General features: G+C 43.1%; 3 protein-coding genes across 6 annotated transcripts in view; 1 reads left to right on the top strand and 2 right to left on the bottom strand.

Annotated features, from left to right (window-relative positions):
• Positions 1–12093: 12093 nt before the first annotated feature.
• CUNH4orf48 (chromosome unknown C4orf48 homolog) lies at positions 12094–25686 on the bottom strand. 2 transcript variants are annotated; one of them, XM_027889076.1, is made up of 4 exons: positions 25550–25686; positions 25199–25356; positions 18213–18301; positions 12094–14369 (listed from the first exon to the last, which is right to left on the bottom strand). In XM_027889076.1, the coding sequence occupies exons 1-4, from the start codon at positions 25675–25677 to the stop codon at positions 14304–14306; spliced, it is 441 nt and encodes a 146-aa protein (XP_027744877.1). In that variant the 5' UTR covers positions 25678–25686; the 3' UTR covers positions 12094–14303. The 2 variants fall into 2 exon arrangements, with proteins under 2 accessions (XP_027744877.1, XP_027744878.1); XM_027889077.1 differs by having other exon boundaries at positions 25199–25347; positions 25550–25664.
• A 10788-nt stretch (positions 25687–36474) lies between these two features.
• LOC114059985 (neuropeptide-like protein C4orf48 homolog) lies at positions 36475–46827 on the bottom strand. 3 transcript variants are annotated; one of them, XM_027889080.1, is made up of 5 exons: positions 46641–46803; positions 46377–46430; positions 44142–44284; positions 42262–42350; positions 36475–37382 (listed from the first exon to the last, which is right to left on the bottom strand). In XM_027889080.1, exons 3-5 carry the CDS (start codon positions 44263–44265, stop codon positions 37311–37313), a joined length of 285 nt encoding a protein of 94 aa, XP_027744881.1. In that variant the 5' UTR covers positions 44266–44284; positions 46377–46430; positions 46641–46803; the 3' UTR covers positions 36475–37310. The 3 variants fall into 3 exon arrangements, with proteins under 3 accessions (XP_027744881.1, XP_027744882.1, XP_027744880.1); XM_027889081.1 differs by lacking the exon at positions 46377–46430 and having other exon boundaries at positions 46641–46827; XM_027889079.1 differs by lacking the exon at positions 46641–46803 and having other exon boundaries at positions 46377–46480.
• A 23906-nt stretch (positions 46828–70733) lies between these two features.
• Positions 70734–71354, top strand: part of NELFA (negative elongation factor complex member A) — a 23032-nt gene continuing 22411 nt past the window's right edge. Inside the window, exon 1 of the mRNA XM_027889059.1 lies at positions 70734–71354. This exon is cut by the window's right edge and continues 295 nt beyond it. The gene's annotated coding sequence lies outside the window, so the exon portion shown is untranslated.

Below are 71354 nucleotides of genomic sequence, written 5' to 3'. Positions count from 1 at the left end.
ATAATGTATATAGATCTTTTGTAGTGGTGAATTTTGCTTCTGAATCATCAGCTGTGTTATCTTTCCCATTCCTGCCTTCTGCTGCAGTCTTCCTGTACCCCTTCTAGAATTAAACTTATGCAAACAGCAGATTTGAAGTGTGGTTTTTGCTACAGGTTCAGCAACTCACTGAATGGCTCCTTCTACTCACTGACTTCACAGATGAGCAGAACTCCTTATCCAGGGAAGAGGCAGCTGTGGAGCTGGTGATCAAAGATGGCAATAGAGAAAAGGCCTTAAATAATAACAGTGCTGCAATGCTCAGTGAGAAAGGACATTAAATACAGTTTTTGTAAGTGAACAGAACTGTATCCAAGACAAATCTGACCCTGACCATCCATTTTTCCACTTCAGAGGGGAAAAAAACCCAAAGGCTTCAAATACTGGTGAGCCAGAAGTAGAAATGCAAAGACCAAATCATACATTTTCCTATAAGCCAAAACCTAATTACGACTGATTGCTTAGAGATAGCATGCTATAGCAGTACAGTGGGATGTGAGCAGTTGGCTGAGAGACATGCTTGTGCAGATCTCTTACTTAAAACAAATGAAGAAGTTCAGGATTTGTAAATTTAAGAGCTGCTGACCCACTAATTTGTTTGTTTTTCTCAAAGAGATAGAAAGCCTGCTGAAAGTGTCATTCTAGCCAGTAAAAAAATTATCACTTCAGGAATTCAGATGTGGGGCTGAATATTGCACTTCCATGTCTGAAATGTCCCTAGAATGAGAAAAAAAACATTCTGAATATAAATAAAGTCTGAGTTGTGTCTCAGTGCATTTATAATTGTACCAGGCATGCTAATGGCTCTGAAGCAGAGACTAAGTGCACGAGACAGCTCCCATGTCTTCTGTGGGAAAACATAAACACATACTGAAAGCAAAGGAGGTAATAGGATTAAAAATAGTTCCCTGCAAGCCTCCACCAGCTGAGTGATATTTATATGCTGATGCTTTCCAGAGCCAAAAGCACACAGAGGTGTACTTACTGTCACCTTCTCCTTTCCATCAGCTTGATCTTGCTGGTTCTCTAAGGCTGAGCATAGAGACCAACTAATGCTTTCCAAATGCCCACAGAACTCACTGTTGGTCAAAGGGATCCAGTTTTTTCACTTCCTATCCCTTATTCTTCTTTGAGAGGCTGAGCCTTTTGTTGACCACCTTACATCAGAGGAACTGAGATACCAGGGTCTGAACTGAGCTCTATACTTTTGTCTTATGGGTCTGTAAGGGCCCATATTTTTGGATGCCAGTGTCATAGAAATAGTTTAATTCTCAAACATCAATAGATGGAGCAATTCATAACTGATGTGCATTTTCTGCAATGCTAATAAGCAGTAGGGAGGCACTGTAACAACCCAACCTACTTGGACGTAGGTGCTGTCCCTCCCCAGCCACAACAGAGAAAACTCCCTCTCTTAGAACTATAGAGGTTGGTTCCTTCTCAAGATGCTGCAAAGCAACAGATCAGGGGTAGAGATGCTCTGGATTGCTGAGCTCTTCCTTTTCCTTTCTTCATCTTTTGCACAGACAGTGTTGGCCATGGGCAGGGCAGGATGGAGAGTCCAGGGTAGTACTGGCTGGCTGCTGTACCCTGGTGGAGGCATGATGGATTCTGGGGTGTCCCTCTGCCTCCCCAAACTCCCAGTGCTAGGAGCACTGGCAGCATGGGGACAATGCACTGGTGACCTTTGTATCCTTTCTTTTCTACAGCCATGCTCTTGTATTTTTATATGTTTCAGGCTGGCATTGGTCCCCGAGTAGTGAGTATCCTAGTTTGGCTGAAGCCTCTAAGATACCACAGTTTACGTACAAACAGTGTTGTCGCTGAATCATGCCCATGTAATGTCTTGAAGGACTAGACCCCATTAGCCCCACTGCTGCTGTTCTATTCCCTAGCAACTGCACAGGTTATCTGTAATTTCTATCACTTTCACTCCTGGTATTTTGTTCCCTGAACGCTGAGGTCCCCCCGTTTATCCCAGGAGCTGGCAGGCACCTGGCTTACCTGGATGCAGTTGTTTGCAGCACATTCCTCCACTGAGTCTTGCATTCTCCCTCAACCACACTGGATCATTAATGAGTCTGTTACTTGGTTCATTAACTGTAATTGATGCAGAAGCTCAATAGAACATTGCCCACTTGAAGATTCATCTTCCTAGATGAAAACATAAGTTGTTGCTAAAGCTGAAAACACTACACTGAACAGACCCGTGGCATTTCCTTGCTGCACTTCCATTAGTTTTTCCAGCTCAGTTCTCACCACCACTGTTGGACTCTTCTTGGGAAGAAACATCAAAACATAATGAAACATAATTATTAGAACACTATTTAAGATAAGCTCCCCTTTCTAATGACATAAACCTTCCTTATCATATATAGCTGTGCTTTCCTCAGGCATTTCCTAGCAGTGATTCTTTCAACCACAAAAGAATAAAGCTCCAAAGCACTGTGATTGAAAGTGTGCCAAGCTTTATTGACAAGGAAGCGTCAAGGCTTTGGATAACTATGAAACAGAAGCCTACAGAGAAAGAAATACATTATGTATAAGAAGATATTCTAGAAAATACCCAAAGGGAGAATCTAACTAGCCTTGAACAACTGTGACAGACTTCCAGCCTCAGTGCTTATATTTCTCTTGAAATCTGGTGAAGAGAACTGATCAAGAAGCTGAAATCAATGAAGGACAACAATTCACAGGTTTCACACAGTGATGAGCGTCTGTATAAAGTTAGACAACTTCGAAAAGAAAAGAAAGACAGGAAAAAAATCTGGTTGCTTATTTTCTGCTAGAAATTTGTAAGAATGTGGTTTTCAGACTTCCTAAGAGAGAGGCGAATTCAACATTGTGAAAACTCAGAGGGAAATGTGGAGCTGCCTAAAGTTAACAGATGCATAGAAACAAAGGAAGTGTCAGAAAATGGGATATTTCAGCCTGGTTGGCTACACATATGTGGTAGGCAAAGAGCCAGCAGGTACTGGAAAGACTTGGAGGTCCAAATGTACTCAAGACATTGACAAAACAAATCATTTCAAAACAGAAAGAGACCGGTTTTTGACTGACAACCTAATTTATACAGTGACAGCCTCAAGTCCCTCTCACATAGTTCAAATCCTTGAGTGATCTTACATGTGCTTTAGTTTGGGGCAGTTACAGGTATCTATGCTTTGTCTGGATGCTGGTAGGATTTCAGGTACATAGTTCCACTAAGGAATTCCCTTACAATTACCTTAAAAGCACGGTGAGGGTATTGATTCACAGCGCAGTTTAATCCACCCCAGGAGACCACTCCCAGCATCCCAATACAAAGTCTAAACCAGCGATAGTTTAGTCATGCTTTTCCAAACAATAAAGAAAATAAGTGGTTTAAATTCCAGCAAAGCTGCAAATGCCAGCGTTTTAACTTTCAGTAATATAAAGAACGTTTGTTTTCCCAGAAAATGTATCAGCTCAACACAGCTTAAATCCCACTGTGATCTGCTTGGGCCTGTTTTTCCTCATCCACAATATTTTCAGTGTCCTAGAAGCAGACCCTTTTAAGGACACCCTAAGGAATGCCCTTTCCATCTATGAAATCCGCAGGCTGAGGCAGCTGTGGGCTCGTTCAACCCCTCTCCACAACCTTCTCAGTCCCAGTTTCCAGCACTTTATGCCAAGTTTGACAGAAGTCAGCCTGAAGACCTGCCCCTCCACACTTGCTCAGACAGTCCTGATGGATAGATCTGTGCTACTGACTAATGCAGCATCAGCTTATCTCTTCATTCATTCAAATTCATCTTTAAATGCTTCACCTCCACCAAGTTAGACCTCCAACCTTGCTTTTCTAAATACTTTTTTTTAGAATAATTGTCTCCAAGGAAGGGGCTGGAGCCTTTCTGTTTCCTTCAAGCTTTCCTAGCCAAAGCATCATGTTTTTCAGCAGGGCCTGATATTCAGCAGGATAGCTACAGGGGCCTCTCCATACAAATCCCTCTGGCTCCTAAAACAATCTCATTGAGATTTCCAGCTCACTGCACAGGCAGGCTGAGCTACTCTTCGTGTTCTTCTGGATCTTGTCCTGTCGGACACCCCATGAAAGAGGACTTACTGGAGCTGCTCTCTGGCTTTAGCTGTCCTAGTTCTACAGCCCAGTCACACTGTAAAATTACAGTGTCCCATGACACTGCCTTTAAGTGGGAAAAAGTTTCTGGGAACCATATTCGAATTGCCTTTCCTGTCCCTGTTAGTAAAGTCCCAAACAATTGTTCAGGAAATGCTGTTTGCAAAAATAGCATTTGGATAGTTTGCACACTACATTTCCATCTGGAGAGGATCTTTTTTCAGCAGTTCCAAACACACGGATACATAAAGGAGAATACTGTCATGGCTTGAATAATGGCACCACTGAACAGAGAGCAAAACTCACCAAGTGATGAATCCCAAAGAGTGCTGAGCCCTCAAGGTCCAATTTTGCAAAGCTGTTAAGCATGGATGTATGTTGTTTTAAGCAAGCTGCAGTTGTAGCACCTTGCAAAATTTATTGTTTGTTCTCTGACAACACATATCGATTCCTGGGATGTGCAGAGCTGAAACAGTTGTTACAGAAAGTACATCTAGAGCATTAGATCTGGAGCTTTATATCTTGGCTCATCTCTCCAGCCAGTCTCTGTTCATCAGTACCTGATGCACAACTATCCTGCCTTGCTTTTCAAGCAAAACTTAGTAAAGCATCTGAAAATCAAATGGATTCTACAGTCACACCTAGGGCCCTTGAGCTCCACAATCACCTCCTCAGGAAGCACTTGAGAAGCCATCTGTTTGTGCAAACCCAGTATCTGCTTTTTCTTTATGAGGCACAACAAACTTGCATCCAAGTCTCCATCAGAATGTAACAAATGACATGATGTAGAAGCAACCTTTGATTCACCAGAGTAAATTCATCAGTAGATAAACTCTGAGGAAGTTGTTGGAGTTCTTTGGCTGCAGGCTGCCAGGGTCTTTGCAGTAGCACAAGACTCTTCATGTTTTATCTACTGTAACAACCAAAGGCAACTCATTAAAAATCTCAGCTGTTTGGAGTTATCAGATTTTAAGAGTTAATACAATTTCTGCACTATTTACTGCTGTAATTTCCAGCTGGTGTGACTTAAAACAGGAAAAGTGGCACAAAATTAAGAGAACTAATTTGAATGTATTCATTTAATCTAGTGCTTTTTCTATAAATCCCATGATTTCTTCTTCTGGACCACTGGATTTGTCAGTGCAAATAACCTGGCAGATCCTGTGACTGTCAGTGAGGTTTTCACATGGCAGTTCCCATGTAATTTAATCACAGTCGTGGCATTGAAGTGACATAGTAGGAAACTGCATTTTAGATCTTCTCCTTCCTTGTAAACAACAAGCATTATGCTGGGATCATCCCAAATCCTGCAGTACGGCTGCCTTGAGGTGAAGGAGTGGCTTTGAGCAATGACACTCAGATAATACCAGGCTGGGGTTTATCAAGGGCTGCTGGAAGCCTGCTCAGGGCAGGGGAACACCCTTCCCAAGTGCCTCTAACAAAACGCAATTGGGAGTCTCCATTCCCACAGAATATGAAGCTTTTCTCCCATCAACACATTGGTGTTGGCTCACAGACCCAGCAGACAGGCAGAGTTGTTTGTGTACCTTGAGATGTCTATAACTCTGCTCTCATGCTTGGGCTTTGTCAGGGGTGGACCAGAAGAGGCCTACAGAGCGTGGAGAGAGATGAAAAAGCGCTGCAAGGAAGGCTCAGAAGAAGAGATCTCTCTAGAAGACTTCTAGCAACTTCAGCTGTGCAGAACTGCCTGGGAACCAGCTCAGCTACAAGGCTGCAGCACTGCACCCTCAGCAAACTCCCCTGTCCATGCACCCAGGACAGTTCTTCCATTGTTCCCCCAGCTCTCCCTTCCCCCTTAGTGACCCGACATATCCCTGCAGCCAATCCTTCCAAGTTCCCAAATCAGTAGCTCTCAGGATTTGATGTTCCTAGCCGGGGTCCCACCTTATTCCCGAACTTTCTGTATTCCCCTGTATAAAAGCTGTCTTCTTGTTTTAATAAACTGCCATTTTGTGGGTCATCTGCTGCGTGACTCGTCTCCCATACAAAGTGTGCCACTGGGTCTTGTCGGGGAACCCCCGTAGCCTGCGATAGGGCTTTGCATTCTCTTAATGAAGGATGGGCCCAGGGACAGTTCTAGTCCCCAGGCACAGCCTGCTGAACACCCAGGAGAGTGACATGTCCAGGGAAATGACTGGTGACAAACACCCACCATTTTCCCCACCTGCTGTCCACCTCTCACTGGTCAGTGCTCCTGAGTGAGTATTGTCATGCCCAGAGGAAGAAATAGGGGCTCTCTCAAGTGCCAGCAACTTCATTTTCTAGGGCAGAAGGTCAGGTCCTCTCTGTGGTGACAGCAGGGCTGTTCCCTGCCCAGAGACCTTGCCCACTGGTGTCCATGTTGTCCCTTTGTACCCCCTCTCACGGGTGTCAGTCCAAGGCTGTAAAAGCAACATCTGGTCTAGGGGACATGAATAAGTTCTGTATGCCCAAGTACAGCCCTGTGGAAGGTTCTCCTCTGGTTCTCCTCTGGTTCTCCTCACTGGGTATCCCTTTGAATCTTGCGCTTTAGGAAACTTCCGGGACGTGTCACATCTCAGGCACGTTTACGTGTATCAAAGATGTCCAGAAGACATTTGGTATGAAACACAAAAAAGAGATTTTGGTTTCTGAGTTTTTTTAACTGATTCACACATACCATGACGTGCTTTTGTGCACTACAAAGGCTGCAGCACTTCTTGCAGCGTTCACCATCCTGCTCTCTATGCTCAGTGGTCAGCCAAGCCACCCCAGTCAGCCTACAAAACCTCTCCCTGTGAAGGATGACAGGCATTCATGGCACCAGGCCCCTTGAGTGGGGTGTGGGTGGCTCACCCTCTCAGCCTCTGTGTGCCAGAGCACTTTGTCAGGAGGGTTGTTCTCCACAGATATAGTCAGTCACCCAGGCAGTAGGAGCTGGATGCTTTCTCCAGGCTGGCAGTGACTGGGAGGAGTATTTGAGCATCCAACGACCAGCTGTTTGCCAGTCTCAGCCACAAAAACTCATGCTGGTTGATTCCAAACTATGAATTTGATGATAAAGTTCCTGGCCTGGTGCACATGAGATATCAGGTGACCTTAGATGAGCAAACCGCAGGTCTAAATGGCAACTGGTTATAGCAGGATGTTCTGACTCAGGGAGGGCAAAACAGCTGAAACTTTACCCTATTTGCAAACCTTATGAGTGGTGTATGGAGAACGAAAGGGTTTAGAAAGCTCATGACTCAACAGGAGGGTTTCTCTAGTAAACTTTGTCCAAAGCTTCCATTCTGCTCTCAGCACTGATCTTGAGGAGGCAATACAGAAAACTTGCCCATATGCCATGTGCAATTAAAATTTTAAATGGGCATGGTGTAAATCAGACCTCATGTCAAATGGAAGGCAGCTAAATGCATTTTTCCCAAGTTTATCGTATTTGTCTTCCCAGCCTTTTGCTACCAGTTCAGTTTTTCTTTTTTTTCTCCAACTGTTGCATGTTTGCACTTGCTACGAGAGACCTAGCCAAAGTCCAACACTCATTAAATCCAGTGAGGGAATTCATTCACATCCAGATCCAGATCATCTCAACAACCTTTTAAGTGAGACTAACCCAAACTACATGGCAATAAAGTTGTTTGTTTCAGTTATATAACTGTAAGTATGGGAAATAGTCGATTATTGGCAATGAAGAAGGTTTTAAATTTTGCCACTTCTCCTTGGTTTTTGTTGTGGGTTTGTTTGCACAACAATAAAGTATTCTGCAGTCCCTAGAATCCATTCTTCAGAATTCTTTCACAAATTCAAAATCACAATTATTCAGTGTGTTATTGGGCATGGAGTACTTTTCTGTTGCAGGCAATACACAACAGTCTATTTAGATAGAGAAGGTCTCTGAACAGAAGTTTATAACCCTCTCCTTTGTCCTCCTTTGTGAATGTTCACAGAATAACCTTGGTATTTTCTTGTTGTTGCACATCTTGGTATTGAATCTTCCTAATGTGGTTGCTTGGGAAAGGAAATATAAGAAGCATAGTTCAGGAAGATGCATTAGAAATGTGTACCAGAATTTGAAATAAAGTTTTTCATTAGTTTCCAAGTAGGAAAATCAGTGATTTTATAAAATGGTATAAATATATAACATTTACCTCTTTATTTCCTGTATAATTATCCAGATGTTAGCTAAACAGGCAAAAATTAGAAAAATAGTAATTTTTTCTATCTCTGATATTAGAAGTCATACTGGACTATAGACTAGACAGAGCTATGATTCTACTGATTTCACCTTAAAACAACTGTAACTTGAGGATTTTTCTATTTTCATACTTTAATTACATGCTTGCTTTTAATACATCCCCAAGTGAGACACAGTGGTCTGCACTTTTCTTATGAAAAGGGTATTTCCCCATTGATGAACCTGGAGGACAGAGATGGCAAAGGAAACAAGGTCTGTACCTCAAACCACAGGAGTGGCAAAACCGTATCAAGGCTCAAGAATTTCTGCTCTCCAGATTCCTCTTCAGGCTATATTAAACTGCTACTGATGAGCTTTACATGCTTTGCAGTCTGCTATACATTCAACTCCCACGCACACCTTAAGTAGAGAAACACAGGCACAGTTTCTTAAGCAATTAAAAAGAAAAGGAATTAAACATCGAGGAAGACGGACTTGTTATCCTTATCGTGTCTCTAGGGAAAAAAAATAGTGTAGATCCATATTTTTACCTCACCTTTTGAATTTATTTATATGGAATGAAATCTGATGTAAAGAGAATCCATCCTGTTGAGATGTGTCATTCTGTCCCCATCTATAATGTACAGACCAGTAAAACCAACTGTTAAAACCCCCAGATATATTCAGCAATCAGTACTGCAGGCACCATCTATCTTTAGTACCTTAATGCTTTTAAGATCATCTTGAGAAGCAAAATTTATAGGATCAAATTTGTTTTAGCACTCAGTCTCCTATTCTGCATTTCTAGGGATAGGGCACAGAGGCTCTGCTGTCTCCAGGAAAAGTTTCTACAGCATAGTAAGGGAGTTGTAGGAAATCTGAAAGGCAGTTATTTTAGACATGCAGATTAAACAAAGCATTTTGTTAGTGCAAAACAGGCTTGGGTTACCTCATGTGGTTTCCAATGAGGTGATGAAGATTCCTATGTGGGCATAAAAGGGTAGAATTTGGGCCTCAGTGTTGAGAAACAGTTCTGATAATGATTTCAACATGAGTAGAAACATGATGCAGAGCCAAAGTATACATTGAGACAAGCCAGGCTGAATAAAAGGTTCATCATTTACTGCACTTCTCTGCAAAGAGCTACTGCATGCAAAACATGATGGATGTAGTGAACTGGAGCTTTAATAATGGACATTTATGAACATCATCAGAGTTAATTCTTTTTTATATGCTAGGGATAACTCAGGGATGGAGCAAGTGAGAGAGGTTTGAGGCAAGTGGGCTCCTGTGAAGTCTACCGTGTGCTCCAGTCTCCTCAAGAAGGATGACAGTGATTAAATGATTTTTTAACAGCCACCTGGTGTTTTTCATTCCTTCCCTCTGGAGTTCGGGAAGTTAGTAACTTCAACTTGTTTCTAGCCACATGTATAGAAAACATTAAATGAGCACATAAGCCCTTGGAACAAAGGGCCTTCCAGTGTGGGATCCTTCTCCAGCAAAGCATATGGGGGAAAATTCCTTCCTTTCCTTCCTTTGTAGACTCTGAGTGCATGTTCTGAACAAAGCCCCAAGGCTGTTCAAGGCAGAGCCAGAATCAGACACTGGAAAATCACGGTGACTTTTCAGAAGTTTAGCAGATAGGCCCATCCTGCTTTATCCACTGTAGTCAGAAATTATTTATTAAAAATGCTTAATGGGGCAAAAATGAGGCTAAATATTTTATACATATATGCATATTATACATACATATATATACTTACAATTTATATTAATTTTCCACTTTTATTTAATTTCTGCTGCCAAGAACACTCTTTAAGTGAGGGCTGCCTTTCTCCTTAGCTGGCAAAAGCACCTGCAGATATATTTCCCCTTAATTTTCAAATCAGCAAGTACCAGTTTGCAGAAGATGCTTCCGGCTCTTCCCTATTTTCTTTGGGAATAAGCGCAGCACTCCTGAGACTTCTGCACAGTTTCAGCTGGGGAACACAGGGATTATTCACAACCAGCTCTTCCATCTGCATTTCACTGTACATCTGTCAAAAGCAGGTTCTTTCACACCAGTGCACGCAGTATCTCTGTGCTCCCCTTTTCAAATCCTGTCCCTGGTACCGCTGTGCTGGCTTTGTCCGCAGCACTGTCCTCATTCAGAGTGACTGCAGCCTCTGCTTGCCACACACAGCACATAAATCCTTAGGCTGTAGCTCTGGTTTCTCAGTCAGGAGCACTGATTCGCCAGGAACTCAGCCAGGTCTCAGAAGGAAGGTGTCTCTTTTCTCTTCCACACTTGCTCCCCTTCTCTCTCACTCACTGAGTTGTGGCCAGGGAAGGACTAAGAAGAACATTGTTTTAGGCAAGGAGGTCTCTGTCTGCCAAGGGAGGCAAAGGCAAACTTTCTGCCTTGCATTGGTTCCAAAGAGAAAACATCTCCTATGCTTCTCTGCCTCACAAAAGGCACAGCAGCCTCAGAGCCTTTCTGCTCTTAAGTTACCTTTGAACTAAACTGGAATTCCTGTTGGCCTCCTTCAGCTTAGCAAGTGCTTTCTCTCTTCAGGGTGAGATCTGCCTGCTCGTAGCAAACAGCCACCATCAGCCCCCTCCATCAGACCCACTGCTACAGCAGGAGGTCTTGTCTCTGGGTACCAGCCCAGGGCAGGTGAAGAAGAGTGCACAGAAACCACATGGTCACTCTTAAAGGAACCACCTACACACTTTGTAACTATTGCTCAGAAAATGGGGAATGCGTACTGGATGCTCAGATCATCCAAGAGTTACCTACAGACAAGTTCTGAGTACAAAGATGTAACTGGCTTTTAAATGCGAGATTTCCATCTGGAAAGGGTGTTCCATGGGACTTTAAGAGTATTCCACACAGTCTATTCGCTAACTAGATTCAGCTAGTAATAACATTCCCTGTTGTTATCTCTGATGTTACTTGTCAGGACTTTTCATTGCTAGCAAAATGAACCGTGTCCCCATTCTTCAGAATGAAATCCAGCAATGTCTTCAGAGAGTTGTCCTGAGACTCAGCTCAAAATTACCAGCCTGGAATACAGACAGAATTACACCTAAAGAAGGTGCTGGCTCAGGTATGAGAAGATCTGGAGATGTGGGAGTCATTACCAGGATTTCTCCATCACCTTGCCTATGCAGGGACGGCACCAAGCTAATGGTAATCATGATTACACCATTTCTCTTATGGGGGGGCTTGGCTGTGCATTTTACAGGTTACCACCTGCACTCCACCATGTGTACAAATGCCACCTGCCCAGGGCTGCACCAAAAGAAACGAAGACACAGCTTGGTTTCAAAAGTTCATGAGAACTGCCTTGGCTCCACAGCCGATCAGTGCTGGAAGTGTTGTACGGGAAAGCAGAATTTCTGCTTTAAGGCCTCCTGCAATTAAATCCTTTTGCAAAATACACAGTTTCTTCTAGTAAGTGGAGACTCAAGGGGGTTCTGAATTTAAATTAACTTCATGAGCGACAATAAATTAAAACTATCTAGCACCATTTTCTTCTTCATGCTATCCAGAAATTATAAGGAGCCTTATTACCACAATCATCAAACACAGAGCATTTAAAAAGCTTAAAAAAATCATTGCAGTACTTTCAATTTCAAATAAGACTGAGTTTGATTTTATACTTCACTCTACATTACTAAATTTGGTCCAAATACAAGACGTCTTTATTTTTGTATTCTAAATACCATTTTTTTCTCTGTGGATTTTCCACCTAATTAAAGACCAGATATTTATTATTGCATAAGCACTATCATTTTTTTCAAATCAGTAATGAAGCACACCAAATACTATAATGCATCTTGCCCTTTTATTGTATTGTATTAGAGACAAAGAGGAGTACATACAGAATAACCACTGCTGTCACAACCATAAAGTTGCAGCGTCACTCTGATCCCTTTGGAAGTCTGAGAACATCCACTTGACATTCTTTCCACCTTTTTATTGTGACAAGCTATATATATGAAAACTCAACTGTGAACAACTGTTTTTCTAAATAAAAACACAGACAAAACCCCCCAGTGCTTGTTAACAGGACTTTGCAAGATTCCTTAGGGTACCAGCAGAATAAACATGCAGAACAGCAATACCAAACCACAGACATGCTGCCCTCCCAGAAAAGGTGAGCTGTGCTGGAAGATTCACAGGTTCAGTGCTGGAACTCCATCTCCTGCAAAAAGCCAACTCAAAAGCTGTGCATTACTTGGGTTCAAATCTAAGTGGGAGTAAAGTGACGTAAGGTTGGCATTGTGCAAAAAAAAAAAAAAAAAAAGTGTTAAACCTATTGTTTTATTTGTACAATAAAATATGGTCTATGGTAAGAACCTCTATTGCTTCCCATCAGTCAGTGCCACGGTGGAGTGCAATGCCACCAGAAGAGATGTGTTGCTGCGTCATGCTGCTTCTCTTGTACACACCCCAGCTCCTGATGACCTACAAAAGGCTTTGCTAGAATACTACGAAGGACAAAGCAAATTTCCTCTTTGAAATGCACGTGCAAGGAAGATGAAAACCACATGCCTTTCAAACAGCTTTGGCAAATTATGTTGTAATATACTCCTTTGTGTTATTGACTGCACACAAAATAATACGTTGTCAGTGGATCACAGTTCCCTATTTTCCCTGTGTCTAATGCTGTAGATAAAATGGGAGAGAAGCAGTTTGGAAACATGCAGATAGCTTCCATCCTAACTTGCTGATCAGGCTGAGAGCAAAAAACCAAAAATATCAGCCACTCATGGGAAGACAGACATACTAATAATTAGTAAAATTACTTTGAAAGCCATTCTTGGTGTGTTTGTATAAAAGTTTCTAGCCTGTATATTGATGCTCGAGCAGACACATAAATCTTTACTTTGAGTATGTTATATTAAGCCCTATCAAAAATCTGTTATTGTCAACAAGAACTTTCCACTTGGCCATTTCCTGCTCTCCTCCACAAAACAAAGGGAAAAAGGGAAACAATGAGGAAGGATTTACTATTCTTTTTTGAAGAGTAACAAGGCGCAATCTTGTCATCTCCTACTACTACACTGGTTTAATTATTTTGTTCTCTCGTCTCACACTGACTCCAGCAGGACTATTAACAGCATCAGCACTGTAACCCACCGTGATGGAGTGTAGAGTCCATGCAAGAGCTACGGAGCATTTCGGCAGAATTTGAATATTTCCCAAAATACAGTTTGCAAGAGACTCCTGGGCAGGCAGGCATTGTGTAGGCTCTCTGCCAAAACTCTCTGTAGAGGCCAGTTTGAGTGGTTCAATCCAGCATGTGATTTGCTTAATGAAAGACACTTCTCCAGAAGATTTTGGCAGACAAAATCAGTTCAATTGCCAGGCAGTATTCATGTGATTACAAATGTTACTGATCACATTAGATACTTAATAAATCTCTCCAAAAAGATCACAGCTACTGTGTGGCTCTGAAGAAATTAAAATTGTGAGGCAGATTACTGTGTTTGCCATGCACTGGACTATTGATACGATAGGGAACAAATCCCTTCCTTGGACTGCCAAGCAGTCACTGACAACTATTAATTTCTATATAAAGCTAAGTCTGACTGTTTGTAAATGTTTAGCCATTCACCGTGGCAAAGTAGCTTCCTTTTCATGTTATTCTTCCATAAATACATTAAAGAATTCGACTCCACTGACTTTCACAGGTCTATGGCAATCCACACAAGTCAAGGGGTTGGCCTGAGAGTCCAAGGAAAATTTTTGGCTTGAAATACCAAAAAAGCAGGATACTATCCTTGCATAAAACCCATGAGTGAGACTTTGGCACTGTTTCTTCTGTTGACATTTCAGCAGATGCAATATCACATATAGTAATGATAAACCACATCAAAGCAAAAATTATTAAACTGAGCTATACCTTTTTTGATAAAAATGGTTTTCCTTTTGGTGTGGCACAACCTGCACTCTGTATCTTCCTGTAATTTATTGAACAGCATTTTAAAAATTAATAAATGTCCATTGGCCAAATCCCAGTGCTCATTTCAGTGTATTGCATGAAAACAATCACACAGGCCTCTCTTTTCCGCTCTCAGGAGGAGGGTTTCTGTCTGGAAAAGAAAAAAAAAAAATCAACCATGAAATCAAAGAACTAAATATATCACTTTAAAAGAGTATATAATTGATTAGATCTAATCCCCCTGCACAGCTGTAGCCAAGGTGCTTTGCTGAGTGAAAAATCATAGTTATTAGTGCTGGTTTTCATCCAGAAAAAATGATGAAATAAGTGTATTCAGAACTGAGATGCAGGGAGGGTATTTTTATAGTTTGAATGTTTTCATTTTCACGGTTAACTTCTAGGGAGTAGGTTGACAAAATTATTAAAGTGTCCCTTATAAATGCTAAGCAAAATTCCAGTTTTGACTGCACTGCTCTTAATTCCTTCGTGGTGATTGATGGCTTCCTGTTGACGATGCCTTCAGTACTGTGTAATTTAATTGCACCAGGCAGCATGTGCTGAGATGCCAGTTGTGCCTTCAGTTACACCGCTGATTCTCTAGAATAACTCTGAGTTCAATCCAGCTGTCAGTCTAACCTTGTTGTCTGAAATCCATAATCTTTCAGGGCAGATCTAGACTTGAGTATGTGGTTCCTATTTTAACCTGAGTTAATTTGCTGACAATTGCCTAATTACTAACTCCATTTGGAGCTATGCTCCCAGAACTCCATCGAAAGCTTAAAAACCATTCTCTATGTACACAATTTAAAATTACTTGCTGTTGTTTTTTGGAATGTCTTAGTGGAAAAGCATCTCCAGGCTTTTTTTCTCTGAATCCAGGGTGGGTGAAAACAACTTCAGATCTTCAAAGATATTTAAGTACAATTTATTCAATTGTGATCAAATAACAAGTATTTTGTGGGACCTAGTCTCACTTTTTTGAGAAAAAAAAAAGGCTGAATTTCTCAAATGGCACCATCATTTCAGAAGCTGAGTTTCCTGTGAGACTCAAAATTTTTGTTGCAAGCATTTCACATCACAGGCACAACTGTGACTGAAGAGAACCTTCCTCCTGAGCATATCTTGTGGTTTTCACCGTGTGGTCTGCGGTCCCTTAAGCAGTTTGCAGACTGACTTTGAAGAGTTTCTTGAGGGGAAAAGAAAAAAATGTAGTGGGTTTGAATTCACAGTGAATGGGTTTCCCATCTGCACTGCAAAAACCCATTAAAGGTTGAAAACCACTTGTGAACAAATTATCTCAAAGCTCTTGTAACAACAAGGTTTTCAAGCTGCTGGTGTGCCTCTGACCAGATACATCCTGATAAATTAGACACAGCAAAGGGCTAATTAAGAAAGACAGTTTCCAGAGGAGTAGCTGGGCGCTCCTACATGGTCCTGCTCCACCAAGCTTTGCCTTGCCTGGCCAGCAGTACCTCTGTTCCCTAGCAGTGTCCTCTATCTACTACCCATTTCTTGTTCTTGGACTGCAAGCTTGTGCAGGGAGAGGCTGTTTCAAATTGCTTTCTTTTTCCTCCACAGCCCTGTATCCTTCTCAACTCAAACTTTTGACATCCACCTTTGCATTAAAGAGGACTTGTTCACGTTCCTTGTATGCTTTCACTTATCGGCTTAGTGCCATGGCAGGCATTTTTAAACACTGCTCCTTGCTCCTGCAATGGAATCTTGGATGAGTGAATGCTCTCATTGTTGGGAGCTGAGGAGAAATCATAGAATCATCTTAACATCAAACAGGCTTATTGGATTTCACAGTAATGCCAACAAGCTGTCAGTGCTACCACAAACCCTGCCTGGGCGTCACTCAGGACTATTTACAGGCAGGAAGAGCAGCTCTGGAAGCACACAATTGTAAACTGAAAGAACTGTGAAAAAGAAGCACCAATTACAAGATTTAATTGTGGCCTTGATGGCATTGGCAGAGGAATGATGTGCAGGAGCAGTCCTGCATTGGGCTTGCCCTTCTAAAAACAATTTCCAAGACCAAGGAGTTATTGAATGAAGTTATTTGTGTGTAAAACTCGAGAAACTATAGTTAGTCATCGTGAGCCAAGCACTGGTGGTGGAGTAAGGATATGGAGGGTCTACCTTTCAGAGAATAGAGTGTCACAGATCTGTAGGGCCTTGCCTGCTGTATTTCACTTTAGTATGTCTCCATCATTTAATAACTTGTATTTAACTAAAGCATCTCTTCCAGAAAGCTCTCTGGAATCTCAAGCCAAAGGCTGAGAAAGGTGTACAGTAATATTCCCTCTCTTTACTGGCAGTACTAAACTCTGACAGTTGTCAAAGGGTGGGTGATATTACAAACTACTGGTTATGTCTGTTTTGATGATGCACTGTTCCTGTGTCCCCCACTCTGTAGTATTGGTACCTGCCTGAATTGGTGCCTTGGCATGTCAGGCCTGTCCAGCTCCTCCCAGAAACAGAAGCCTATCTTGTGGTGCTCTGGGATCAGCTTCTCCCTTTATATTCTGCTTCACTTCTTACAAGACAGCGCTGCTCTCTGAAGGACTGTATTCTTACTCCACTCTCCAGAAACAATAGACCTCACAGATACATCTGAATATCTCTAGAAGTGGGATTAAGGAACTGTGCTGCCTCTATTGAATAAAAAAAATCTTTAACTTCCCACGTAAAGCCTGTTGACTGTATAAGAACCAGCACAGCTGCAACTGCACCTGGTCTTGACATGTCACGTGTAGGTACAGAACATTTCAGCTGAACCTAATCCAAACAGGTGGAACCCTGCTATGCACCAGAACAGCCCAGCACAGCTGCTGGAGGTAAAGCCCCTCTAATGACACTTTACCAATTACGAGTTATTTATTATTACACTTGTGCATGGGAAACTTTTGGAATGTAACCCACACTCGGAGCTCTGTCCTAATCACTTGGCAATTGATAGCTCAAGAAAGCTACAGTCACTCTAACCCTATTGTGTAGGGCCCAACATGATTGCCAAGGTCACAGGAAAACAGAGGCAAAGCAACATAACTGCCCTTCTGTGTTATGGTTTGAGACACTTGATTTATATCCCTTTGGCTGGCTCTGCTGTGAGTGACACTTTGAGCTGAGTGTGATTTTAGAGGAGCAAGGAGCCCTTCTCACCTGCCAGCAGAGATAGCCCTGCTCAAAGGCACTGGGCAGGCACCTAAAGGAACTGGGAGATGTAGCTGTGAACTGGTTTCACTCACCACAAGTTGCCTTGTGGTCATGGAGTTGTTAGGAGAGGAGAGGTAGGACAAGACATGCATGCAGAAACTTTACTTAGAGGTGAGAGACCTCCTGCCTCTTGCAAGCTTCAGATAGCACGGGAGCCACTGTGATAACTCCCAGCCCAGTCATTTTGTGCATAGTCATGAACCCACATACGCATGAATTGCTAAAATCAGGGCACTTTACACAACCTCATTTTGTTCATCGAGACCTGCACCACAAGAGTGGCACGTGAAGTGGCAGAACGCCCTGTGTGCTGTCACAAACACCTCAGCAAATGTGCCTTCCCCTTTTTCATGGAGTCTTGATCCATGAGCAAGGAGTACATGTGCTTCCCTTTCCCCTGCCAGCCCTGCCTGCCACCTTCTCGCTCTCCTGTTCACTTTGTGCTCCTACCCAGTGATTAGTTAGTCCACAGCTCGGAAGCAATGTTGTGAGGCAGAGAGTAAATTCTTGTTCTTCTCTCCTTCGTACATCCTTCCTTCTCTATTTGGTGCAGGGACTGTCTGAGGTAATTCCTTAGCCTGTTATGCAAGCAGTCAGACTAGATCATTGTTAATGAACCGCTGCAGACTGTGAAAAATAATCTGTGCTTGGTATAAGCCTATTTGCTGAGATGGGAGTGAGTCAGCAGATATGTCATGTCTGCTGCACACAGACAGGCAAACCTGGCCGCTGGGAGATAAAGGCTAAGTGGAAGCGTTTCTGCAGGAACACGTACCCGCGTGTCTAGGTTATACGCCGTCTTCTTCAGATCCTGCAACGCCCTCTGCATGAACTCGAACGCATGGCAGTCGACACAGGGACGGCCTGGGAAAGGAGACAGAAGAAGGCATCACTGCCACAGCACGAAATTTGGAGTGTAGCAGTACAGAGGTGAATTGTAAAGCCAGGAGAAACCCCATTTTACCAGGCAGCTACACCTGCATGTGTGCAAAGCTAGGGCTGCCTCTGCACAGGGCTGTATCTATCCTTGTGCAAATGTGGGAGGATCAGCAAAAACCACAAAGAGTTCTTTGTTGTGTGTGCTTTTCTGAACACAGCCCAGACTTGACTCTGCCTGCTGCTCCAGCCCCCAACCTCTCCCCTTAAAACTGAAATCCTTAACATGAGTTAATTCTCAACTGATACACTGAAAATAGCAGTTTGCAGTGGTTCAGGAACCAGACAGGCAGGTCTGTTTTTACAGGAGCTCTTACGGAGCAGCTTGGCAAGGGACAGTGCCAGATCTGTATTTGCTTCCTTTCACCTGCTGCTGTATTTTTTCTGTGCCAGGAATGCAAAGCATCCCACTGGCTCTGCAGCTGGTGCCAGTGTGTGTGTGCACAGAGGGGCAGGGCAGGGAAAAGACAGAGAAGAGGAGGAGCAGGGGACTTGACAGCAAGTGAAACGGCTCACTTTTGAACCTGGGCATTTCTGCTCTGGCAGGATTCACCCCGCACTGATCTCTGATTGTTTGGTCACAGAGTTAATGAATTGTGCATTTTCAGAAGAATAAATTGCTCATACTGGAGGAGATGCAGGGGGAATGGGGAAAGAGGACATTTTACCCTGATCAAAGAGCCCCCAAAGAGCTGAGGAGAGTGCCGAAATCCTTGTCCACATGCAGCCACTTGTGCTGCTCCACCAAAGCAAAGAGGGTGCAAAGCTGCTGCTGAGGGAGCTGGGGAGATGCCTGGAGCCAGGGACCTGCTGTGCAGCACTGCAGCACCCCACCTATGCCTGGCACCCTGCTGCCAGCACCGACTTCTGAGTTGTACCTGATGGAAGGGAGCAGCCAAAGTGCTTCTCAGGCCTCAGCAAACCTCTTAAGAACTTTGATCGACTCAGGAGGTGTTTCTCTCCCACCCATCCTCCTCCATCTCCCCTGACATCTCAGGAAAACCTGGAAATCAAGCTAGGGATTTAATTCCAGGGGTGTGGGGAAATGCAAAGTCCCCCCCTCTATAAGAACAGCATCACTCAAAAAGACTCTCTCTTCAGGCTCGAGAGGAGTAGTGACAAGATGTCTTTGAGCACATTTTAAAGACACTCAACCTCCTCCTGTTTTCAGTATTTCAGTAATTTAATTGTTTTCACTTCAGATCACGGAGCAGAGCCCTTAGAATCTACATCCTCAGACTGCTGTTTGCAAATCCATCATTATGGGATCGATGTCATGACCTGCTCCCTCCCCTCACTGTAGTCTTGTCAGAAACCCCCTGCCCTGGCTCCACCTCGGGAAGGTGCTGCACATCCTGAAGTGCTTGTCACTTCCCAAAACCAGAACCTGGTAGAGAAAAAACAAACTTTGGGTCATAAATTATTGCCCCCTGCTTCTGCAGTGTGGAGAAATCATTTTTGAGGAGAGACATGAATTTGAATTCCATAGTCAGTCACTGCCTGTCACCCAGGAAGTCTTCCCAGGCCCTTGTGAGAGCCATGGCTGTGTGGGATCATTCACTGGTATTTATGACGGCCAAGTGCTCCTGTGTGGACAGGGAGGTACTAACGGAATGGCACAACCCTGCCAAGTGGTTATTTTACTTCTGCCAGCCCTGTGAAAGCAGCTGCCCTGGCATCAAAGCCACTTTTGCAGAAGGGTGGTGGCAGTGAGGACACAGCCTTGCAGCTCTGGGAGTCCTGAACCGGCACCTAACATGGCACTGCTCTCTAAAGTCACAGTGCAGCTGCAGCCAGTTCCACCCCATAACAAGATATTCACTCTTTAATGTTGTTTCCTGGGCTGTCCTGGGTGGTGGAGGTCCTTCTCCAGGCACTGTTGTCTCTGGGTTGGGTCAGCATCCCTGCCAGCCGGGAGCCAGCAGCCCTTCAAGAGCCCGTGTGATTCCTCCAACCAGTGCTATCCCAAGGTGGGACACATCATTCTGAATTCCAGCTTTGCAGAGAGGATTCACTGAAGCAGCACCACTGGCAGATGAGAGGACAGCTGTACCTGGGAGTGGGGGACATGCAGCGTGGAAGGAGGGAGCCCTGCAGAGCACCATCTGCTCAGTGCTTGGGGACTGAGTGGGGCGGTGCTGATCTCTCCATCAAGCAGCTTGCACTAGCACAGAGCAACTTAAATGCAGTTCCCCAAATCAAACACGGTCAATACCCCACTGCCTGGAAATCTTACAGCTACAGTCAGGCTTTTAGCAGCAGAGCTGCCAAGTCCTGACTTCTAAAAGTCCTGAGTCTAACTGGGCTTTCATACTATTGTAAGAGCCAGATGATCACAGTAGCCAATAGCAGGTACTTAGAATAAATGTCTAGCAATGTTCTCCTAGCCTACCAAGAGGTCAGAGGATATCCTGTGTCTGGTTGCTGTTTCTACATCTGATAAGCCCTCCATGAATTTCTCTCACACTAATTTGCACCGTTGCTTCCTGAATCCAAGTAAACTTTTGTCATCTGCAGCATCCTGTGGCAATGAGTTCCACAGCTGAGCTATTCAGTGAGTGAACAAAATACCATTCCTGTCTGCTCTGAACTTGACATCTGCTGATTTCATTTCCTGCCTCTGATTTTTGCAGTGGAAAAGATGATTATTAAATATTCACCAACGTTATCCCACTTATGACTGTTGCTCTCCATTGCTCCCTGCCTTGCTCTGCTTTCTGAAGAGACTGAAGAGCTGGGCTGCTAAGCTGGCCTGTCTGGCTGGACTTGACCTCTCTTAATGCCCACATGGACATTTCCCTAATGTAAATATGTCTAAGCATCCGTTTTCACAAACAAATCTAAATATGTGCTGTTCCCAAATAGGAGCAATCCCACCCTGCTTTCTGTCCTTGGCTATGTGGTCCCACAGTTCCACTTGCTCGCAGCAGGAGTGACAAAGCAACTCCTCAGTCAGCTGGATTGATGATTTTTTTCATCTCCAGATCAGATTCTGAAAGTCCAAGTTCTGGGGCCGTGACAAGAAATGGTGCAAGGAGAGGCAGCCAAGTTATGGGGAGGAGAAGGGCAGAGGCAGCACAGGCTTCCATCAGCTTAAAGCAATCGTGAAACCAAACCTTGAGTCACATCATAGCAAAGTACAGCAAAGTGCTATTAATTCCTTGCTGACAGCTGGGAACAGACTATCATTCATAGGGAGACTTAACAGGTTTGTGGATTAACATAATGAGAATTATCAAGAGTCAGCTGTAATTCTTTAAATGGGTCCTGTCAGCATGAAGACTGTATGTGTCTTTGTGTGTTTGGGGAGAAGTGGGGGAGGGGAGCTTAAAATATGTTCTCTTGGCTTCTTCTTGGTGAAAAACTGGAACTGAAAGCACTGTGTAAGTCTAATTTATTTTCCCTCTCATGCACATGGCATTTGCTCCTTATATTTCATGCACCTTGGCTAATGAAAACAGACTGACCAGCTTCTGGTCTTCAAATTCCATATTTTAGTTTTCACAGTGGGTGATCTGGGCTATAAATGCAATGGAAGGTTGGGGAAATTACTTCTTCTTTTTTTTTTTTTTTTTAAGTGGTGTGATGGATTGCAGCGAACTTTAAAGAAAATAATCCACAAGTATTAGTGGCACCACTTCATACTTGAACAGTCTTCTGCACATGTGAAGTGCTGTGTATAAAGTGTAAGGACACAATTAAACACTGCTAATTAGAATTATTCTTAAAAAGCTGTGCCTGGCCCTGTGGCTAGCAGAAAGTATGTCAAGCAGAGAGCAGGGAATGGTACTCCAAGCCAGATCTTGGTTCCACACACAGGACAGGATTCTGCAGTGCTAGGAAGAATCCTGACTCACTCTCATGCTTCTCTCCTGTGACTCCTGCACCTCCCACACTGGCACGGGAGCACTGCTGTCCCTCTCCTGCTCGTGGTGCTGCAGGAGGGACACACTCTTCCCACCAAGTGGGAGAGAGAGGCTCTGTGATCCATGGGGGATTGTTCCTGCTAAAGGCACATTCTTAGTCCCATGTCACACACCTGGGAAAAGAAAAAGCATCGAGCACTGCCCTGCCCTGCAGAAGGACACTGAGTATGGTCCATGTACATCATATATTCCTGTCAAGAACATGTACTAGAGCCCCCTTTCTTACCCTGGGCCGCTCAGGGTCCCACAGCCACCAGTTTATCTGGGCTGACAGTAAGGAGTTCAGTGCCAGCAATAGGAAAGTGTGTGCACATGAAGCAGAGACAGTGTCCCCAAATGTGTCAGTGCTCAGGAGGATCAACTCCTTCATGAGAAGTAGCCAGTGGAGCCGACATGAAGCAGGAGAAGATCCAGAAATGTCTGTGTTAGGTGACATCAAAGGTCTGCCTGGCCCAGTGTCCAGTCTCCCATGATCAGCATATCTTGCAGTACATGAACTGTGAATAGGAGCATTCCCAAGCTTTGGGAGCAGCTGGTATGGGACAGCTCATCTCTGAATAAGCTCTGTTGCCCTCCTGTCATGGACACAAGTGTGCCAGAGTCCATCCTAGCAGGTTACTGGTGCAGTCATGTCCCCTTGCCAGGGGACATCCATGGGCACTGGTTATAGATGTGACCTTCATGGCCAGAAAAGGGTGCCCATGAAAGAGCATAAGAACAGGGCAAGGCTGGAGGGAGGTGTTCCCAAAGACCCTCCCAGATCTCAGGAATATGCTAAGGCAGCTCCTGAATCAGAAGAACTGCTGCTGTATCTAACAGCCCTTTCTAAGATTTTTTTTCCTTGAATTTAACCAATCAGTTCTGCACTCCTATGCAAACTTTTAGCATCCACAGTGTCCTAAGGGAAGAGTTAACTATGAGGAAGAGCCCTGGCTGGCAAAGTAAAGTACCTGGAGCACTTAGCAGCTATGCAGCACTGTCCCAACAAGTGTCTGATTAGGAGCAGCAGGAGTTCCTTATTGTTTTAAAACTCTGCCCCTGCAGCAGCCCAAAACAATGTACAATTCACAATTCATGGTCAGCTGAGAGTCTTCCTCCTGGCCTGGCCTCAAATATAAGTATTGTTATGCTTTTGTGGCAATGCTGACAGCCTCTGTTACTTAGGACAGGGCAGGGTGTCTCTGCAGAAACACTGACCACAGAAACACTCTGACCTGCCCTTCATTCCTCACTCTCACAGGCAGGTGTAATGCCAAGACAAGCCAAGGAATCTTCCTTAAGGCCTGTTCAAGGAACTCTGTAGCCTGGCTAGAGGAGGGCAAAAGATAACTTGTTGAGATTATAGGAACTATAAGGACACACTTTTTCATAGGGCCTCTTGTGATGGGACAAGAGGTAATGGTTTTAAACTAAAAGAGTGTCAATGTAAATTAGTTATAAGGAAGAAATTTTTTACTAGGAGAGTGGTGAGGCACTGTCACAGGTTGCCCAGAGAGGTGGTAGATGCCTCATCTCAGGAAATATTCAAGGTCAGGTTCAACAGGACTCTGAGCAATCTGATCCAGTTGAAGAAGTGGCATGAAGTTGAAGGTGACATGGCAGGGGGCTTGGACTAGATGACCTTCAAAGGTCCCCTCCCACCCAAATTATTCTACAATTCTATGATTCTATGAGACTTGGGTCAGAAACTCCGGCCAAGAGTTTTGTTCCACACATAAAACAGAAGTTCTCACTACACAAGTAGAACAAGGAAGCACTATACACTTTTTCCCAAATGCATTGACTTGCCTCTGCTAACACAGACACACAAAGGGCACACACAATTTATTTTTCAGGAATTTAAGGAGAAAAACTGGACTACTCACCACAGAACTTATAAAAATTAATGAATGTCTAGAAAGCAGACACACAAAATAAAGACGAGGTCTGGTTTAGAAAAGACCAAAAATTGGCACTATCAATCTGAAAACTAGTAACAGAATTAATGGAGAATAAAATGCAGTGACTAAATCAGGTCTTGTATTAAATATTTGGTAGTCATGTTAAAAGATAGCTGTGACACAATGAAAGCATGACTAAGAACTAGAGATTAGTTTGTATGCAATTGTCTTCCTTCGCTTTTTTTCCCCAGAGGATATTTTAAGTTTCTAATGAGTGTCTACTTCCCACTTCCTGTCACCAAAAACACTCTGAGAACATTGACTCCATCCCCTACTAACTTTGAACTATTGCCTCATTTTGGAGTTGACAAAGTTTAAATAGAGACTTACTCAAAATTGCAGAGGAAGCTAATATAGACCTGTGATCCAAATTCAAGAGCTCCCAGCTCCATGGTGTGCTCGAGCCAGTTCGTCATATTTATTTATTTATTAGGTTTGCAATATTTAGAAATCCTGCAAACATGCTTTACAAATGCACTGTTTGGGTAAATGTCCCCTGTGTCAGTCTGTAGCAGCTACAAGAAAGTTAACCCATTGTTCCAACCAAATACTAAAATAAGCAAGATGCAAGGCCCTAGCAGGAATAAACACAAAAATTTTCTTCTAGCAATATCCACACTAGCAAGGACGTCATGTGTATTGTGGCAAATCTGGAAACGAAGCTCTCAAGAAGCAGATCTGAAAGACCTGCAAACAAAGAGCTCTAACACAGGTCCCAGTAAAAATTATAGTATTTAGTTAGTATTTTTTCCCTAAATCACTACTAGCCCTTGGCTTGCTTGTTTTGCTGTTTCTACAAGCGTTGTCTCCATGTGCTTTGCTGACACGGCACCAACTCATTGTTACTCCCTTGTATTTTGGAAACGCGAAGTTCCCCTGGAGCTCAGCGTCTGAGTGGCTGCTGGGGGTGAGGTGAAGGGAGGAAAGTGAGGGCAGGAGCGGGCACGGCAGGTACCTACTTTCTGCAGGAATGACACTCCCGGAGTCCTGGCCAGCCCCCACAAGCCTCACGCCCAGCAGGCCGACCACCGAGAGGGACAGGATCGCCACACGCACCGCACTCCAGACAGACGGCAACGCCATTGCTCCCATCAATAATTCAGGCTGTCTTCCCTGCCTGAAACAAGGAGGAACAGTGAAAATCGGCAGTTTGCTCCCAGCACGCTCCTCACAAAGAAGTGGATGAGACACGACAAGAACAGAACCCCACGCACGCACAAACACACACACACACACACACACACACACACATCACTGCGGTGACACCCCACGGGCTTGCGATGCACCCCGAGGACCAGTTTGCCCAGTACCTGATCCTTCCCTTCGCCCGTGTGCCAGAGCCTGGGAGCAGCTGTAGCGGGCAGGAGAGGCTCCAGCAGCCACTCTGAGCATGCGTTCCCTTAGCATCCGCCCCTTCCCTGATTAGGGTCATTGCCATGGAGATTTGCTATAGCAACACTGAAAAACTGGAGCTGCCAAGTGGAGGAGATTTAAAGGGACCACAATGCGGTGGATGGTCACTGCTGTACTCCTGCTCTGCCTCTGCCCCTCAAAGGCCATGCCCTCTCCTTGGTGAAAACTGGTTGCTGTCACCCAAATAAAAGGGTCTTGGGCAATTTTTGTGTTTTTTGCTTTTATTTCCTAAGGGACTATGCTGAAATATGCAGCTCCCATCCCTTGCTTTAGCTGTAACTCACTTAAAGTGAGATTTCGTTCTGAGAGGTTTCAAATGAGATGAGAACTCAGAAGTTTTCTTGGGAAAATGAAGTTGCAGGGCCAGCTGATGGTGGAATCCACTGTGGGCTTTAACTACACTGAATAGGAAGCCTTGTGGACAACAGCATCCCTGGCACATGGACCGACCATGAATATGGATCCTGCATCACACTAGGTAACCGTGATAGCAGCCCAGCCAAAAGCTATGCACTGCAAAAATTTAGGAATGTTTGCTTCAAAGTCAACTCCTGATCTGGGATTCTGCTAACAGGCTGTGTCCTGACGAAGCTTAAGCATGAGCCCTCCTGGATAGAGGATCTATGTAAAGAGCTGGCTGAAACCAAGCGCTCAGAAAGAGGAGGTGATACCTTTCAGAAAAGAGGAGATGCTCTAATACCTACCTACTTGCCCCAGAGAGTGGTTAAAGACTCATCTTGCAACATATCTTTTCAATTCATGGTTTTGTCATTCTCTCATGGGAGGATATTCCATCTCCTCTCTAGGGATTGTCACCAGCAATGTACTCTGCTACTATTTTACTTGTTCCTGTGGCTTCTTCAGCTCTTACAGCCCTCCCTTCGATGCTTGTGCTTTTGGACCAGGTTAGTTTAAAAGTCATCTCGAAGGACTTTCTGGCACTTTCCTTGTTCATGGAAGAGAGGACTTGGCAGGGGGCAGCCAAGAGTTGTGGAAACAATCCCTACAGGAATGACATACTGTCAAATTTTCAGCCCACAGTGCAACTGAAATTCAAATTCCTTGCATGGAAGGTCCAGATGAAGGTCTCAGTCAATGGGGTCTTCATAAGGTGAGTCAGGGCACACCCGAGTACCAAAATGTCTCCACTGGCTTTATAAGAAGCTGGCACTCCCAATCCAAGCTCTGATGCTGGATGCCTGAAGTGAGGTCGTGTGAGATGGCCCAGCTTTATGTTGTTTGTCTCTTCACGGGCCTCAGATGCCCATTAAAGGAGCAGCTCCATAAGAGCCAGGATATAAACAAACAACCTTGTACAGATTGTCTCTACCCCCACCTAGGGCTGGTCACATAGTCTATCCCTGATCTGCAGTTTTAAATAACACCAAATGGGAATTCTGGCACAAAATCCAAACTTTACACTTCCATTCACCCTGGCATATGTGTTTCTTGCCCATACCCTCATTTATGGTCCCATGGCTACAACCTGCTTTTCATACATGAGCTTCAAGAAAAGCACAGAAAGGAATTGCCTACAGGTGCAATAACCTTTGAGAGGGTAGAAAGCACTGTTTTTTTAAGGTATCAGTATAGTATTTTCTAAAATTGTAACTATTTTTTATAGTTGTTATAATTGCTTGGTCTTTTCAGTAAGCAGATAGAACAAGCAGAACAACCCACAGTGATGTAAGGAAAGGAACTGGACATCTCAGGGAGAAAGGGCAACCACAGAAGGGAGGTGTCACCCACTTAAACAACTGCTGAAAATATAAAAGGGGATCAGAGAGAAGAACCTGGGAAAATTTGGGATAAAGATGAAGGTCCTGAAATATATCATTCTCAGGATGACAAGACTGCACAAGAATTTCTACATGTGGTTTGGTGATATCTTGTCATTATGGTCTATATATCACAGCAAAGTTTTGCATAGCTGTCCATGCATTCACCAGAGCTCCTCTGTGAGAGGTTGGACTGCGTTTGTCTTGGTTTCTGATTGCTCAACACCCCACTATCCAGACTTAATCCTGTAATAGCACCACAGAAGGATTCCTTGCTGAGTTGGGCTGCTGCCATCCAGACTGTACAGCACCACTGAACCCGCTCCCACCTGTGACAGTGGGGGGGGATCTGCAGTAGGACATTCTGTATCCACCACCTAATGGGATGCAAGGTGTTATTTTGGTGACACAGACACTATTAAGCTGAAAATAATGCCCTTTTATTTTTAATTTTTCAGTGCTGACATAAAACAGTCAGACATTGCACTTACAGATTCTGGCCAGTTTTTGTGCCATGGTCTTTAAGAAATGTGAAGAAAATTCCCAGCTCCTCCTGCTAACAGAACCATGTGGCCCAAGGTGTGGTTCTCAATTCACAGGGAACAGGAGCCAGTCTGCATGGAAAAGATCCAGAAATCTGTGTTATTCTCTCAAAGCTGAAGAAGAAAGAAGCATGAAAGCACTTGAATGACTTGCTTTGCTGTTACATTCACTATTGCCAACCACCATGACTAAGGGATACCAGAACTAAATTTACTTTGGAGGATAAGAAAATTCCAAGAGATTCACAGAAGTCCATTGAGTGTCTGAAGAATATCACAGTGAATCCCAAAGGGCTGTCCGAAATATTTATACCTAATTTTCATTTTCTACAGAGAATACACACCTAATAATTGTTTTCTAACAAAAAAAGTCTTTCCTCCAAAATAATCAGAAACATCAGACATTTAAAGGGAAGATGATTAGCAAGGATGGATATCTGGTAGCTTCCTTGGAAGACCTCATATTGATGCCTAAGTGCTACAGGTATTGAAAGTTACACCTTTGAAGCAGTAGGAGAAAATGTATCTATCTAGTCAAAATCACTAACATTGGAGGCCTGAGTTGAATATGTGTGCATAAAAGCAAGATACTGTAAAAGGTTCCGATTTTAGAACTAACTCCATTATTTTAGTCATGGGTACACATGGAAAATAGTGATTAATTCCAGTCTAATACGAAGTGCTAAATGATTGCCTGCTAACATGGCCATAAGCCCTTTGTTGGACTCAGAAGAAGTAGGCACAGGGTCAGAAGAATCTGTGTCTGGTCGCTATTACTTGAAAAACAGAGTGGCAAGAGAATACAAGGCATAACCCCAGGAAGGCCGAGACACAAAACAAGATACAAATAGTGTGAAACATGAAGAACAGCAAAGAAAGCATCCTTTAAACACAAGGGGAGTAAAATAAGGAAGGCAAAACCCAAGAAAAGAGTTTGCTCTCTGTCCAGCAGAAGGGGAAAGTTAATCAAGTTGATGCCTCAAAAGTGATACAGGGCTAAACATTTGCTTTATCTACCAACCAAAATAAGGTGAACCAGTGAGCAGGAGGCTAACACAACTAACAACAGTGATGTTCTAGGTAAGAACATTTAGCAGAAATTTACTTTGCTACAGATGTTTGTAGGTTTGTGATAGGTTCCTTCTTATCTGTGTTTTGATCTGCCTGGACCTCTCTTTTTTACTCTGGGCTATCACCAGACCTACCTCAGGACATTTAAAGAAGAATGTAAAACAACCACCATGAGCAATTATTGCTGAGAGCTCAGGGAAGATGTGAGTTATACTGGCCATGGAAAAGGGTAAGTGCAGTGACTGCCTTAAAAGGAGGAACAGGAACTGGAAGATGAAACACAAACCTGTCCATCCCTGAGAATGTTTTAGAAATAATAGTCCCACCAACAGTTTGTGAGTATGTGAAAAACAAGAACTGGAATTGTGGACAAGATGTGTTTGTCAAGAATCAAGTCAAACTGGTTTGGTACCCTTCTGTGACAGGGTAACAGGCCTTACAGATAGAGAAAGCCAAATTTAATCAGCTCGAGGGAGATCTCTACTGCTACGTCACACAGCATTGTCAGAAGCAAACTAAAGGGACTGCTCCACCGCCAGCAAAACCATCTGGGTCACTGCTGAGAGTTAGCAATGGGTCACTGTCACCACGGAAAGATACATCACAGCAGGACTGCAAAGACCCACTTAGTTCAAGGGTTGTTCAACGTTTCATTAGGCAGCTGGATAATGAACAAGCAAAGTGGTTATTTAAGATGTAACATCAGCCTGGAGGTTACTGCAGTGCTGGGGGGAGAGGACTAGAATTTTAAATCAGATAGACAAGTTGGAAAGAAAAGTCTAAAAACAGAATAAAATTTTATCAAAATGAGAACGAGATGCTACGCTTCTTCAGGAATAATCAACAGCTCATATTTAGAACGGGGAACACGAGGTTTAAGTGGCACTTCTATGGTGAAGCTAGGGAGTCACGAGCTGAAATCAGTTTACAATATTCTGCCATTGCCAAAAAAATGCAATTATAGTGCAATTTGCAAAAGAAAAAGTGCAAGAGCTCAGGCTGCCTTCAGCAGAAGGTTTGAGCTGCAGTGCTACATCTGGTTTGGTCACTGCAATACTAGGAACTGTCAGAGATACCCAGAGCAGCGGAAATAACCAAAAGTTTAAATGGCATCAAGAAGGCACCACCAAAGCCCCTTGAAAACATCCTAATAATGAGGATGGCACTGGGAGGCATTACTGGGGGCAAGACAGGGGAATGTTTAAGCCTGCAGGTATGAATGAGGTATCATTTGGGAATGGCACTGGGATAGTTGGCCTTGCATAAAGACAAGAGATGGAGTGGGTGATTTCTTATGGATACCTTTCCTTTCCTTTCCTGTTTTTCCTGATTCAATAATTCAGAATAATTTTGCTCCCCAGGCAGTCACTTCCCAGCTCTCTGTGTTGTAATTCCAGCACGAACACAGACACCCCTGGGAGAAATCAAGGGCTGCACAGATGCCCTTGTGCAGCATCTGAAATTCAGACTAATTATTTCTCTTTCCTCTGTTATCAGGGCAAAGGAAATGTTTTTTTTTTTTCTAGTCTAAGCAGGTATAATGGCCAGAGAACATCCCCATTTTGGGATGAGTCACTGATAAAGGCATTCAGAGACATTTGGCTGCAGGGTAGCTGCCCACAGCTTCATGATACTCCTTTAAAGAAGTATATCACAGCCTTGTTGACGAACTGAGAGGTGCACTGATAGATGTTCTAGCCCCTAAACAGAATAGATTGTATTTTCTTTTTTTCTGACAGCCACCTTGGGTCTTGAGAAGGACTGAAAACTAAATCACCCTATGCTTGCTATGTCCTTCATGCCATGAGAAGATTCATCTTTGCTTGATGGCTCAGTATCTTCTTTAAACACTGCCAGAACTTTGGTAAGGGGAAAAGGTCTCCCTCGTGAAATGACCAATTTGTTTTTGGAATCATTGCTTGACAAGTTCCCTATCTTAGAGCTTCCTGGAAAACCCTTCAAGATTCCAACCACAAACTGAACCTTGGTCAGACTGCAAGGCTTCAAGACACTGCAGCTGTCCCAGCAAAGTCCATGTGACACTGTAAAACAGGAACGTGGCTGCAAACAGGGAGTATGACAGAAACTTAGTTCTAAGATCCCTTAATGTATGAACTAGTCAAGTCTAAGAGGTCTCTTTCACCACAGTGTAAGATATGGAAAAGCACCAAGGCTTTTTGCAGAGGGACCTGGACAGGCTGGATAAAAGGGCTGAATCCAATGGTATGATGTTTAACAAGACCAAGTGCCGGGTCCTACACTTTGGCCACAACAACCCCCTCAGTACTACAGGCTGAGGACAGAGTGGCTGGAGAGCAGCCAGGCAGAAAAGGATCTTGGAATCTGGATTGACAGGAAGCTGAACATGACCCAGAGTGTGCCCAGGTGGCCAAGAAGGCCAATGGATCCTGGCCTGCATCAAGAACAGTGTGGCCAGCAGGAGCAGGGAAGTGATCCTTCCCCTGTACTCTGCGTTGGTGAGGCCACACCTTGAGTATTGTGTTCAGCTCTGGGCCCCTCAGTTCAGGAAGGATATTGAGGTGCTGGAGCGGGTCCAGAGAAGAGCAACGAGGCTGGTGAAGGGACTGGAGCACAAGTCCTATGGGGAGAGGCTGAGGGAGCTGGGGTTGTTTAGCCTGGAGAAGAGGAGGCTCAGGGGTGACCTCATCACTCTCTACAACTCCCTGAGAGGAGGTTGTAGCCAGGTGGGGCTTGGTCTCTTCTCTTAGGCAGCTACTGTAAGACAAGAGGGAATGGTCTCAAGCTCTACCAGGGGGGGTTTAGGTTAGATGTTAGGAAGAAATTCTTTACAGAGAGGGTAATCAGGCATTGGAATGAGCTACCTGGGAAAGTGGTGGATTCTCCAACCCTGGAGATTTTTAAGATGAGACTGGATGTGGCACTCAGTGCCATGGTCTAGTTGAAAGGGTGGCGTTGGGTCACGGGTTGGACTCAGCGATCTCAGAGGTTTTTTCCAACCTGGTTGATTCTGTGATTCTGTGAAGGCTTGATCAGTTCTCCAAAAACCAACCAAAGCCAAAGGTGACGAGCATCTTTAAATACTTTTGAAAGCCTAAATGCTTTCAGCTACACAGGGGGGACTGCTGTCAAGCTATTGTGAAATGAAAGTCAGTTCAGGCTTTTGGTTCCAAGAAAAAGTACAAACCACTGGCAAAATACCAGTTTTCCTAGTTTATATATTAGGTTTGCCCTGGACTGCTGGAAATCCAGCAACTCATCACTGTGCTGGACATGGGGTCAATTTAGAGCATAGGCAAGGGTTGTGTGCTGTTTGCGTACTCTGTCTGAATGCCACTATGAAAAAAGCTGAGTTATTTGCCTTGCTACTGCCAATCTCATCCATGTGTATGAAGATACTATTTACTTGCTAGCTAATTGTGTGCAAAAATCCTCTCTGAATTCATGTGTTATGATGGCAAGTTGAATATGAGTCAGCAGTGCCCTGGCAGCCAGGAGGGCCAACCATGCCCCGGAGGGGGCATCAGGCAAAGAAAGCATCCCCAGCCAGGCCAGGGAGGGGATTGTCCCACTCTGCTCTGCACTGGGGAGGTCCCACCTTGAATATTGTGTGCAGTTTTGGGCATGACAATATAAAAAAGGCATTGAGCTATTGGAGATTGTCCAAAGGAGGACCGTGAGGACGGTGAAGGATCTGGAAGGGAAGCTTTATGAGGAATGGCTGAGGTCACTTGGCTTGTTTCATGCAGAGGGTGGGAGGGCACTGGAACAGGCTCCCCAGGGCAGTGGTCAGAGCACCAAGCCTGACAGAGTTCGAGAAGGGTTTGGACAATGCTCTCAGGTACATGATGTGATTCTTGGGGTGTCCTGTGTAGGACCAGGAGTTGGACTCGATGATCCTTGTGGATCCCTTCTAACTCAGTAGATTGTATGATTCTGTGATTCTATGAACATGTTGGTTGTTATTTGAAGTTCTGGGATTTGGGCACATTATTCTGTGGCTATCAAAATCAGAGTAACAAAAGGCACAGGCAGTTCTCCTCTGCACAGTCTGTCTGCAACAGAAAGGGCAGGTGGGGAGAACATTTTATTTCAGAAAAGCTTTGACTTCTAGAGCATGGTTCAAGCCTCCATGAGTAAAAATGAAATTTGATTTCACATTGTATATAAAACAAATAATACTTTCAATGTGCAATATACCAGCTGTCAAAAGGCATTTAAATATTGTTCAGTTCCGGCTTCAGTGCCAGACCAAATTGTGCATTAGTTATATTCAGTGCTGTTGGCTGAAACCAGATATGGTTCACAAGCTGGATGCTGTATTACAGTGTATATATAGCACAGGACAAATGCAAGAGCTCCTTGGGCAAGAAACCATGTATATCAAATTAACTGCATGGATGAAATGATGATCTTTAACCGGGGAAGAAAATCAACCCACAATATCCAGAACTTTGCAAATCAACCTGTAGCACTGCAGATGGCCTCCATGAAAGCCTTGGCTATAAGCAGTCATAAATGCTGGTAACTTTGGTTTTGGTCCCAAAATTTGTGTCTCTTCCCAGACCCTACACTAAACTGAAAAGTTTCAGAGTGAAAACATGGCCATCTTTTTTGTTGCAGTCAAAAGCTGAATAGATATAACCTCACTAAAACTGGTATCACTGGGAACTTTAAATCTGTTGGAATTTATGCAAAGGAAGATGCTAAGTTTCACGAGGCTCAGTACAGAAGTGATTCCTTCATTTTTTTGTCATCTGACAATGAGTTTCTGGGAATGTCCTCTCCAGATGGTGAGGTGTCATGGAAGTGATCAGGATGATCATTATGGCCCTTAATTGGTCTCTCACCCTACATCCCTTGAAATCTGCATTCTGCTTACTCTATGGAAAGGTCGAACTTGCATCACCAGTCAGCAATCTTTCTAGCTGATTTGGACATTCAGAGAGGAGTGAAGCTATATGAAAAGAATAATGGGAGGGTTGCCAGTTCTGTTCCATTTTCAGACTCTCTTGACAAATAGAACAAGCTATAGTTTTGTCACGTAAATGACCAGAAAACTGCAATATCACTTACTTTGATTGAAAAGGCAAAAGGTGCTCAAGGCTAATGAAGACAAGCTGATATGTTATAGCAGATTTTCAGAGAATGCATGGAATTTCAGACCAGGAATCCAATGATGACAGCCCTGACTATTAGGAAAGAAAAGAGTAGGCAGATCAACATAAAAAATAGAATAGCTGCAGATATTTGCATTTGCTTTCTCATGGCATCTATGCCTGAAACTCTTCTTATTATGCCACTTTTTAAACTTGAGGCACTTAAAGGTCTTGAAAGTACCATCCACTCCCCATCTCTACAAAGTCACAGCTGGAACAACAGAGGTGGAGTCGGAAGATTAAGGAATGCCTGCATGAAGATTAAATTGAAAACCAATGCTTTCAGCTAATAAATAGCTGAATAATAAATAAATAAAATACCATGCTTGAAACTGGAGCAACAGGCCAGCAAATTTTACATTGTAATTTTTATTTAATAAGTTGACAGCACCTAAAGGTGTGATGGCCATCTGACAGTGCTATTGACATGACAGCTCTCTGCCCCAGAGAGCTTTCAGTACAGTCACAAAGTAAGAGGCACCAAGTGACATAGCACAGGGAATAAAACAGGACAAGGTGACCAGCAAGAAGGATGCATGTGAGTTTTGATGACCCTATTCCCCTTTCCCCCTCTATGCCCCTCCTGGATGCTTTCTCTTGGGGCAACAGCCCAGTTATGTCCTGTGTTTCACCTCCCCAGTTCTTAACAACGTGAACCATAAAATCATAGCAAAATGACTGAAGGAAAATATTTCCATATGGTCAGATGTTCTTTTGTTCAAGCCAGTGTCTGTGCAGACACAAAGGGAAAAATTCGTGAATATCTACAGGTGTTTCCAGCTGTGCCAGAACACCTTATTACTCAGCATCTGGAAAATCCAGTGACTGACCGTGGCTGGGTTCCTGTCCACACCTGTCACAAGCCAGTGAGATTACAGCCCCCTGGGGGACAGTCCACAGATTAACTCAGCTTCAAGAGCAGAGCCTTCACCACCTGAACTCTTCCGGAATTACTCCAAATTCTGCAATGGGAATGTTGGCTTTCAAGTAAAAAGAGGCCCTTCCCCACGATGTCTTCCCTGAACAGGAGAACTCCCCTTCCCTGGGAATGAGATGGCAGTGCTGCTCAGCACCATGTTCACTCACTCCATGGTAAATTGGAGTGCCTCTTATTGCTCTGGCAGTGCTCCAGCTGGACTCAGCTGACCTGAGGACAATCAGCCCCACCACCCACACCTGCAGTGCCTACACACAGATTCACCAGGATGGGCAGCCAGGGGTTCACTGAGAAATCCCCAGGACTAGAGGGAGGGCAATGCCAGAGAGGACAGACATGACAGGTCCAGAGCAAAGCAGGGGAACAAAGCCAAGCTATAACAAGATGGGGACGAGCCAAGTGCAACAGAAGCCAAGGAGCTCTGAGAAGCCCTTCTGCTGCAGCCAGGATCAGCTGAAGCCCTCCAAAGGAGGCTTTGCCTCAGGAGTCCTGAGAGTGCTCTGCCATGCACGGGTAAGGACTGCTGCCCTTTCCCACTCTCTGGGAGGGGAGCTGCAGGTGAAGCTTGCAGTGATTCTGGTTTTGCCAAGCAGCCCGATATCAACGGTGCCAGTGCTCCCAGGCTGTGTGAATGGACTTAGTGAAAAACACACAGTAAGGTGCTCCTTAAAGGAATTTGGAAAAATAACATCAGAATCCCCTCTCCAGCTTCTGTGCTGGCCTGTGTCCTGGTCCCATGCAAAAGAGCATGATGCACTTCTCAGTGTGCAGGAATTGCACACTTTCCAAGCCCTGGAGAAGTTTAGGAGAGCCGCTCAGGCTCTCTGTGGTGTTCCCCTACTCCCCCAGCTGCTTGTTACCATACCTAGAACTGCACTGGCAGAGCAGTAGTTGTGTTTCCTCTCTTGTCCATTTCCAGCCAAGTCACACCAGTTTAATTAGAGAAGCCAGGTGACAGGCAGGAACTTTCTTCCAAATTCAGATGAAGAGATTTTTGTCTTCAGATGTCCCATCCACTTCCCAAGCCAAGCTAGCACCCCACAGCTCAATGCTGGAACATTTGAAACAGTTAATAAATCAATTCAGACAAACTCCAAGCATCTGCAACCCAATTCAGATTTGTGAGTAGACACTATCTTACAATAAAGGGGTAGAGTTGAGGATAAAAATTATCTCAGGTTTCAGGTACACAAGTCTTTCTTCATGCCTGAAACAAAAAGAGCAGTTTTCAAAGGCAACTACAAGGAAAAACCAAAACAGTTGGAGTTCAGCACGTCACAGAATGAACCAAATATGTGTCCTAATCACTGTGTTTCACTTGAAGTAAAATAAGGTACCCTCTCAGGAAGGAACTTCTTGGCACTGCACGGAGTTTTCCTTCAATGTGATGCTGAGCAGTTGCTGGTGGCAGCATTTGGTACAGCTGGAACTGGCAAGGCTGCCTAGTCATACCCTTATTCCCCTTTTTGTACACTATCCATTTGACTTGCCAAAATAAAGCTATTTAGAGATACACGAGGTTAAGAATGGAGTGCCCAGGGAAGGAGGAAAAGAAACTTAACACTTTAATTGAAGAAAACATTACTCTTATGCAGGATAACAGAAAACTCAGCACTGAGATATAAACTGGCTTGGTGCAAGCGCAGCACACATGCAACTCCTCATGACACACACCTCATTATAGCTGACAGAACTACAACGTGCCTGAAGGAGGTCACAGTGCAGACAACAAACAGAAAGGACTTCCATCATCATCTTTAATACACAGGTAAAGCCTACAGAGTCCACAGTGTCCTGTCTGAATATAACTGAGTGAGTTGCCACAGAGATATGTTCAAATTGGAGACAAAAAACAGCTGCAAATGTCTCTAGAGCACTGTTGGCCAAATTTATCTTGTGGGTTACACTTGGCCAACTCTGATTTAAAAATCAAAGCAGGTACATTTTCCCCCACTCTAATGTTAAGTAACATATTTATTGAATTGAGCCATTACTGGCAATCCAGCAGATGTGAAAAGAGGGCACTCTTTTAAAAAAACACAGAACAGACAATTACATAAGACACAGGCCCCCAATTTCATCAGTACATTGGGGCATACATGCTTGCAACATGAATTTCATAAAGCTGTATCTTATACAGCTGCATTTTAAAAACTGCTGAACAAGTGATTCTCCTTGGTGGCCTCCAGGATTCAGTTCAGTAGATTGGCAGCTACACAGTCACACAGATTTCTCTTTTCCACCTGAAGAAGCAGAGTTTCTGTCTATAAAAGAGGGGAACAAAAGCAACATCAAGAAACAAGTCTCAGCACTGTAAAACTAATTAGGTCCCAAAGAAAAGTCTATTTTACTTTTATTCTAAGATTTGAAACTGGTTGTATGAGATAAGGCTGGAGGTAAAAATCAGTCATTGTTTACTGCTCTGCAAAATAATTTAGCTTTTGTGGGATTAACTGGCATCCCAACATGGCAATACTTCTGTGACACAGAGAAATTCAGTGCAGTACACATTCATGTTTTTCACCTTAGTCCATTCAGTATGTGTTTAGGTGCTGTTATTTTTGTCTAAAGTTTTCTTTCTTACAATCTTAATTCAACAGCACAAACTGGAGCATAAGCTTGTACTTTCATTAGAGGCTTAAAAAGTACCCAAAAACCTGTCAGAATTTTTCTTTTACTTTGAAATGGACTCAGACATTAAATTTAGAATAATACAGGCTGGACTCACTGTTGAAAGTTATACAAAAAAAGCAAGGCATAATTTAATTATAAAATATCTCAGATTGGAAGGAGTCATAAGGATCATCAAGTCCAGCTCCCTGCTCCTCACAGGACTACCTAAAACTAAAGGGTATGACTAAGAGCACTGTCCATCATCCAGCCTGAACTCTGGTAGGCTTGGTGCCATGACCACTTCCCTTAGGACCCTGTTCCAGTGACTGACCACCCTCTCAGTGAAGAGATTTACTTCTGCTTTAACTTCTCCTGCTTCCCCGTTTTTACTGTTGATGTGCCTAAAAGAGAGGAGAGGTGCTGAGCTGGCCTACAGCCATCACAGCTCAAACAGGGGATGACTCCTGGCTTCTTTAACGAGAGGGGTCCCAAACTGGTGAAAGGAGAGGTCTCCCAGTTGAACTGAGGTTCAGCAATACCAGGACATCACTGTATCTGGAGCAACTAGGGTGGATTAGGAACTTCTGGGTATGACCAGAAAGGCCTGCACCTTCTCAGCCTGCCTGTGTGAGAAAGGGCTGAGGACCAGGGAAGGGACACTAGGGCTGCATAAGGAAATTTGGGAATCCTTCCTCTCTAGTGAACACATACTTTGACCTTCCTGGTTGTCTGGAGCACTTGTAGTTTCAGTAGATGCATGATGGAGCACAGAGATGTTTGAGATCAACATCTTCACCTCAGTTTGTCTATCATGAGCTGAAGAACCAGACTGATCCAAGAGAGGACTTCCTCCTTATTGTCATGGGACCACAATAGCTGTGGGAAATCCACCCCCAAATTATTTCCTACTGGTGTAACCAGCTACACCGAAAAAAAAAAGGCATTATGGAGACTACCAGCTCTAAATGCCAATCAAATCCATCCTTAATCTTCCTGACTTGTCATTTTTGTATGAGATGGAGTTGTCATATAATAAAAGACTGTATTTTAAAACCCGTGTTATCCATTGACCCACATCAGCTAAAGGCACTTAGAGCAGAGCCGGGCTGAAGCATCCTGCTTTTCCACTTCCCTTCTTAGAGCAGGAAAAGCTATCTGCTGCACAGGGGTTTTCCTCAGATGACAAATCACTAGACACAGCCCTGTGGTTCTATATTAAATCAGGAATCACTTTTGATCATTTCAGCTACCCTGCAAAGCTGGAAAGATCTGATCAGGCTTTGCTAATCATTGAAAAGACACTCAATCACCACCTCCTAACCACCTCTTTGACATCATTTGCAATGGTTTGAATAAGGGAGGTTGACAGCACGCCAACATCTTCAGAGCTAAGCCCCAAGGCTGCTTACCATCTTATATACCTTTAATAACATTTTCAAGCCTCTGTTTTTATTTTCAGGGACACATCTAACTTAATGTGCTTTAAACATTCCAATAATCATTGACAATTCAGAAAGCAATAAAGAACAAAATGAATGGCACTAAATACAGCTTTGCTGACTGTTTTGAAAGCATGATCACAAAACTGTTTTCACAGACATTTGTTACTAATCCCTGGCAGGTTAAGGCATGCTTAAAAAAATAAAACAAAGATAAACCAAAATAAAAACAACCAACCAAACCAAAACAAACAAGAAAAAAACCCCATACCAAACCAAACCCACCAAAAAAGTCAAACAGGTTCCAGATTCTGAACCTACAAAAAACCTGTTAAGTTCCAGCTCGCAGTTCCTGAACTTCTTGAAGTTGTAATGCCATGTCCACTGGTTAGCTCTGAAAAATGAGCTGGAGTTTTGAAAATAAGTGTCTACAGTGCAGGCTTAGAGTGACCTGTGCAGCCCATGGACTGGATTTGTTTTCCAGGATTTGTTTTATGGCCCTCTCCCCGCTGGGCTCTGTCTTGAGCAGCTCTTAGATGCTCTGGGGAGCTGGCTGTGAACTGGCTGACTGGTTGTGAGGGCAGCAGCTTCCTCCCAGCAGTGCGAGAGCCCTGTCCCCAGTTCCTGATCAGAGCTGCACGTGCCATGTACTGCACTTCGGCTGAGTGGTGAATCACAGACATCTGCAGAAAAACTTGCCAAAACAACTAATCCAGCCTGCAGCCTGCCTGCTCCAAGGGGCCAGCAGCAACGAAAGGGTGGAAAACAGTCACATAGAGGGGAAAACAAGTCTCCTATATGCATGAGTAGAAGCCAAACTCTCAGAGGTGGTCTGTGACCCTTCTCTTGCTGCACGAGTAAAATCCAGCCAGCCTGACAACTGTAAGGGATCTTCACATCAGTTTAGGTTACAAACACATCTAGTTTTGGAAAAGGAAGGAGATACAGCCTATGCCCTCCATAAAGGGGTGTGTGACCTATGCTAGAGGTCAAGTTTGCTTTGTGAGACACCATGTAGGTCAACACAGGGCCAAATTAAGTGGGAAAGCTCTTGGGCTGTGCAATAAATCTACATGGTTCCCCCTGTACAGAACTGCAGGGTGAGATGTGCAGGAGGAATTAAACGAAAAAATTCCTCTCTTTTGGCAATCCTTACCCCTCCAACACAGTTAGAAGCTGCTTAGTCATCTTCTAACAATCTTGCCTGCAAACAAAAGAGGGTTTTTCAGAAAATTAGTGTATCCAGTGGGAATATTAACAAAGGGAATTGTATTTTCAGGGACAGAAATATTTGCCCTACAAAGCAACAAAACAGATTAAAATAGTCAAATGTGAAATATCTTTGTGGCTGCAAGGAACAGTCTTAAAACTTTCAGTTTGCATCAAATTGGGCCACAGCTGAATAATAAAAGTAAGAATTAAAATACCCTAGAAGGCTGTTCCAAGAAATCCTCGACTATTAAATGTTTCCATGTATTTTGAAGATGCAGGCAAAATTTCTAGCTTACTGACTGGAATAGGCATGTCCTAGCCCAGGGGAACTGACGGATCTCAATATGGGTTCCACTCCTTAGATTTTAAAGTTATAAGAAAGTGAGAAGTTTGTTTTAGTGAGAATATCTAATGGAGCCACATTTTCAGGCTTGCTGTCAAATCTACAACTATGAAAGTCAATAGGACATTCATCTCAACTGACTTTTTTTCTAGCCTCATTTGATCTCTTTTGCCTTCTTTTACTTCTGTTTTTTGAAAAGTATTAAAATAGAGTTGCTATCTTTGGGGTTCTTATTGCTACTCCTGCTTTAGATATCTGTGTTTCATGAAGTTTCTCTCTTGTCTACAATCTGAAGGTTTCACAAAGGTCACTGCCATAGCCAGACAGCTAGAGAAGATTTTTGGAGTTGAGATATTTTTTAATCAAGATGAAGAAATTCTGGTGAAAAGTTCAAAGGTTTGTAAAAGAAGGGAAAGATGTGCTAGACCCACTTTACAGCACAATCTGAACATCTTGTTTGGGCTGTATACAGTGTTCAGAAGATCTATTCATTAGCAAGATTTCTTAATGAAGCCCAAAATATATTTGACCTGTAATTAGTGAACAGATTTTGTTTAACTGTAAATGTGTTACATACCAATCTGGTTCTGCTGGAATGTTTGTTTATTTTTTGTAGTATGTCACAATTCAAGGCATCTTCACTCCTGCCCTTGCATTTTCACCTAAATGTCAAGGGCCCTGCTTGAAATTACCTCAAACTGTTCTTCAAACATCCCAGTTCACAGGTTTTGAACAGTGAACAACCTTGACCATAAAAACAGAAAAGTTTGAGTGCCTTCTGTTGAGAAATCTGTGCAAGAGTGTAGATATAGCACTTCAGCTAAAGGGTACACAGGAGGTGGGGACAAAGCCCCCTCCTGGGACACCTCCATCTGACAGCAGCTGGGACACAGCCACGCACAGATTGCAGGTTGCAGCAGCAAGAGAAAGATTCCACTTCCCTCACAGAAGGTAGACACCAACCTTGGCAAATTCTGCACACTGACTGCAAGCCAAACAAGTTTCATTCCCTACGCTCTTCTACTTTGTGGCGTTTTTTCATCATTATGAAATCCGAGAAATGTAAGAACTATCTATGGATGATGTTTCCTCCCTTAGCCTCTCCCCAGGGGTAAAAGCATGTGCAGGGGACTATTTTATTTTAGTAGACTTTTTGTTTGGCTCCCTCCTTTTGGGTAATAAATATAAATGATACTTTCACCTCACTCCCCCTGACATAAAAACAAAGGTGTGTGCTCAGCATTTGGAATGAGAAGGGCAGCACTAATGGCTGGAACTTGGAAAGCAAAGGACAGAGGGCTGAGGATGGTCAGTTCACTCTTTCCTGTACTTCCTGGTGTCCAGGAACCCCCAGGCAGAAGAATTCCACAGATTATTGCATAGAGAGGTGAAATGTAATTAATCAGCCTCACCTTAGAAGACAGGACAGCACTGAGTGTTTGTGCAAAATCCATCCACCTTATCTACTTTTATCCACAGCACATTCTTACATTTAAAAAAAAAAAGTAAATAGGAAGAAATTTAATGTTTTCTTACCCGTGTATCTAGGTTGTATGCTGTCTTCTTTAAATCCTGCAGAGCTCTCTGCATGAACTCAAATGCATGGCAATCAACACAGGGACGGCCTAGGAGAGCATTTTGTGGAGCATTTAGTAGAGAATCATGACCATGTGGCATAAAGAGTTAACTAGAAGGATTAAACAATGATTTTGAGTATCAGAAAGAGCTACAGAAAAGAATCCACAGAGTCTGTACTGATGTAGGTACCCTTGAACAATCTGTTATTGTAAATGGTCCATCAGGATGGTCCACCAAGTGTCTTAATGACAAAATAATTACTTCAACAAATTTGCACTAAAATTCTTCTTCCTCCTTTATTGCTGTTCCACTCTTCCTTGTCATAGTTCATTGTATGAAAACACTAACCCCGTAACTTGAGTCTTTCATTTTGCTCCACTAACCTCAAGCACATTTTCAACCTTATCTTCAGATTTTTCAGAAATTACCTCTGAAACCATGAACCTGTTCCCTGGAAAATCTTATCTCTTAAACTTACCAACTTGAGTTCTAAATAGAAAGCTAGTGGAATAAAACTGTATGCAATATCACAGACACACCATTTAGCCTCTAACTTTGAATATGATACATCTTCGTCTAAACAAATGCCCTGCCATTAGTGGGCATTGCTGATAAGCAGAACTGCTGCAGTCTGGACTTACTGCAGTGTTTAAGAGAGTATTCCCAGATCCAGACACCCAGACTGAAGGCCACATCACCATGTGGATCATCATGTAACACAAAACTGTGCCCCAACAGATAGCAGTACCGAGACAGAACAAATATAGACATGATGAAATGTCTTTGAATCATCAGGCTATACATATGCTCTTATTTCCCTCTCAGTGGTTGAGCCTCGCTGACAACCTCACTGGAAATAATGTGCAAGAAATTCTGAGTGCAGGTTTAGTTTGCTCCCTGAGGTCTGGTGAAGAAGAAGGGATGAAACCTAGATTGATATTGGAAAATCCTGCAGTGTCAGCCCACTTTGCAAACACCTGATGTTGGACTCATTACTACATGCCTCTAATAAGCTGGCTCTGGAAGTATGAGCTTCCAGATCATGATCTGTGTGCTAACCAGCGAACAGAAATTTTGCCTGCTAGAGGAAAGGAGCCTGCCAAGTTCTTTAACTGGCTATGAAAAAAGAGAAAAAGAGAGAGAGAAAAACACTAAGTGGTATTAAAGGCCTGCTCTCTCATTGCCGTACCATCACCCAACTTTAGTGTTACTATATTTGCACTAGACAAAAGAAGAGAAGTTTTTGCATCAACAATTTCAGCAGCTTTCACATCAACAACTTGATGCAAGGACTTGCCATTATGTTTATGATGTAAAATAAACTCAGTACAAATCAGCAAAGGAGAATTAGGCGGTTGAAGGCCACAAGACTAGGTGTTTAAAAAATGTTTTCTAGGCATCTTCATTGTGACTTTTTAAAATAAAAATAATGACTTCGATACAGCAAACATTCTCAAGAATGAAATATAATGAACAGCCAACATTGGCTGAAAAAGAGCAAGTTCTCAATAATGTCCCTGAAAAGCAAACAAGGTGATTCCTCACATAGAAAGGGTTAACACAGTGAAAGGGATATAGAAAAGGTGGAGAACAGTGGCAGATTTCAGGTAGAAGCAAGACAACAATAGGAAAAAAACAAGGATAAGATAGACAGTGGAAAGCCTTGGATGCAGGAGTAAAACAGCACTGGTATGCTATCAAGTTGTGGTTTTAAAACAATATACACAAGACATGTCCAAAATAGTTTGAATTATTTGGACAACCTTCAGTGACACGAAGTCCTGCAACATGGAAACTACAGTAGGGGCTTTATGAGAGGGCTGCAGGGTGGTACATACTCTCAGCTGGAATGGCTGTTCCTGCTTCTTGATCAGCTCTAACAGGCTCCATGAAGAGTAGTACAACCACAAAAACTAAAGGAACTGTAAGGATGGCTCTTCTCAGAAGGCAGGGTGGCAGCATCTTGGGAGTGGGTGCTTCTCTGTTTATCAAGAGACATAAACAAATTAGTGAGGAACACTGTGGATACAAGGGGTTTGTTACACAGAAATTAATGTTCCCGATGGCTAAAGCATTGGCAGTCTTCCTCTGAAAGAAAACAAAATAGCAGACCTAGAGCACAGACAAAAGTTTTCTGTACTTTTCCAGCAGTGCACATAAATCCCAATGGGGAAAGAACATCTCTAGATGTGAAGGACAAGATCAGAAGTCCCTGGAAATTTTTAGTTTCTTTTGTAAGCCAGGATGCCAACAACTTTGCCTGCTCTGTGACTTTTTTCTAACTACACAGTCCTAGGCTAGCTGGTCTGGAGAGCTGGTTCACTGTTAGACTTGGAGATCAAAACTGCAGGGATTACAGAGCTGGCTGGAACAGAGACCAGAACCTGGAAATGAGGTCTTTACCCTCTGGCTTGCTTTACTGATGCACCACTTTTTTTTTCAAAAACATAATAACTAAATATAACCATTAGCATCAAACACCACACCGATTATAGAAACTTACTTCTTTATAAAAGTAGTTAACGAAAAGACTTTTGTTAAACCTCCACAAATTCACAGGTAGAACTTCTAACAGTAAACATACCAAAACTCTTTGACCTTCTGCTTCCCCTCCTAATCTGGGCTTCAGACTGTTATTTGCAGCCATCCATTTGTTCCTGAACACCACAGCCAGGCCACACCATGCCCTGAAGCTGGTAGAATCTGTCTCAGCAACAGCACCCCTTGACACAGAGGTAACTTTTTTAATAAGTATACAGATTTCAAATTAAGTTTTCTTGACCTGACAGGTAAACTGCTCAGCTCAAGAGGGACTGGCTCAAGCTGCAACTGCCTATTAGATATTTCAATCCAAGCCTCAAGGATTCTTGAAAAACTGCTGAGGAGGTCCTTAGGTACCTTTCATTCCTGTACATTCAAATGGAAGAAAGAAAGAATCAAATAAGACTAAGTTATTGCAATACAATAAAATCCACATGAAAAATCTCTTCAGCTAAATGTGGGAAAGCCTCTTTCTGATTTTTAATCTGGTGCATACTAAGCAAAAGATGTTGCGTAAGAGCACCAAATCTGCATGGACTGCATGTGAGAGTACAGCCCTCCCCAGAACAGATTGTATTTCACATTTAGAAAGGCAATAGAAGGGAGGCAGGAAAGGAAAGGGTTTTCCCCATCTTGCCACAAACACAGAATAGAAAAAGCTTGCTCTTTGATCCGTGCAATCCACCTTTTCGGACACAGTTAATCTGGAGCTATAAATTCTGCACAAACACTTGCAGCGTATGCAAACCAGAAATTCATCCAGGAAAGGAGCAGCATTATACACATCCCCTTCCTGGACATCTCAACCTAAACATAAGAGGAGAGAGTGGTTCCGAGGCAAAAAACATCTACGTGTAGAGTCACTGATGTATTTGAGCCCACAGAAAGAAAAAGATCAGGTAATGTAATTACTATTTCCTGGTAACTGGGTTTCCTATCCCACCCACTATTTATATCTGATGTGATTTTTTTTTCTTATTTCTACAATCATTAAAATAAAGCGATTGAAATCATAACAAGTGGCTTGGGTTTCCTGTTTTAATTAATGGTGATCTGCAATCAAAACCAGTACAATCAAAGTCTTTGCAACAGGATGCATCAGAGTGTCTCCAAGTAACAGTAAACTAGGATAATACCTGCCTCTTTTGAAAGTACCTAATGAAGAAGCCTCCTGAACAGTAGGAGCAGAGGCTATTCTCATAGTTGACTGAGTACTACAAAGGTTCATCAAGACAAAGCAGACATGCTCATAAACTTTTTAGGGTACCTTACACATCACCCACCCCAGAGTCAGCTCAGCTTTGTATGTGAGCCCCACTGCAAAACAATTGCTCCCCGAGTGCAGCAATCACCTTAAATCACATCTAACTCCTGCCTCTTAGTTATTCCATGGGAAACTGAAAGGGATAATCATGACAGGCTTCAAGGCTGATCTCTCTCTGCAGTGCAACTGGGAACAGAGACAGATCTGTGCATGGACTTCTGTGAAAGAGAAAAGTCATCCCCTCTAACAAAGGAAAAAATATCAGTACCTGATCTTTCTCTTGTCTTTGTGATGGTTTCTTTGAAATGGCCGCTGCAAACTGCTAAGAGAACAAGTGCAGCATTTCTGAGCATGTGCACTGTCTCTTTTTAACCTTCCCTGAAAGAGGTTATTACTATGGGGAGATTTCTGCCATGGCAACAATGCAGAGCACTGCAGCACACAGTGCAGATTTAAAGAGGCACAGGCTGTGTCTCCCAGGTTTGGGGAAGGATGTTTCTGGTTTGACATGCAAGATCCAATAGCGACTTACCTGCTCTGGGTAAGGTTTTTAAAGCCAAGCCATTTGATCCATCTCTGCTGAAGTCTGGTGAATGGTTTTCCTCAAGTCTGCGCAGCTGGATGTCGTGTCGGATTTAAGCAACTTGCTTCCCTAGAGCCTGAAAATAACCACGACAAGCTACACCTGCTTTATGCAAAATGAGGACAAACCACGGGATTGCACTCAGGAATTGTTCAGTGCACTGTCACTGGAATGGTTCTGAGTTACAGGGGTCTTAAGCACTCCCGCCTGCTTTCCTGGGAATTTCTGTGATTCCAGTCCCAGGGTTGTTAGGAGAACATGCAGGAGTGCAGATGCTTAAACTCTAAGTGGGAACTTGAGTCTGAATTCAGAGTAAACTTCACCCCTGTTTTCCAGCCTGCACCTCTGTTCCCCTTTCAGTGCCCCATGAGCTGTGCTGCAGGACGACACTGACGGCACTTGGGCTGAACGCAAAAATATAATGGAGCGCAGATTATAAAAGTGCTTTTGTCAAAGCAAAGCAAAGCAAAAGAGGTTGCATCAACTCCCCCTACCCCCAAAAAAACCCCACCACATTTCCCATCACAAATTAGACACTAGCAGTTCTTGTTACAGGATAGAATGATCCTAGCTGAGGGCTGGCACTGGGGAGCGTGCACAGGACTTCAAAGGGACTGTGCACTGTGTTTGCTTTACCTGGTTCAGTGGGGACTCAATCTTCAGCGCTATCACAGTGAAAGTTGGGGGCACTCCATGTCCAGGCAGGTCAGGCACACAACCTTTTTTCTTTCATGAGCAGAAACTCCTTCGCAGAATTATGACTGAATTGCTGGCTAACATTGTTCTTTTCAACATGCTCTATAACCTGTCTCTCCTGTACAGCCCTAGAGGAATGGTTTGCTCCCATTAATCCAAGTTAAGTAAGAAGCTAAAATTCCAGGTTGTTCAGTGTGTAACCATGCTGCTATACGAAGTTACAGCATCCATGACCAGAGTCAAGACAGAATTAATTATAGTACTGGTATCCTCATACATTAAAAAAAAAACAGAAGGCAGGGTAAAATAATTTTCAGAGACTGTTCTTTTAGGAAAACAAGATTTAGCATTGCTCTTCCAGAGAAAACCATAAAGGATTTGGTCTGATTTAGTATCTGCCTATACACAAATTGCAAATGCAGAACTCTACTCATGATCATTCTCTGCCCTCTAATCTCAAACCTTGGCCTCTCTTCCTGATAAATAACATAGATATTCATAACATAGACACCACCCCCCCCAGACATGCACATCCCTCTGTCTATATATATAGAGATATATCTAGACAGATATATAGATAGATAGATATGTCTTTTCTTAATCATTCCCAGTAAATCTTACCCTGTTCTCCTGAATCCTGTCCTTTCTCTATCACAACAGTAACACCAAACAGCCAGCTCTGGTAGCTTGGGTGTTATCATGGATTCATTCTTCTAGAAATGTGCAATAGCCTTCTAATCATTAATTAAAATTATAAAAATCCATTTCTGCCATTCTCAGATGCCAAATTGTTTGCTCTAAGCACCTCGTACCAGGTACCAGAATGTCCTTTCTTTGGCCTTGCCTGAAATAAACTTATCCCACAAGTAACAACTTCTATTTTAGTGTTTTAAACACATATCCTCTTTATTCACTTTTCTCCACTCTGCACTATGTTTAGCCCTGTTTTTTCTGTTCACTGAAGTTAAAATTTCCCCTGCTGGAAAATATCAGTTCACCAAGGAGGAGGTCTTCCACAGAAGAGTCAGAGATCCCATTTAAGGATATTTTTCATACAATCATAGAATGTCCTGAGTTGGAAGAGACCCACAAGGATCATCTAAGTCCATCTCCTGGACCTGCATAAGACAACCCTGAAAATCCCACCGTGTGCCTGAGAGCATTGTCCAAACACTCCTTGAACTCTGTCAGGCTTGGTGCTCTGACCACTGCCCTGGGGAGCCTGTTCCAGTGCCCTCCCACCCTCTGGGTGAAGAACCTTCACCTGATACCCAAACTAAACCTCCTCTGACACAATGTCAGGCCATTCTTTCAGGTCCTGTCACTGGTCACCACAGAGAAGAGATCAGTGCCTGCCCCTTCACTTCCCCTCACAAGGTTGTTGAAGATTGCATTGAAGGTTGGTGAGGTTGTCGAAGATTGCAGTGAAGTCTCCCCTCAGTCTCCTCTTCTCCAGGCTAAAAAAGCCAAATGCCCTCAGCTCCTCCCCATACACCTTCCCCTCCAGGCCCTTCACCATCCTCATGGCCCTCCTTAGGACAGTCTCTAATAGTTTTATATCCTTCTGATATTGTGGTTCCCAAAACTGCACAAATATTCAAGGTGAGGCCACCCCAGTGCAGAGCACAGTGGGACAATCCCCTCCCTTGACTGGCTGGGGGTGCTTTGCCTGATGCCCCCCTGGACACAGTTGGCCCTCCTGGCTGCCAGGGCACACTGGAAAGCTTTATTTTTAAATATCTGAATTTTGGAAAATGTTGACATTTTAACTAGAAAAATTATTTGAAAAATATTATCTGGATAATTTTCAAATTGAGAATTTCTGGATTTCTGCTTCAGAATTATTTCCTTTTTAAACTAAGCTTAACAGAGTAAAAATGTATTACTCTGTTCACGGAACAGCAGAGTGGGAGCAGCTCTCATGGTAAAGATACTGAAGTACATTCCCAACAGAACACTACAACCCCAAAAAAATCTTTCCTTCTCTTATTTCCCTCAAGTACAAAGCACGGCTCATACAGATGCTAGCCCAAGGGCACCTGAACACTGGAAGTACACACCAGGATTGGGACTACACAGTACCTGCACAACAGCCTTTAGTGGTGATTTCCACTGGTGTGCCCCAAGTTGCAGTGGTGGTTATGAGGAATCCGTGGGATGAGCATGAAAAGTGTCATTTGGGTGACAGCTGGAACATCCTGGCTCCCCAGTTGCCCTGGGGGATCATTTATGCGGAAAGCAGAAAGAATTTACGGCTTCTTTTCTATAATGAAGTTGAACACAATGGGTGTTTTTTTCATGATTCCCACCGGCTAAAAAACATCAAAGCACTGTTACTGAGATTTCATTTTTTCATCTTGATAGCACATGTTTTGATACTATAAATATTTCTGTGGGATTGGGAGAAAAGCTCAAGCCTTTACCTCTAAGCCTCTTCACTGCTTGGTCTCTCCTTGGTTCTTAAATCTAATACTCTGTTGCAGCAGAAAACTTTCTTCCCTCACTAAAGATAACAGATTCTGTCATTTCTCCTGCAGACACTTTTATGTTTTCTCACAGCCTGCCCTCTAAATCATGGCAAAAATCTCCCCACGAGGTGCCATCTTCTCTTCCATCAAATCCTCTTTTATGCTTTACCTCTGCCACGAATCCCAGGAAGCGCTGCTGGCTGGCAGAGCCCGGGGAGGAATCTGTCTGGGGCTGCGGGCGGCATGCAAATGTCTTTGTCACACCAGTATCTCCCTGCCTCACACCTCTGGATGAATACCCCCCTCCTCACCCCGCAGTAATCCCAGGCTGAGATAGCTCTAGCTCGAGGGCAGGGGCTGTGTTGGCACTTGTTGGCGCAGCACCACAAGGCTGGAGTGTTGATGGAGGCCTCCGGGCAGATGTGGTGAATTAATAAAGTCAAACTACCTAAAGCTGATCTCATTCTCCCCCCACTCTGATATATGAGCTATTCATAGAGCAAGCCTCTTATTCTTTTCCTCACAGTGTAAAGCTCTTGGGATGTGTCAGAGTGACCAGATTAAGAAGTGAAGTCTGCATTTGTTCCCTGGACAGGTCTCACCTACTTTGGTAGCAGCAAATAATCGCAATTGTTCCTTCTTCTGTTTTCCCCACCGGTAATTTTAGGAATCATTTCCTTATCAGTAACTCCAAATCCCACAGTTCCTATCTGCCAGGGTATGGATTGCCTGAAGTCATTTTAAGACCCAAAAATCTTGCGTTTCAGCACAACCTAAGGCTGGGCTCACATCCAAGTCTGACTTTTCCATACAGCTCTTAGGGAGATCTGCACTGTCAGAACTACTTACCGCTTTTCGGATGAGATGTTAAACTGGGGTCACATCTTTCCACATCTCTGCAGGAGCTGAGAAGCATTTAAAAATCCCATGGCGATATTCAGGAAGGGTTAGTGTTAGCTGAGCTATCCTTGGCTTGCGCTGTCCCTATCCACCCTCCTGCACACACATCTTTGGGGAAATATGCAGCGTTCCAAGCTGTGCTTCAGCTATTTCAGGGTACATAAGAGTTGCAATTTTAACTAGTTTGCAAAGTCCACAGGGATGTCTTGAGTACTCTGCAGCAACTGGACAAATATGCAGGCGCATGAATGGGCTTTGAACTGGAGGGGAACAAACCACTGCCTTCCCCAGCTTCCCAGTCTAGAACCAGAGTTCAGAGTCCAGGAGTCTCTTCTAACACAAGCAGCCTAGGAAGGTAAAGAGAAGATCTCTCAGCTGAGAAGCAATGCACTGTTAAATAGTTTCCTGGCAAAGGCTGCCTGGAAAAACAGCAACTGAGGAAAATAAACGAAGTGAGATTGCTAAAATTGGAAGTTTATTGTCAACTCTTTTTTTCACCAAAAGATGTTTATTATCCAAAGTTTTATAAGGGTTCCCAAACTTCAGAAATCAGAAGACCCACATTCAGAGGGCTCCAGATCCATTCTCTGCTCTAGGAATCAACTCCTCCACAGCTAGGAGACTAATCCAGGATGACTTCTACGACACCAATACTTGGATCTCACTGATAATCAAAATTCTGATATTATAATCTCCATGATTTAATGATGTAAAGTTGGATGCACCTTCATACATTTATGTTTGAAAACTGCCTCTCTGACCTGGGATTGTGTTTATGAGAGATTTGCAAGCTGACAGATATGACTTCTCCTTTTTGCAATTTTTTCCTCCTTTCTACAATGACAGTGCTACAAATTGCAAACTGATCAGGGCAGTACTACACTGATGCTGCACTAGCTGTGACTGCACACTTTCCAGCTAAAAGATTACTCATGTCTGCCTTCCAAATATCTTGTAAATTAATTTCTCATTTATGATCAAGAGATGTTTTTAGACTGAGGCCAAAGACAAATAAGCAATTAATACTCCTTCAGTATCATTATAGTGGCCATAACCTTGGCTGAAATCCTGGAAAACAGACCAGAACCACCACTGTTAAAAGCATGATTAGTTAGAGTAGGAGTAACTGAGTCAAAAATCAGTGACCAGAGCTGGGACAGATTCCCACCCTTAGGAGGTCTACAACTTGATCCAGGCAGGGATCAAGTTCTAACACACACTCATTAACAGATTAGAATCCCCAGGTCGCCAGACTCATCTGGCTATCTTTCTGGAGGGATACACAGGATAGAATGGGTTTCTTGTGCCTTGGAGAACTTTTTCTAACTGTGACCAGAAAAGTGTAGGTCTACAACCCTCAAACCAACAGATTAGGTTCAAATTATGAAGACTCCTGTGTTAGTCTTCTTATTTACTAAGTTACAGGTAGTAGTAGCAACTACTGTCAACATGTGTTAGCACCCCCAATGCTGTCCAGATGCCTGGTAGGACACTTCCCACACAGGAGGTGATTGTCTCCCTATGCTCTGACATCCAGTCTCAGTTTCTAAGCAATGTGTCCTTTCATTTCTATCACCCAGGGAAATATCTTGGCTTTCTTCCACACTCATCCTCCTGGTTATGTTATTGTGTTTCACTGCACACTGTTGTAAATCACATGTGTGCAGAAAGACGGTGTCCAGGGTCGAGATACCCACCTGGTTTTAGGCAGACAAATGCAGGGTAGCTCTGCTTTAACGCTGTTCATTCCCTGCCCACTTCCAACACCTGCTACAATACACAAGGCAGTTGAGTATCCCATGCCCCAGCAATATCAAACTCATCCTATAAAGCACAGTGGCAGTTCTGCAGCTCTGAGATTATGCAGAATGCACTTTAAGAGAGCTGAGAACAGATCAATCCTATTGAGGACATTTTTTCTGCACAAGCAGCTTCAGAAGAAATATGGTGAATGCAGAGTCTGACCAGAATTAGAAAATGCTGCAAAATCTTCCTCTCAATAAAAGCCTTTCAATAATCAGCAACCTCCCAGGAGGCTGAGATGCTGAAATGTTCCACTGAAATGCTTCTTTTTCTCCTGAATTTCTGATCTTCATATCCACCCACTTAAAAAGCAACAAAAATCCCTACCATGGGGAGGAAAAAAAGGTGCATTCTAAGAGGGTGAGGATGTAGAAGGAAAACAAATATGCCATGGTGACACGTGTATTAAAAATCTCTATAACAGATGGCCTTTCAGTACCTAGAGGGGGCTTACAAGAAAGATGGGGACAGATTTTTTAGCAGGACCTCCTGAAATAGAAAAAGGGGTTATAGTTTTAAACTAAAAGAGGGTAGATTTTGATTAGATATAAGGAAGACATTTTTTTAATGAGGATGGTGAAACACTGGCAGAAGCTGTCCAGCGAGGTGGTAGATGCCTCATCCCTGGAAATGTTCAGGGTCAGGTTGGTCAGGGCTCTGAGCAAATTGATCTGGTGGAGGATGTCCCCGCTCATTGCAGATGATGGCCTTTAAAGGTCCCTTCCAACACTTCGATTCTATGATTCCATGAACTACAAAGCGTTGCTCACTTTGTCATGTCCCACTGCCATGATTTCTGTGGATTACTGGTTTAAGAAATTTAAACCTCAGCAAAGCAAGAAAAACAGGATTTTCAGTGTTCTGCTGGAACCCAGAACTGTCAGGAAGCCATAAGTCTGTCTGAGAGGTGAATCTGCCTGCCAAAACAGCTGAACACTTCTTCCAAAATTCAGCACGGCCTGAGTGGGAGTTGGACAGGTGCTTATACAATTTTAATAGATTGAACCAGTGTTTCTGCTTAAACGCAGGAGCAGGTTATTTGCAGTGCAGCCAAATTTTCAAGGTGAGGAGGAAGAGAACTCACAGAAGATATTTTACTAGGTGCTTAGAGATGCACACAGGACAGTGTGGTAGTTGAGAGAAAGGGGAAGAGATGTCTGTCAGCCAAGGTCTGCCTTTTCTTCCTTTGCCTCTGCTACTTTCTTATACTGCTCTTTTCTCTTATACAACTCCTGCAGCAATTACTCATTCTCACTTTTAGTTCTTTGTCCCCATTTGACATTTTTTGTTCTCTCAGCCCCTGATATTCTCCTGCAATCCAGTGCTCAGCTGCAGTGTGTGAACGCTGACCCTGGTGTGGGCACTCAGCTCTCTGAGAGCAGTTTAAAAACCCTCCAAAGAAATAGTTGCTTGTGCACCTCTCCACTACCTTATCCCTCTGCCAAGATGCTGCTGTTCTGTAGAAAGATGGCTGGAACAAACACATTGGCTTCTCATCCCCTTGCAGTTTATAGTCTGGCATGCTATGCCACGGTGGATCATAGGGTGTGTTGTAAAGGGCACTGTGGAGTGTCACTGAATGACTGCACTTGTCCCATCTGCCAGAATTAGCATCAGCTCAGCTGGCTTGCTGCTCCAAACACAGCTAGGGCAGACTGTAAACAAAGACTGAGATGAATATAAAACAAAGAGAGACTCCTGTTTTTAAAGGTCATGTAACCACCCTGAGAACTTCAGACATTGAAAGTCATTCAAAATATTGCAGAGACAGAGGGTGTAACAGCTTCCCTGAGATAGTCAGTAAATCAGTAAGGGTACTGGGACTGTGCTGAGTCAGTGTATAACAGCTGTTTGGGGGCAAACATACACTTTTAAAAAGAGGAATGTTATAGGAGAGGGGAGGGCTGAGAGGAAAAGCTGCCCAATCTATCTCCCAAAAAATAACAGCTGGTTCAAAGTTGAGACCTCAGCCATCAGCAGGAAGCTGTACAACTGCTGTGAAGGCCTGACTAGAGGTTATCCACCTTTTTCACACTGAAACCCATTTTACCTTTTCTAGAACTTTTGACATAATTTTAGGAATATGAGAAAGAAAAGGCAGTACCCACCTAGTTATTTTTCTTCATTGCTTCTGAGTGAGGAGTTTGCACCAGGGACAACCACCCTGTCCTCAGTAATGTGGGCAGTCCACGGTACCAGCCTGCAGTATTTTAACTGCTTTGTTTGAATCTGTGATAATGCACTAACTACTTCTCATCTGCACATCCCAAAAAAAAAGCAAAGAGCAAGGCAGAGCTCTCAGTTGCATAAATATTTTTCTCTTGCCAAGGAATCTTCTCTGGACAGGCATCCTGCATTTTTATCCCAGAGAGCAGCATTCTCTTCTCAGAATACAGGTATGTTTCCCACTACATCTGGAACTTGCATCAGGAGGGAGAGAAAGGAGATTATGTGAGAGTTAAAAGATCCAATTTTTCAAAGCATAAACTCCTGCAATTTCTATGCTAATGGTGCACCTGTGATAAGCTGATGATGTTAACATGAACAATCTCTCAAAAGTTACTGTTTAACCTAATATGACCCTGAATGGGGCAGTGGGTTCACATCTAGGGCATGTGGCTGTTAGGTGAGGAGATTTTTTAATAAGCAATTGGAAATAAATATTTTTCAGGATTAAAAAAAAAAAATCTAGTGGATTTGTATCAGCTTTACAATATAGTTGAGGCAAATAAAGGTTTTCTAGTAACACCAGATGAAGTATCCTTTTGACAAAGAGGTACCAGGGCTTTCTAGAGTGTTTGAAAAAGCCTGCACTATGCACAGCAGATAAACGTGGCTGCAGCGTCCTGGGTTGTTAAAGCTGAATTACAACTTCCATTGTGATCCTCACTTAACCTCTCCAATGGCTAATTTTTTCCTACACTGTTCCAGAACAGAAGTTAATTTAGGGAAAGCACTTGAAGCAGAATTTATGAACTGGTGTGAGAACAAAACAAGCCTACCATTCCCCATTGGCTCCAGTGGGTTTTTTTGAGCCTGAAATGCTCCCACTTGGCTCAGCTGTTTTTGTCTTTAAACTTGAACGGTTTTGAGTCAAAACCAAAGAACATCTGTTTGGCAGTTTTAAAGCTAGAAGTAGTTAACATTTTTCCCTTGATGTGCACTATTTGATTCACTGCCCTGCTGTATGGATGTTACTGGAGGGGCTTTATGCGTGATTTAGAAGCCAGAACAGTGATGCAGGACACCCAGGAATGGCCAGTGGCAGACAACATGATGTTGGGCTGAGGCCGGGCCAGGAGCCACAGCTCCCTTAGAGAAGCATTTGGGGGAGGCAGTAGCTGTTGGCTCCCAGTTCAAATTGTGTTCCGAGCTCAGCAAGAGCTCCTGCCTTCCAGAGAGGCAAAGTGCCACCCATCAGCCAACCAGGAGCAGTACCTTGTTTCCTGCAGAGACAGGTTCCAAGCCAGGTTTGTGCAGGAATACACACCCTCTTGCTGAGGAGAGAAAAATGAAGCACTTTGCAGAGCAGCAGTGTAGCCCTCTTTATCCTGAACTTCAGGAGTGCCTCTCCTTATTATTATCACCCAGACCTGCAAAGCTGCCTTTCTGCTTCAGGCTTGCTGAAAAACAAACAAGCAAACAAATAAATAAAAGCATGTGCATATTCTGAAGCCTAAAAATTCTGAAAGAGAAGAAAATTTTTGCTAAAATAATGAACTATTTTATTTATTGGAGGAAGTGTCAAATGTATACTTTTTAAAGGTTTTAATTAAGCAGAGTCAGGAGTCATTAGATTATTCAAAAAGTCTGCTAGTTCCCATTAACTAATAGCAACTACCAAAACATAGGGGTTTTTTTATAGACCAGACTTAGGTCTAAGTGTAAAAGTATCTTGGAGAGTAAAGGCACATACTATACTTAGAGATCTCACCTTCGTGGTATAGAATTCCCTACTTGGCAGTTAATTCTTCCAAGCTGGAGTTGAAAATTGCCTCTTTCCAAACACTGAAATTAACAGAGGATTAAACTGTCACCTTTTGCATAAAAATGGGCTTGGAAGATTGATTATGTCGTGAGTCACATTTTAGCTTGAGATCAGCTATTTAAATTTCATGCAGGTTGCACTTTTTTTTTGCTAGCATTTTTATCTTTAGGTGGAAAAGATACTGGATATTGTGTTGGGAGTATTTCTGAATCAGTAAATTATGGCTCTTCTGTCTTCTAACCAGTGTTAAATTGCAAATGTCACTGGAGAAAAAGAGAAGGCTATAAAGGTAGCAGAAATCTTAACTCTTCAGAATAAAAAAAATATTGTCTTAAGACCCCATGTTCATCTGAGACAGACAAATGTTAAAAAAATACCTTTATTGCACCAGCAAAAAAAAAAAAAAAAAAAGTCATAAGGAAATGTTTGGACGCTGTTCATGTCACACCATACTATGTTGGCATTTCCATTTGACACGCAGACTTGTCAGCTTTGAGCGTAGCTGTGAACTACAGATGCTTTTAAAATACGGTAGAGGGGAAAATAGATTCCCATTCAAAATAGAACCTGTGTTGAGTGTCTATTCCAGGTCTGAAAAGGACTGAGATTTGCTAGTCATACAGACAATTTTCCAGCTGTGCTAACACTGAGGGAGAGGGAGAACATACTGAGGTGCTCTCTGTTCTTTATCTTTCAAGATGGTTTTGAAACCTCCAAACAGAAGTATTTCCTCTGTTTCTAGAGACCAGCTGTTCAACAAGAGGTGGGAAATGGAGGAAGCAACAGACAAGCAGCTTTGAAATCTGCTCATATTGGCATGGCTGAATTGTATTAACTCATCACATGGCTGACAAGCATGTAAAATATAAGACAATTCACACAGGGCTTTCCCACCTGTGCATTTCTAAGTACATAAAATAATATCAATTATAGTATTTTTTTCTGTCTCTCTGACGATTGATAGACATAAACCCAAGTGCAATTGGTGAAGGGCATCCTTGATCTCTGAGTAACAGACTTCCAGTGGCTGGGGCTCATCACAGAATCGTAGAATGGTCTGGGTTGGAAGTGACTTTAAAGGTCATCTAGTTCCAAACTCCCTGCCATGGCAGGGACAATGTTTGCCACTTTTTGTTGGTTATCATCTCCTTCAGGAGCCAATGTTGACATTGAGAGAAGGTGGTTGAACTGAGGACAGATTAATTAAGAAGGCAAGTTGCAGGCAGCGACAGGTGAGGAGCAGCCACTCATACGGCAACAGAATGACCGCACAGCAAACACCCACCTGGTGCTGTGCTGCTGAGGAGCACCTGGAGACAATCACCACATCAAAATCCAACAGCCTCCCTCAAAGGCATCTCTACTCATGACAGACCCAGACTACTGCCTGGAAATCCTCCTCCATATGTGCTTTTGAACGTCCTCATTGCTAAGTGTACTTTGCATTCATGTGCTGGGCTAACATCACGTAAAATTTTCATATAAGCATTGTTATTCCTCTTCTACTCTTAAGAGGGAGAATGTGATGTTTGGGGAGCCTTTTTAGTTAAGTGAATGATGTTTCTGTGTCAGAGACATCAGGCCAAAACTAATCTTCCAGTTGGCTCTAAGCCACCTAAGCAACCTTCCCTGCATCTGCATCTTGCTTGTCAGCACCAGCTTCCACATTGTTCTCCTTAATCTTCCATCCAGCCCTGTCTACAAGTTGTCTTTCTCCATTAAGCCTGATCTCTAGTTATGGACAGAAAGACAGGAGGTGCAGTGCCATGTGGGATTGCTGCTGACTACTGCCCATATTTGGGAGCTGCACTACCCTGATGTACTATGCATATTGTATAACTCAGAAAAGCTGCTGGACTCACACTGGATGTCTGCTGAGACCTGTACTTAGGACACTTTGTTACAGCCTTCTAAGGAGTTGGAGATTGAAAGTGACCCTAAAGTTTTCTCTAATTATCAGACTGATTTTTATCCTTTCTGCACACCTGTTCTCCATCTGGGGCTAAGAGAAGCAAGTTCTCAACTCTCTTGCGTTGAAAGACTTTGTTTACCCCTGTGGTTAAAAGCTCCACAGGTAAAAAGTGCCTCAAGAACAGTACTGTTAACTCCAGCCAAAACCCCAGAGCAGTGGCACTTACAGTTCCCAGGCCAGGACAGGGAGCAGCTGGGAAATCATGACTGAGACCTGGAGTTTGAGTATGAGGAGCCAGTGCAGAGAGCAGAAATCAGTTTGACATGCACGTGGGTATTTTGAGTTGCTGAGGACACACACTGCAGTGCTCTGTAGCAGTTGTGTTTCCTGGGGACCTGGGGCATTGTGCCAAGAATACAGTACCCCTCTAGATCTGAGAGCAGGTTGTGTTTCAGAATGCTTTCCTCCACCTCCAGATCTCTTTACCAGCCTAAGAGGAAATGGATATCTCTGGGCATCTTTCCAGAAGCCTCTGAGCTGATGCCTTCATGCAGCAAAACTCAGTGGGTACATTCATGTCCTTTTCACCTTGGTATTTGCACTGCATTAAGTATTTGCCTCACCTTTGCTGCTCCTTTGGATGCCCACTGGCCTTTTGTCTATTTACCAACTCAGGAAGTACCTAATTAGGAACAAAACTGACTTCAAGTCTGACACAGCAAAAGTATCTGGCAGATACTATTGGCTTTGGCTTTTTAACAATCATTACTGTTAATGAAAGTGTTAAGCTCTATAGGTACGTGTCCCTTCTGAATTTACACCACTGAGGTGAAATTTAACCCTTCTTCACAGTTTCCAAAAGTCAGCCACGCTGTCATTGAAATAATGGAATAAAATCACCAGCTCTTGAACTATTCCTGTTCCTATTTAAAGGTGATAAAGAGTTGATTTTACATAAGATCTCATCAGCGTTCCTTAGTCAGCATGATTGTTCTGGACTTCCTGGCGTTCTGACAAACTGAGCAAATAAGGTTATTTAGGAGCTTAGAGCTGGGATGGATGGAAAGGGAAAGTAGACAATATGCTGCCACCTTTTGGTTACAGAAATGAGAACAGGTATTATCTGGACAGAGCTACCTAGTGGAAATTGAGACATCTATGCTTGTTTTCTGCAATAAAACCACCTGAAAGTCCATACGGTGCAGGATGCATCCCTTCACGTTCTGAGCTGTTGCTATGAGCTTAGCTCACATATTTCACATTTGTTCAGTCTTGTTCGAGATAATTAATAATTATCAATCAATAATTAATAATTTATCTCATTTAAAACATGCAGTGCTGAGTTTTCTCACCTAAAACTAATGCTTTGCATCACTGAATTGGTTTGAGGAACAGAGCTACAGAAATAAAAGGTACAAGATCTCATGTATTAGTAGCTTGTAAAGGTAAGTGACTGCATGTCGTAGATCCTGTTGGGCTGTTTATATGGACACAGGTAGTTAAGGCAGCCTGACACTCTTCATCACTAGGTTTGTTAACAGCACTTTACAATTCTAGCCTTAACTTTTCGAATAAGATTTTTTGTGCTTGCTGACTGCTGAAGACCTGTAAGGTATTATGTTTGCTTGTTTAATAAAATATTGGTTCAGCTGCCTATGAGAATAAAAGATGGAAGAATGCCCATCTTAATAAAGGAATGCAAGATTTCTCTGTTAAAAAGTTTGTGAACCTTCTAGTTTGATGCAGAGCCTCAAACTCTAACAGAGGAACTATCTGTATCAGAGATGTGCTTCTCACTGCTCCTATGAGTCACAGCACAAATTTGGGCCAAGTGATAAGCCTTTGAAAATCCCAGTTTAAATATGTTCTGTAAAGACTTATGGGAGCTTTTGAGTTCAGGTTTGTGAATGTTCTGTAACTCTCTGCTCCCATGAGCCAGAGGCTCTTCACATTTACTGCACATTCACATTCACTGAGTGTTCCCCACGCTTATGCACAAAAATCCATCAAACACTTGAGTTCTTGTCTCTCAGTGTTGGCACTGAGTTCTCAGCCAGTTCTCCTGACAGAAGGGTAATGTAGAGGGGGCTCCTGCCTGCCTGTACTGCAGAAGGGACAGGAATTCTCTAACCTCCATCAAAGCTGTGTTGGTAGGCCTGTAATACCCCATTCCAGCGACACATTGGTTCTTGAGACCTGAAGCCCTTGATAGTCAGCAAGATCTTGCTTTGGAAGCTGAGGGTGCTGAGGATCCCCGGGGGTGGAACACCAGGACAGTATAATCTAAGGGTGTCTGGGCGTGAGATCACCTTACAGGACACTGCTCATGCAGCACTTGGGTGCAGCTCCCACCTGGAGTAGCCACAGTCACCCAGCCATGAGCAAAGCTGTGCAGCAGACCTGAGCCTGGCCCTGAGTGCCACACCATGCCGTTGTGACACTTCACACATCGGTGCTTATGCAAAATGTCCCTGGCTCAGGAAAGGCTCACAGACCTGTAATGTATCAACGGTGTCACCCTGCACTGTGTGCTGCACCACACTCTACTGCACCACTGCACCTTGAGGAGTTCCAGGCTCTCCTGCCGGCTGGAAGAGTATCCAGATGACCACAGACATGAAAAAACACCCTAGGAAATATCTTGTTTATGCACTCATCACTCACTAACAGTCCCAGCAGAGGCACTCAACAGCTCCACAGACACTGTCATATAAAGATCACGAAGCTGAAGGAGACCTGCAAGAAAACTGTTGGTAGGGATTTTGAGGCAAAACAACCCCTCCCCTATGTGTTATCACTTCTTCAAGGGGTTTAGCTTCATCACCCATCAAGAAAAGGAAGAGAGGAACTGATTTTATCTTTCTCTTTTTCAGGAGGGAAGTGGGGCATTGATTTACAGTGCTTAGCCTCTCAGGATGAGGGGCATCCTGTTACCTTTCACAGCTCAGGATCACGACATTAACAAGCTGCACCAGTGATGGGAAACAGCAAGACATCCTTCCAGAGCTAAATGAGGCCTCCTTTTCCTACCAGTAAATTCCCCTAATCCTCTTGGCAACCAGAATTCCTCCTCTCCATCTCAGCACTTGTCTTCCATACACCTCATGAACAGTTTTTCACCCATCTTTCAAAGGTAGGGGTTTTTATCCCTTTACCCTACAGGCTCAGCACCAGCACAGACACACAGCTGTACAAAGCAGTTACTGAAGCCACATCAGTTTAGTGACACAGAGTCATATCAGGAAATTCTTGCAGGGATGGCCTTTTTTTTTTTTCTTCGCTTTTCTCTCCCTCTGCCACTTTTCCATCATTTTTAGGGAAGCATATCCAGCTTATTCATATAGAGCTGTATATAGCTCACAGTGCACAGAACAGTCCATGGTATGGAGATGAGTCAGGATTGTGTGATGAATCAGATCTTGTCCAGAGAATCCTGGCTCTTTTGTTGCAGAAAGTGAACACAATGACTGCAGGAGGAAAAAAGTGCTTGCAGGCAAAGACATTTGTATGCGGCTCAGAAGGACTGGATTCTATTTTTGTCTTTCTCACAGACTACTAAATTAGCCACTTAAAAACCCATTTTTCATGGCTGACCATGAACTGGGTGCAGGGTTTTGCTGAAAGCCTAAATTCTAATCTTGTGCTTTTAGGGCTAAAAATGTAGCTGCAATGTAATGCAATTAGCTGTAATGCTATTTTCTGCTTACTTTATGACGATGTTATCAAAATACATTGAATTCTGTTTGTGAAACTCAGCTCCTACACAGTTGTGTACTGCTGAAGAGTGCACAACAAAACTGGTAACTCTGCCTTCAGAGCAGGATTGAACAGCAAGTAGTAAGGCACGGAGTCCACACCAAGGCTCAAAAAAGAACAAAATATTGAATAGCTCATTAAGTGACTATCATCCTTTCTATCCCCTGAATAGGCTCCCGGCATTAATGACTACCTTGCAATCAAATGCAAAGGGGAGGCAAATCAAAGTTCTGCAAACAACACAAATTCTGGCATTTTCTAACTTCAGACTTTGCAGCCTTAAAAGCTTTTATATGATTTTTTTTTCTGTGGAATTTAAAGATACGTTATGTAAAACAAAGCACTAAGAACATAAGAGGAATATTTGTAGATTAAAAGTGCATTAAGATTGATATTTTTGAGACTTTACCCTGATTATTGCGGATTAGTTTAAACCTATGAAACCTTCATCATAATATTGGAATTGTAAAAAGGTTCACAGAATTTTGAACTAGTTGAACCAAGCTACTGTCAAACAGCAACAAGGAAGTGCAACTCTGTACAAACAGTGTTTAGGTAAAAATATGAGAGACATTTAAAGAGATAAATTGTAAATTCATACCTTTTTTTTGCTATTTTATCTAATTATTCCCTCTGGGACACTACACTGATGAAATCACACCTGTGGCTAAGAGATTTGAGTATCTGTGTCTCACACTTCAGTGCATAAAGCTGACTTGGCCCTGGGTCTGTGGCACTGCGGTAGGTTGGTCTTACAGCTTCTGCTCCATTTTCATCAGAACAGGGCTTGTTTGAGCTGTCAGTAACAGATCCTGCCTCTTCAATTCAAGCTGTAGGGGGCAAAACACAATCCCAATACATCAGCCAGGAGGAGAGGATCACACTTGTAAATCAGCTATCAGAACACTAGGGATTTGCAAAGTTTATGGTTTGACACAGCAGATCTTTCTCTGTGCCCTTGATCATCCATCCTCATACATCACACAGCTGCTAGATAAAGGTTTTCCAAAGAACTTTAAGTGAATTTACTTGATGCAGTAATCCTGTCATCTCTGCACGTGTGACTGAATTGCCCTCCTCTGAGCTTTCTCCCTGGATTCTTGCAAGCTCTTCTGAAAAGCTGGTTCTGGAATCAATTTTGTTAAGGTTTGTATGTGAATGATCAGGACCTTTATCATTTTATCCGTGAACATTTTAACAGTGAAAAGGCAAATAACGAATGGCAGTAAAACAAGAAAAACGCAAATCTACCAGTTTTCATGTTCATCACCACCCCATTCTTGGCTGGGATCAGCTTTCCCTTTGCTTGCTCATTCCCTTTTCTGCATTTTCCCACCATGTTGTCAAATGTTCAATGAGCCAGCATCAGCATTTTAAAATGTTATTCCCCCAATGACTGTGGAAAAATTCTGTGTAGCCTGAAGGTTAGGAAGGTTAGGACTGGGATGTTTCTATTTAATTTTCAAGGCTTGCTTTTTAAGTGCTAGGATTAAACAGATCTATACATGGCACCGGCAGCTTTGCATTTGGCAGTTTCCAAAGAAGCTGGGTACCCAGTTCAGTGCTGGAGTTGCTTTCCTTGCTCTGCAGCACTTGATAAGTAATTAAGGTACAAGGGCACTACCGAGCTCTTCACATGTTGGTTACAATGTACTCCATTCAGGCACAGTGAATGACACACTCCTTGTTTACCTTGTGAAACAGCACAGAATCAGTGAGTCTGTTATACCTGATGGTCAGACTGCTCTGTGTTCAGTGTGCTCCTGCTATGCCTGATCTCCTTCCCAATAAATTTAGTAATGGTCTCCTAAGTAGGTTTTTAAGATACTTTAAGAAATAACGTGAAAAATTGCCATAACTACTTTTCCCAAAACATTTAGTGAAATTATTCTTTTGTGTTCCGGGGATTTTTAATTTTTCTCCTTGTTCTGTCTTTCCCCTTTTTGCTCTTCTCACTCCCCTCCTCCATCAGTTTGAAAACCTAAGTCCATAATGCTGCCTTTAAAAAGGGCTTTGAGAGTGTAGATCAAAAACTCCTCTATGAAAGTGTCAATACAATCCACTTAAGAACATCTTCCTTCAACCTAATTTACATCGCCCAACAGTAAGAAAGGGATTAACAGACTAAGCTGATTTAAACGCCCCCTTCATTAATGCAACTGTAAATTGGGAAGAGTGCAACATAATTTTTATTTCCAGGTTTCTCCTCCTTGCTTTAGCCCAGTTAAATGGATATGCAATAGCCAGTTTGTATGGTGAGTAGCAGCACCTCAATAATTCATAAACAATCCCATACAAATACTGTAAGTTTGCCAGCAAAAACTGCAACTTTGTAAGTTCTTATTACAGTTCCAGAGGAAATCCAGCCATGCTGAGAGTTTGGAAGGAGAGGTAATATGTTTTATTAGATGAAATTAGACCAAATACAAGCACTGTAATCCTGAAAGCTTGTTTATTCTTCCAATTATATCTGATAAAATATAATTATGTTTTTCTATGAGCCCAACCTTTCTTATAGATTACAGAAGTATTACTTTAAAAGTAAAGCATTTACAAGAAACACTTGTACAACAAAGCCAATAAAAACCTAAGATAATTTACAGCTGAAAAAAATTAGAAGATTTATACTAATCTACACTGCTCTCTATATAGCTCTAAAACTGTGTAGTGAGCGAGTAATTTTCCCCTGCTTATTTGGATTTTTCTCATAGCAATGACAAGAGCAAAAATAAATTTTGAAGCGTCATTGTAAGAACATAAAAGTGGGTGGAGACAATTCACTGGCATAAAAAAACTTGAAAGGCTCTCAGTCAATTTTATCTTTAAGTGACCATAGTTCAAGTTCACAGTATCCCTTAAACTCAGAGAGATGTTTTGATTTCAGTCAGATTCCTCAGTTATGTATATCTTGTCATGGCCTTTGGAGGTCTCTGCAATTTTTTTTCCTGCTGTAATCTGTGTTCTTCAAAAAATACTCCAGTCCTTAAAGCCACATCTGAACTTAAAGCAGAGATCTCAACTTCTAGGCACTAACTGACATTTATGGTTAATTTGGACAAGCTGAAAAGTGTGGGGCCATCTGAAATTTATTGTGGGTGAATCTGTATAATTTTTTGATTCGTGATTTCCATTAAATGATATTGTATGTGTGTGAATTCTCTGTGTTTATGCTCAGACCTTAAGCAAATACTGCCATAAAGAATCTCCCTTTGAATTATGACAGTAAAAAATACATCAGCAGTAACTCTGGAAAGATCACTGGGTCAAGAGCTACCACTAAAAGCAGCAAGTTTTGCCTGTGAGAGTTACTAACTTGTACTTTTATCTTATGTTGCTACCTGTGTTGATACTAACCAGGACTCAGAGCAAGCAGAGGTGGGTGGTGAAATCCAGGCTCTCCACTGATTCAGAAATATGGAGTTTCAGGCCCAGATGCCAACAGCTCCTAAATCACACCTAGAACATCCAGCTGTGTCACACATGGAGTATCTCAAACAGGGGAATAAGGCATACAACACATAATATTATAACACATAATGTGACTATATGGTAAGACTTAGATACCACAATTCCCATCCAGATACATTACTACGTCCTTTCTGTGTCCCCTGGGCTTTTAAATCTTCTGAAGTGCTCAGTGTGGGATTTATGCAAAAAAAAAAAAAAAAAAAAAAAAAAATCGGTTATCTTCTATCTTAATTTATACAGTGACACACACACAAAATTTATTTTTTTGAGAAAGCATGGGCTGGGCTGCCAGTCTGTCAGATGGTCTGAAAATCTGAGGATGAGGCCAGCAGATACCTCAGGCTTGATAACCCCAGGCATCAGGACAAGTGGGAACTGGCTGAACACCAGCCCAGGAGAAGGACCAAGGAGTCACGGTGATGCCAGGCCAAGCACAAGCCCATTTAGGCCAACAGTGCACTCTCACTGCAAATAAAGCAAACTGCACCTGGACTCCATCAAGAGAGGTGTGGCAGGGAAGGTATTATTCCACAGTCATTAAAACAGAGAAATTAGGAGCAAAGAATTTTCAAAGAGGCTGGCAAATTCTACTCTAACTAAATGTTCATCCAGTTTGCACAGAAAGGAGAACCTTTTCATAAAAATGGGTGTAGTCTAGCTGGGAAATTAGAAGGTAGCAATCCTTGCCAGAGCAATGGGCTTCTGGAACACTTTTCTACCTTCAGAAGCAGGATAAAACAATCAAGCCAGTTGTAACATGGAGCTTAATTGCTTATAGAAAGACTGATGTAATAATGTGGCACATGACAGCAAGTGGTCATGTAGGACATCTCATCCAGTCCAACATTCCTGAATTCTGCATGCATGCAGAGCGATAAAAAACAAAGAAAAATAACAGTTTCTGAAACATAATAAAGAGGGAGAGAAAAGAGGAAAGAAACATATGAGTGCTGGCAAGCAAAGTCCCTGGAGGTAATGAAGAGCGAAGCAATCTTCCTTGAGAACTTGGTAACTTCCTTGTCAGAGATCCCAACACTGTCTCAACATGACCTGATGTCATAACCTTTAATACCCCTCATTTCACAGCACAATTTCATTGTGATGGCTGCTGAAAGCACTATGCTTCTAGCAAAACAACAATATGATGTTTTATACAGCTCGTGCCTTGAGATGTCAAGTAACAGATGATCCTGAGTCAGTCCCTTGAATCCCCTACCTACAAAGCGAGGCCTTTCTAACATTTGGTCATATTATCATTAGCAGAGGCAATTTGAAACACCATGCAAGGACAAATGCCACAGCTGACACAAGAGGTTGCCACAAACAAGCTCCCCATTTGACAGGAGGAAGTCAGATAATCTCATTTTGTTTGGGTAAATTCTCAGCCATTGTTTCCTTTCAGATCACAATGCTACAGCAAAGTTTTAAAATGGGTCAAACGAACTCCCACACAAAATGATACACCCACAAAAATGCATGAATTTACAATAAGCAGTGTTTTATGAACTGAATTAGCATAAAAATGTAAAATGTATTGATAGGTGTTAACACTGACAGTAAATACCATTTTAGAAAACCAACCTCTGCTTAATGATAAGTAATAGACCTTAGACCCAGTGACAAATCTCTGTTGTCAGTTAACACAAAGGATATTGGCCTGTTACTACTACCACCAGGTATTCCATCAGTGCCCCTGACAGCTCTAAAGGTTTAACCCCAACTTATGTGCCAACCTGATATCACAGGATAAAATTTATCCTCTTAATACACTTTGAAAAACTAGGGAACTACACTTTCACATCATGTTGAATCTGGTGTTTAGAACACCAGTTACAAACATGAAAGTAAAAATAGAACTGCAGAAAAGCTGAGTTATTCAATTTTGATGGCAATGCTGGGGGGGGCAGGAGGGTATATTATGCAGTTATACACAATCTACTGCTTTGTATGCCTTCCTGTGCTGGCCCCTGCCATCATGGCATGAATCACAGCCTAAAGCCTTGCTGGCTCAGGCACTGCCACACTTGCCGATGCAGGATGAGACAGCAGTGGGAACTCAGTGCCACTGCCAATGTTGTGTTCATTGCACATGCCTCAGTGCTTCCCAAAACTCTGTAGAGCAGCTTCTTGTTCCCTGAGAGCACAAAGCCAACACTAATCCGAGACCTCTGCCTATCAGTGTCCTACTCCTCACTATGGGTGCCCAGCTGAGATGCCATCCTGCTTTCCCTAAAACCAGGACAGCTCTGGGCTCTGGAATGTCCTGACTACACACGTGACACAGCACTCTGCCCTCGGGAGCGCAGGACTAATTCACCCCAGCATACACAGGCACATCTTGCAAGAGGTAATGAGATAAAACTGCAGGCTGGAAATTCATGGAGCACTGGGTTTGGTGTGAGACAAAGTCACACCTTTCTTAGAACAATTATAAAAGTGGAATCAAAGAAATGAATCTTTGCCTGTGTCTTGTTTTTATTTGAATACTGCCACAACCGAGCAAGTGAATCTAGGGTGTCTCCCCCTCATCTGTTTTATAGCTCCAACACTTCTCAACAATCTGATGTTCAACATCACCAACTTTGAAAAAAAGGACCTTTGAAAAAAGGAGGAAACATCTGCAAATAGTTATCTGTGAAAAGCAACATCTTGTGGGATATAAAGCATTCCAGAGAAATCAAGTATGCCCTTTCCAGCTCCAGGAATCCCTGAGGAATGAGCACCTTTTTTTATTACTCTGAAAATCACTATAAAAGCTGAACAAAATCTAAACTAAGAAAAAAAAAAGTTTTATTAGTTTCAAACAGAAAGTTGAGGTACAAGTAACTGTCAGGACAGAAGCTCTTACAACTACCTGGCACTTTGTCTTCACCTGCACAATGTCTGAAGCCCCTTCAGTTAACAGCTGATAGGGACAAATTTGCAGATGATAGGACTGGAGCCAAACTGACCATGCAAAGCCTTCTATTCCCGATACACATCACAGAATAGGCTCCCCTTGCAAGTCACACTTCAGATAAGAGCACAGAAGTGATTGCAGCAGCTCAGACCAGACGGCCACGCAGCACAGCCTTTTAACACTTGACAGCGTCCAAAAATAGATACCTCGAGGAAAGCACAGGAACAAGGAAAGCTTCCACCAGCATGTGGCATTGCCTGGGAAAGCCCGTGCCTTATCTCACACAAACTGTACTGAAACAACGCTACCCTGTCCAAAGACCTCCAGCCCATCTGAATTGGTGGAGTTTGTGCCATTTCATGAACCGGGTTAACTCTCTTTTAGCTACTGCTTGAAGACAACCAGCTGTGCAAACACGTTCTCTGATTTACGACACCCTCCCCCCTAAACACACCTTTAAAAGGAGTTGGTTACTCTTCTCCTCACATTAGAAGGTGAGATTGTCACTAGTTTTCTTTGTTTAATTAGAATTTTTTTTTGTAATTACGCTGAATCATGGATTATACATTTACAAAAGTAGCTGACAGCAGAAGGCAGAGTTAAGGGTCAAATATTAAGCTGTGTCTCACCAATAAGTTTGGGTTTGTTTTGTTTTTTCACAATTGTGCCACTTTACACTTTTTAATTTTCAGAATGTTTTCTCACAGCAGAGTCCATACTCTTAAGTAAAATCAGACCTAAATCTATGAGGGGCCATGCAAGCTACAGGAACACACACTCTCTACGCCAGGTAATCCAAAGCTCACTCTTCTGCCATGAAACAAATAGTTCCACTGAACTCAGTGGGTAGGCACATACCCAAGTCTTACCAGTACTGGTGCCCATTGTAAACAGCTGGGTATAATTAATGAAGGATAAAGGTTATAAGTGACAATTACATGTTAACTATATGTCTAAACTAATACAGTTCCTTTACAGCTATTTTTAAACCTCTTGATTTAACTAATTTCCTATTCTGTTTTTAATTTAATCACTTACCGCAGTCTCTTAGTTACAATTTTTTTTTCTGTACAAGATAACAGATAAATAGTTACTTGTGGATAAATAATTCCCCACAGCTATGTACTGAACTAACATACCAAGATAGAGGGCAACTGAAATTCTGGATATTTATGTGCTACACTAACTGCCTCAACTTCGATTTTGCTGTTCTAAAATGTCAGCTCACTTCATACAAAAGGTTTTTCTTAAATCAGATTTGAGTATAAATTGACAGTACCAACTAAACACATGATTAGCTCTGGAAAAAATCCCCCATGTACTAATATATAGTTTATTCACACAGAAATCCTTTGCTTTAAAATACTTCCACACTGCCAGAAGTCATAGCACCTAAGAGCTGCAGACACTCGGCATTTTGGGTATTACTTAAAAGTCAAAACAAAAATAAAATATAACACCCCACAACGCCATATTTGGATTTGTTATTAGGAAAAATCTCTTCACCGAAAGGGTGGTTAAGCATCGGAACAGGCTGTCCAGGGAAGTGGTGGAATCACCGTCCTTGGAAGTGTCAAAAAAAAACGTGTAGATGTGGCACTTACAGACATGGTTTAGTGGCGGGGTTGGCAGCGCTGGGTTAGTGGTTGGACTCGATGATCTCAGAGATACTTGTTCAACCTTTAAGATTCTGTGATTCTTTACTGAGAAAAAAAAAATAAAGCACTCCGGCAACAACTGGTCTGCTCTCTCAGAGAAATCAGGTCGTAAGCGACATCCTTGAAAGGAAAGAATGTTGTAAAGAAAATGTTTTCATTCAAAAACTTAGGGAAAGAGAGAAGGTGAATTTGCTACGCACTCCTACGACTTTGATTTCAACCAGAAAGACACCAAATTGAACCGTTTATGCTGCATTTGAAAAAAGCTGAATCTTCTGGGATTTAGGCAACTGATTTTCACATTTAAATAACAATGAGTCGAATCGCTGGGGAATACGAATGTATGCACACCAACCCAAGTTTCTGAGCGCCTACCCCTAGTGCTGCAGACACCGAGGTAACCTCCTACATCGCCGAAGCACCCACCACACACACACCTCTGGGGAAAATCGTGAGGGAGACACTCAGCTTCTGTCAAATCGCAGCACCACGGCGGGGCTTCCCCGCCTGGCCCGAGCTAGGTTTGGCAAGCCAGACTACCAGCGCCTGAGGCAGACATGGCCGTGGTTTGAGGCATTTTAAGGGGCCATTAGCGCTAATGAGCTCCCGGCGGTGCTTGGTGGGAACACGGTCCGGCCCTAGGAAGGGCAGGAGGGCGCTGAGGGAGTGGGGGACCCGCCCTCGGGACCGTGAGAGAAGGAGACGTGGTGCTCCGCCGAGCGCTGTGCCTGGAGGCGCGGTGGCCGGCCCAGCTGCAGCGGGGAAGCCCTGCCTCCGAGCCCCGCTGCCCGGCCCCGCGGTGGCTCAGCGCCCCGCTCCCAGTTCTCGTCCCTTTCCGGCCCGGGAGAGCCCCGGAGGAGTCGGGGCGGGCTCTGAGGGACAATGAGGGGCTGACAGAAGAGCTTCTCTGCGGCGAGGCGGCTCCATCTTGCCGTACGGAAGAAAAGTCGTGGCGGGCGCCATTTTGCATCTACGCGAGGGATGAGAGGAGCCTCGCTATTTTCCGTCCCTGGGCGCCGCCATTTTAGGTTACGGCAGAGCCTCCGCCTTCCGTAGCGCAACCTCCTCATTGGGCGCCGCCATTTTGGCTTACGAACAGGACGGCGACCCGCAGG

This window comes from Empidonax traillii, unplaced genomic scaffold (genome assembly GCF_003031625.1).
Source record: "Empidonax traillii isolate 1590-97213 ecotype Southwest subspecies unplaced genomic scaffold, ASM303162v1 scaffold250:size724861, whole genome shotgun sequence".
Taxonomy (NCBI): domain Eukaryota; kingdom Metazoa; phylum Chordata; class Aves; order Passeriformes; family Tyrannidae; genus Empidonax; species Empidonax traillii.
The sequence above is the reverse complement of the archived record's forward strand: the minus strand, read 5'-3'. Positions and strand labels throughout refer to the sequence as shown.

Excerpts from the sequence above, each read along its gene's own strand:
- CUNH4orf48 (XM_027889076.1), bottom strand. The coding sequence starts at position 25,677 with ATGGCAATGACCCTAATCAGGGAAGGGGCGGATGCTAAGGGAACGCAT. Across the intron at positions 25,357-25,549 it reads CGGGCGAAGGGAAGGATCAG|GCAGGGAAGACAGCCTGAAT; the intron begins GTACTGGGCAAA and ends TCCTTGTTTCAG. Across the intron at positions 18,302-25,198 it reads GAGTGTCATTCCTGCAGAAA|GCCGTCCCTGTGTCGACTGC; the intron begins GTAGGTACCTGC and ends CTCCTTTCCCAG.
- LOC114059985 (XM_027889081.1), bottom strand. The coding sequence starts at position 44,265 with ATGCTGCCACCCTGCCTTCTGAGAAGAGCCATCCTTACAGTTCCTTTA. Across the intron at positions 42,351-44,141 it reads AACAGCCATTCCAGCTGAGA|GCCGTCCCTGTGTTGATTGC; the intron begins GTATGTACCACC and ends ATGCTCTCCTAG. Across the intron at positions 37,383-42,261 it reads CATACAACCTAGATACACGG|ACAGAAACTCTGCTTCTTCA; the intron begins GTAAGAAAACAT and ends CCTCTTTTATAG.